The sequence below is a fragment of the Quercus suber genome, unplaced genomic scaffold, assembly GCF_002906115.3.
Source record: "Quercus suber isolate HL8 unplaced genomic scaffold, Cork oak 2.0 scaffold_108, whole genome shotgun sequence".
In the NCBI taxonomy this organism is placed as follows: Eukaryota; Viridiplantae; Streptophyta; class Magnoliopsida; order Fagales; family Fagaceae; genus Quercus; species Quercus suber.
In genome coordinates, this window is record NW_027069573.1 from 924,071 (window position 1) to 996,159 (window position 72,089).

At 33.2% G+C, this 72,089-nt stretch overlaps 5 protein-coding genes and 1 pseudogene across 8 annotated transcripts; 3 read left to right on the forward strand and 3 right to left on the reverse strand.

Moving 5' to 3' along the window:
- The window catches only part of LOC111989688 (uncharacterized protein At1g01500-like), a 4,399-nt pseudogene extending 4,341 nt beyond the window's left edge, over positions 1–58 (reverse strand).
- A 6,145-nt stretch (positions 59–6,203) lies between these two features.
- Positions 6,204–9,379, reverse strand: LOC136068306 (uncharacterized). Its single transcript, XM_065775284.1, has 6 exons — positions 9,069–9,379; positions 8,721–8,806; positions 8,454–8,541; positions 7,301–7,400; positions 7,132–7,205; positions 6,204–6,979 (listed from the first exon to the last, which is right to left on the reverse strand). Exons 2-6 carry the CDS (start codon positions 8,804–8,806, stop codon positions 6,818–6,820), a joined length of 510 nt encoding a protein of 169 aa, XP_065631356.1. The 5' UTR covers positions 9,069–9,379; the 3' UTR covers positions 6,204–6,817.
- A 3,851-nt stretch (positions 9,380–13,230) lies between these two features.
- Positions 13,231–16,831, reverse strand: LOC112003605 (uncharacterized protein At4g37920). Its single transcript, XM_024035815.2, has 6 exons — positions 16,363–16,831; positions 15,852–16,240; positions 15,506–15,674; positions 14,691–14,935; positions 13,911–14,098; positions 13,231–13,778 (listed from the first exon to the last, which is right to left on the reverse strand). Exons 1-6 carry the CDS (start codon positions 16,496–16,498, stop codon positions 13,619–13,621), a joined length of 1,287 nt encoding a protein of 428 aa, XP_023891583.1. The 5' UTR covers positions 16,499–16,831; the 3' UTR covers positions 13,231–13,618.
- Positions 16,832–32,171: 15,340 nt separating this feature from the next.
- Positions 32,172–33,602, forward strand: LOC112003608 (uncharacterized). The gene is made up of 2 exons (XM_024035817.2): positions 32,172–32,343; positions 32,668–33,602. Exons 1-2 carry the CDS (start codon positions 32,172–32,174, stop codon positions 33,600–33,602), a joined length of 1,107 nt encoding a protein of 368 aa, XP_023891585.2.
- Positions 33,603–39,346: 5,744 nt separating this feature from the next.
- Positions 39,347–41,787, forward strand: LOC112003607 (pentatricopeptide repeat-containing protein At4g18520, chloroplastic). The gene has a single exon (XM_024035816.2). The coding sequence runs from the start codon at positions 39,486–39,488 to the stop codon at positions 41,391–41,393; it is 1,908 nt and encodes a 635-aa protein (XP_023891584.1). The 5' UTR covers positions 39,347–39,485; the 3' UTR covers positions 41,394–41,787.
- Positions 41,788–45,017: 3,230 nt separating this feature from the next.
- On the forward strand, positions 45,018–53,160 carry LOC112003603 (uncharacterized). Of its 4 annotated transcripts, none has more exons than XM_024035813.2 (7): positions 45,018–45,148; positions 46,706–48,143; positions 50,147–50,202; positions 50,330–50,563; positions 50,653–50,944; positions 51,832–52,028; positions 52,726–53,160. In XM_024035813.2, the coding sequence occupies exons 2-7, from the start codon at positions 46,923–46,925 to the stop codon at positions 52,877–52,879; spliced, it is 2,154 nt and encodes a 717-aa protein (XP_023891581.1). In that variant the 5' UTR covers positions 45,018–45,148; positions 46,706–46,922; the 3' UTR covers positions 52,880–53,160. The 4 variants fall into 4 exon arrangements, with proteins under 4 accessions (XP_023891581.1, XP_023891580.1, XP_023891579.1 ...); XM_024035812.2 differs by having other exon boundaries at positions 45,023–45,270; XM_024035811.2 differs by having other exon boundaries at positions 45,023–45,265.
- The last annotated feature ends 18,929 nt before the right edge of the window (positions 53,161–72,089 follow it).

A 72,089-nucleotide genomic window follows, 5' to 3' on the forward strand; every position in this document is an offset into this window, starting at 1 on the left:
CCTCTCTCAATCCGGCGTCGTTCCCTAGCTCCAAGCCCAAGCGGGGCGTCGTCACCATGGTATACCTCTCTCTCTCTCTCTCTTCAATTTTCATATTGTTTACCAATTTTTCCATCTTGCAATTAGGGGAAATACTTGTGATTTTATTATCAACGATCTTCGGAATTAATAGGATTTATCTTTTTTCATAATGTATGAGAGAGAGAGAGAGAGAGAGAGAGAGAGAGAGAGAGAGAGAGAGAGCTTACACTTCAAAGTTGCAACCGAAAAGAAGAAAGAAAATTCTAGTGTATTAATAAACTCTTAGAAAACAGCAAGTAGCAATGGAGAACTTCATGTGTACTGTATGGTAAATGTCACGGTTTTTTGTTTGGGGTATGAACAATTTTTGGATTTTTAACATTGATGCCTGAGGGGAAAAACTTGGAAAACCCGAAAAAATTCAAAATGGTTGGTGTTGAAATGAAATCTGAGTGAAGATGAAGCGGAAAGGGCTAAATATTCAACCGAGGGTCATATCAATACCTAGAGTTTGATTCATTGCCCGGAAATGAGTGTGATGTAGTTTAATGATGAAAGCCTGAGGACATATTTCAAGTCCCTTTAGTCCTTCTTCGATATTATCTTGAGACTTTCTCTCTTATGGGGAATGAATGAGCTTGAAAAACGAATTGAGTGTGAATATTCACTCCTTGAGATTAGATTGCTCCCCAAAAGGCTTCCTTTCGATGGAATGCAGAGACCAGCACCAGAATGATTTTTCATCTCCCTCTTTTCCTCTTTGATGAATGAAAAAGTTACTTGCAAGGTTATAATCTTACCAGCCACACAAAGTGGGATCTATAAAACTTTGTTTTTTCCTCGCTGCTAAGTGATTTCATTGTTAGGTGCCAGAAACTCAATGGCCAACTGCTGTCACTGAAAGGAGACTAAGTTACTTAAGAGCTAGACTCACAAACAACATAAACATCCAGGGCAGCACATTTATTTTGTTTATTTTTATAATTAATAAGTTTTACTGATATCAAAAGGAGGACACCCTAGTACACAGGGAGTGTACAGAGGGGTCAACAAATCAAGTACACAAATTACTAGAATCAAGAAAATTAAGAAAAGAAGAGAATGATTGGTTTCGCAAAGTGGACAACCAATCCAATAAAGTTCTAAAGAAAACTTGAGTTCTAGTATGGCTCTCTCATTATCTTCATAACACTTGCTATTTCTTTCCCTCCAAAGACACCACATTAAAAAATGGGGGACAATTATCTATATACGACCATTTTGATGATGAACAAACTGGCCTTGCCAGCAAGCTTGGAGCCCCACAACTGTCTGTGGCATAACCCAACTTACTCCAAATAAACTCAAAACCATAGACCACAAATCCATGGCAACTGGACAATGAAGGAAGAGATGGTCAACCTATTTATTTATTTTGTCACATGGTACATGGACAAGTCATAATTTTGAAATTTATTCAGATTGCATAGTTTATAAATGAGAAGGCAGAGTTTAATTATTTCCTTTTGAAATGGAAAAACAAAAGTTGCCTCTACCCAGTGAGAATCATTGGAATTACATAATTTCTTGACCCCATCAAACTGCACCCACCTAACTGTTTTAAACAGGGATCTGGGTGATATTCCTTGTAATTGTATGAATAGAAACTTAATTGCCATCACTTCTTTGAATTTATCCTAGCTAAAATGCGCTTGTAATGGTAGTTGTTGTTGATTGGGTTTTATTTAAGAAATATGTGGTCTCTCTCTCTCTACAAGTAAAATATGTGGTTTTTCAATCAAATAAAACAGTCTAGATTCCCTTCATCAGATTTTCTTGTGAGAAGTATTGAGTTGTTTTATTTCACATATGACATAGGAAAAATGGGCTCTAATACCAATCATATATGTTAGTCATTTGTGGGCTTAACGGATATTTTCTTGAAAGGCCTTCAACGACCAATAGCAATATATGCAGTGCTGGGTCTTATGGCTGCAAAGATTGATATAGGCTTCAAATGAGTCAATGAATGAATCATGAAGAGTAACTGGTGATGGTAGGTTTGTTTGCAGGAATTGTCCCTGGCAGCAGGTATTTGAGGGGAATTGGGGTTGTTTGGGTTTGGGGTGGAAGGGGCTGGAAAAAGAAGCTGGGTTAAGGCTTGTTTATGGTTGTTAAAACGATTGGTATGTTTGGAGCTCAAAACAGATGAGAAAAGGAAGAAACAAAATCAGATCAGGTTTGTAGCTGTGAATTGGAATTGTAGCAGATCCAGTTTTGTGGGTTTGTAGGCTAATAGTATGTAACTTCTGTTGGGTTTCTATTGTAGGGATTTTAGAGTTATAAGGGCGAGAAATCAAGGTTGGATTGTAGTTTTTGAAGCCTGGATAAATTTCTGGAAATTAGAGAGAGAAAGAAGATAGATCTATGACTTGCTTTTAGTTTCCCTAAGCTTTATATTTAGGATTTCATTGCTATCACACTTATTTATATTAGTATACATCTTGGAGAAGGATTATATCACACAACATCAACAGCATAATTATTGGGAAATCTCATATGACTTGTTCCCCCTTGAATTTTAAAATTAGTATTTATAGAAAACCAAAGCTAACCTAATGTAGGACAACCCCAAGCTTCACCACGCAGAGTAGCCTGAAACCTTAGGCTTCGCCATCTAAGGGTGCTTGGAATCATCACCAAGCAAATAATTAGACTTCTCACTAGAATAAATTATTATTTCAATGATAATATAATTAAAATACGTCATGGAGCCTTTTATAGAGCTTCTAGGGACACTTTTGATGAATCCCATAAAATCCTCAACAGAATTATCCTGAAGAATTTGAAGTACTCCCTAACTGAAAATGATAATGATAAATCTGAAATAATGTCATAAAATATTATGAGAGCCTAAGCTGTAAAGGTGAGAGCCTAAGCTTTAAATGATGCCTCAGTGGTAAGGGTGAGATCCTGAGCTGTAAGCCCAGACAAGTTTGATCCTTAGCTGTTGCATTTGAGTTGCAATCCTGATGTGCAAGTTTAAGGGGGGACCCACATCCCGAGTTTTCTCTGGCCACCACGAGTCCAAAGGGCAAGTGTTGGGCAGGTCTTGGTTATCCAAAAAAAAAAAAACTCATAAAATATCATTTTGTCTGCGCCATAAGCCTTATAGGACTTAATCTCAAGTTTGGGCTTAAAAAATAACCTACATATAAAAGTCTAGTAACATAATGAAACCCATAGTATGACCCATGGACTACAAATAGTCAAATACAACTTGTGCCTGAAAATATTGAAATTGCAGAAATGCCCCTAGCACTTAAAACTGAAGAGAATAAAACAATACTAAACCAAAAGTTCTCAGTGGGGAATGCAAATGGTTCCTTGTTGACGGTGTCTCATTTGTTGTTTGCGGACGATACTCTTGTTTTCTGTGATGCTGACAACAATCATATAACAGTTCTGCGTGGGATTCTCTCTAGATTTGAGGAGGTGTCAGGGCTAAAAATTAATTTAGATAAGTCTGAATTGGTTCCAGTTGGGGATGTGTCTAATATGCATGAGCTAGTGGAGATTTTGGGCTGTAGAGAGTCAACTCTTCCGCTGAAATATCTTGGTCTTCCGTTGGGTGCTTCCTTTAAAGATAAGACGGTTTGGAATCCTATTTTGGAGAAGATGGAGAGAAGGCTAGCTGGTTGGAAGAGATTGTATTTATCTAAGGGGGGGCAAGGTTACCCTTATTAAGAGTACTCTGTCTAGCTTGCTTACTTACTTTCTTTCCCTTTTCCCTATTCCAGTTAAGGTGGCAAAGCGGATGGAGGATTAGAAAAGAGACTTTCTTTGGAATGGTATTGGTAGCGAATGTAAAATTCATGTAGTAAGTTGGTCGAAGGTTTGTAGGCCAGTGAAGAATGGAGGGTTAGGCATTCGGTGCTTGAGAAGGTTTAACTCTGCCTTATTAGCCAAATGGTTGTGGCATTATGGTGCGGAGAATGATGCACTTTGGAGAAGGGTCATTGGGGCGAAGTATGGGAATGAGTGGGGTGGTTAGTGTACAAAATCTGTGTCTGGAGCATATGGTGTTAGTTTGTGGAAGTTCATTAGAAGAGGCTGGCTGTATTTTTCTAAGTTCCTTCGGTATGATGTGGGTGATGGTTCTCAAGTGAAGTTTTGGGATGATGTATGGTGTAGGGATCGTCCTCTTAAGGAGGTGTTTCCAGATTTATATAATATTAGTAGGACAAGGGATGCTTCAGTCTCTGAGGTTATGTGCTTTGCTAATGGGAGAATTTTTTGGGACCTACAGTTTCGTCGCCTAGTGAATGATCAAGAGTCACAATCTTTGGATTCGTGTATGGTCTTGATCTACTCCACTAAGGTGCGAGGTGTTGGTTCTGACAAACTTTATTGGAAGCCGGCCAATAGTAGGGGTTTCGTGGTGAGCAGGTATTATCATCACTCCCTATCCCCCTCTACTGCCAGTTCCTTCCCGTGAAAAATGATGTGGCAATCGAAGGTTCCCCCCTGGGTAGCTTTTTTCTCTTGGACAGCGGCTTTAGGCAAGATTCTAACTATTGATAACCTTTGGAAGAGGCATTTTGTTGTCCTTGAGTGGTGCTTTATGTGCAAAAGGTGTGGGGAATCTGTTGATCATCTCCTTCTTCATTGTCCTTTGGCTTTTGAGATGTGGAGTATGGTCTTTTGCTTGTTTGGTATTTGTTGGGTGATGCCGCAAAGGGTAGTGGACTTGTTGAATTGTTGGTCTTGTAACTTTAGGCGTCATCGTAATATAGTTATATGGAGGATGGTGCCGCACTATTTGATGTGGTGTATCTGGCGGGAACGGAATGATAGAAGCTTTGAGGGTCACGAACGGTCCATTCTTGAGTTTTAGTCTTTTTTCTTTTTTTCTCTTCTCTAATGGTGTTTAGCTATACCATCTTTTTCTTGCTTCTCTCTTCCTGTTTTGTTTGATCATTGTAATTTGGTTTCTTGATGTTTTTGCTTGTCTAGTACATTTCCTATGTACGGCGCTGTGTTTTTCTTTAATATATTTTTCAGTTACTTAAAAAAAAAAAAAAAAAAAAAAAAAAAAACATAGAGGAACCTAGAATTTGACTCAATAGTAAAAAAAAAAAAAAAAAAAAAAGTTACACATGTTATAAATTTTGATTAATGTTACACCACCCAATATCTTTTCTTTTGTCTTCAATTTTTATTTATTTTTATATAAGTAAAAATGTCTCATTTGAAATAAAACAGCTTTACAAGGGAAGAATCTAAGGTATATACCCTAAGATTCTTTACAAAATTACATAGCCAAGTCCTCGATAAAATCAAAAGGCAAAGAAGGTCTACTTGGATCCCAAAAAAAAATGAATAATGTCCCTACAAAATGTGATTTTACCCCAAGGTAGAAACTCCTTGATCTTCAAAGATCTTCCTATTCCTCTCCCTTCAAATATGACACATTAAACACCTAGGAACTGCATTCAATACTCTATTTCTGAAAAAAATAGGTCTTTGTCACGGGGTCGCCATCCTCACATCATTCCTTTAATCGTCCTAGGCATCACCTAGCTAACTTCAAAAACTACAATTATAAAGTTCCACAACTCCATTGCCACTGGAAAATGAAGTGGCAAGTAATCAACAGTTTCCTCACTATGTGTACACTTGTCACACTGATTTACCAACATCATAACTCTTTCACTAAGTAAGGATTTTTACCTGCCATATAGCCTTCCAAGAAAACTCCAATCCACTAGTACCTCCCAACAGCCATAGAAGGGATTGACACAAAAACATCCGTTCTTCCTCAAACTCCAAAACAATGTATACTCTGTTTGGACCAGATTGAATGGAGAGATTGGAAGAAACAAGCAAACATTTCTAACTCCCAATCATGAGCAGATTGCACAAATGTAGGATTTCAATGGATTACTCCATTTCTACACTCCAAGCAATCTGACACCATTGCCTCTTTATTAAGAGCTAACTGAAACAACACAAGATATAAAGATGCTAATCTCCTGTTGGAGAGCCACACATCCTCCCAAAATCTAATTTTTCTACCATCACCTAAACCAAAGCCCACAAATCTAGAGAAATAATCCCATCTTGCTCCAATTGCCTTCCAGAGACCACAACCAAGAGAATCATCACGGTTGTGAAGTCCAACCCCCCGCTAACTCAACATATTTTACCACCACTAGCCTCACAACAACAACAAAAACCCCCTGCTCCCTCATAAAGAATCATGCTCCTAACTAAAACGCCAAAAGCACTTCCCCAATAACACTTAATTAAATGTGGCCAAATTCCAAACCCACAACCTTCCTGAATGTAAAGACATACTAACAATGCTCCATTCTACAAGATGAATCTACTCCTCTCCCAATCCTTCCCACAAGAAATCCTGTTGAAGCTTCTCCAATATATTGGCTAAATTAGCAGGGCATAGCGAAGATTGGCTATGTGCTTCTTCAAGTCCACCATTAGATTATATGTTTTCCTCATAATTAGAGATTAAAAACCATCTCATCTCTAAATTGTTCAAAATTTTAGTTTTTTTTTTTATCATTTTAAATGTACTTTTTTTATTTGAAGTTAGAGGAGCATTTGCTATTTTAGAATATAATAAATGCAATATATGCATTGAATAGTAAACAACATCCGAATATGAAATTAAACGGAAATTTTCTTTTAAGGAAGAACATGTGATCTAAAAATGGCATTGAAAAAAAAATTAACTTAATGTAGAGATTTTGAGTAGTGTAACTTAAACTCAGCCCATTATAAGTATATTCATTTGTCACTCTGTTGAGACAAATATACGGAATTTAGGCACAAAACAAGCATCAAAAATCAAAAGGAATAACTGAATAAGCAAAATACCACTCACATGCCCTAAGGTCTGAGTGGAAATTAGGTTAGGATAGTACTTTCCCAGTTGTTCCACACGATACTTTTCCAACTGCAGAGATTAAAACCAATGCACGATACATATTCATTTATACTTTCAGAAAATCACAATATAACTAGTAAAAGTGACTAAAACCAAAACTTAAAGCATGATAACTAAAAAAATTAATTTATTTATTAAAAAAAAAAAAAAATCTGTAATACCATAGAAAGGGCTGATTCGACCACACCATATTTATCTTTTAAATCATCAGACATCCTCTCAATCCTAGCCTTCCCTGTAAATGTAAGTATTAGCCAAGAGGTTTCTAAACAGAAATGCGTACAATTTTCAACCTAAATTGCATTTGAAAATCATTAAGGGGCAAGCAACCTTGCTCAAGTTGTCGTTTATTACTACGGAGCTTCTCCTTCAACTTTGAGCGCTTGTCATTGTGAAGCACTCTCCAATTTGTTTGATCGTCTGCCTTTCCCTAGTAAATATTACATACAATAAATTAAGAAATGGCCTGAGATGACTCAAACGCCAAGTTTGATCACTTTTACATAATACTGACAGTGGTATATAATACAAACAGTAGATGGTCAAATTACGCAAATACAGAAGAAACATAAAAGAGAATGAATCAAGAAAATAATGGGTGACAGAACAGAACAATAGAAATGGCAGCCACATATGTACATTATAAGTGAAATTGGATCATCCATCAAATTTTTACAATAATTGGAAATAATTTGACAACATAGAAACCAATCTATTTGCTTTCCCAACATGTATTTGAGATACACTATTCTATGATTTGAACAAGCAATTTTTTTTTTTTTTAATTAGCATTACTTTGGTCACAATTATGGTTATTCCATTATTCCACCTTGTATATCCAATTACTCTGTCCAAATGATGCAACTTTACATAGGCACTGTTAACCATCTTTCCATTCATAGCTCCTCAGCTTCATTATTTTGAAGCTTTTACAACACAAGCGTGTAGAAATAGGTTTCACTGCTGTTGTGTATAACTTAGAATTTTGGCATTTTCAGGTTTATTCTCCAGGACCCATAATGCAGCATCTCATGGAGGCAACATATGTCATAAGGATCTATAACTGAATTTGTTTTAAATATGAATCCAATCCAAGATTAGATGTCTTTTCATACACGGTTTCAGAATCACAGTCTTCAGCCATTACCACACCAAAAATTAATTCTTGTAATCTCAGGATGGATACTTCTGTAATAAAGATGGTCCTTAGAGATTGTTATAGTTCTTAAGGTCCTAGGTTTGTCGCCTTGACAGTGTCACTGTCACCCATATGCATTTCTTGGGCTGTACAGCTCTCGTGTAAATAAAATTTTCCATGCTCCCCAATCACCAAATCCTTTTTAAGTATGCATTTGGAGAGGCTTATGTTTTGTTAGCTTATTTGCTTAAGGGTGAGGTGTAAAATATAAACAATAGACATTCAAGCAAAAACAAAACAAAACAAGGTAACGGAAAGAGCATTCACAAGACATAAAAATCAAACCTTTGCCACAACCACTTCACTCAATCTTGCATACAAATAATCCCGGCGACTCTTCTGCGACTTTAACAAATTGTGGTACTCATTTAACCTACAAAAGAATAGCCCAACATACAAATTTTCTCATATTATATTCGTACACAAATCTCATATTATATATCTGAAATAAAGAAAAAACCATATAAAGTTTCCTACATAAAGATCAGATTACAAAAATTCAAATACAATATAAAATTCCAAAATAATAATTAGTAATTTTAGAGATCAGACCTGAAATTGACACAAACGGCGCAAATAGAAGCTTGATTTGAATTCTCACAAATAGCGCAGCAGCTACTGGTTTTTCTGGTCGCCATCTGGTACCAACAAAACAAAAAATTTTAATGCACACTGTTTGGTTGCTGAGAAAATAATTAATTTCTTTTTAAAATTCAGTTATCCATCGCCTTCTCAGCAAAACCAAAAACCAGGTATAAATTCCATATATATATATATATATATACACACACACATATACATACATCTGAAATTTTCATCAAGAATCGAGCAAATTAAAGCACACCAGCATATGATATTCGAATCTAATTCGAGAAAAAAAAAAAAAAAAAAAAAGCTCACCGTAAATCGACGACGACGACGACGATCGGAGAGTCGCCGGAGAATGAATCTCGTCGGAAAACTTGAAAATCTAGGCTTAGGGTTTTTTTTTTTTTTAAATTAATATGTGCGCGCAATAAATTTTGAAATTTTCAAGACGTAAGGAATTTGAGGTATTTAAGATGTTGAGGAATGTTTATATATATTGGGTTTGGGCATAGGCTTAATAAGGGTCCCGCGGAACGGAGCTAATTTTTGTTCTGTTTTGTTTTGTTTTTATGGGAACGAAGCTAACTGCTCAGTCCTGACATTTTATATGGCAGCTAGCTTCGGTGGAAAACTTTAATTTGTAACTTTTGTTTTTATTTGATGCCAAATTTTAGAAAGTTGTGTTAAATTAGAATTACAATAATTAGAGAAAATTACAATATTCTTTATTTTGTTTGCCATTTAATTATCCCATTAAACTTTTTTTTTGTTAAATTGGATAACGCTAAAATTGATTCTTTTAATTAATTAATAAGTCAATAACAAATTAAGAATATTTCCTTTAATCAAAGTATTTTAGTTCACATAAAGAAGGTAACTCAAGGACAAAAAAAAAAATAAGAATTTCATTAATCGTAAAATAAAGATTACTAATTAAATTTTTTTTCTTAAACGATGAAAGTATCTAGAGCTCTTTGAGCACGAGATCTTGTACGTAGACGGTGTAGTCTCTATTCCATATACACGGATAATTATAGAGAAGAGTTTTTTAGGAGACTCCTGTTAAGCTTGTTTTAACACATGATTTCATGTAGCTTTCTAAACTATTAGACTAATCCTTTATAATTAGTATTCATTCTACTGTTTTTTTTTTTTTTAAAGAAGGATTCTACTGTTTATTTAGACTATTAATTTTAGTATTTAGATTTAACATTAATATATTAAGGACGGTTTCAAACAAAATTACTTTGGATACCTTTCAATATCATTGTCGATTTTTTTCTTTATTTTTTAACTACTTCTCATGCACACAACAACAACAACAAGAAGCGAAATATAACTCATGACCATATCCTCCATTAATTTGTTATAAGAATCTTTTTTCCTTTTTTTTTTTTTATTGAATTCGATATAAAAATCTTAAAAAATAAGTTATGTCAAATTAAATAATAAATAGAAGAAAAAGAGCAAGAATAATAAAGATAACAAGGGTCGGTTTTCATTTCAATAACCAACTAAAAAGTCTATATAGTTTCACTTTGTCTTGATTACAAAATATTGTCTCTGATTTCAATTTATTGAAATGATAAAGTTTGTTGTCATCGAATAAAGAATATATATTGAATCTTATCTACACCAAAAAAATATATATAATAATATCTTAATGGTAAATAGAAATCATCTTGAAGCGAACATAAGATAAAAAATTATTGTTTTCAAGTATGGATGATTTGACCAATTTAAGCATATAGGGTCCGTTTGGATAGCACTTATTGTTACTGAAAGTTGATAAAAACTGATTGTTGCTGAAAATACTGTAGCAAAATAATTTTTAAATGTGTGAATAGTGTTGTGAGATCCACTTTTAATATTAAATATTGTGTGAACAGTGCATAAACAGTGTATGCACAGTACATGCACAGTAAATTTTGTCCCCCGTGCGGCAAAAAAAAAAAAAAAATACAAAACGTAACTTTACTCTGAGTAAGAAAAATTACTATCCAAACGCAGGCATAATGATAAGAGAATTGAAATCCGGTACTATACTTTTTAAACAGTTCAAATCAGAAGTTTAAAAAAGTTGAAAAAGTTAAAAGAGTTTATAAAAGCTAACACTTTTGAAAAAGTTAAAGTTTTGTTTGGCCGGATTGCACCGTGCAATAGCCAATCCGCGCCATCATCCTGAAAATGCCCTCAGAGGACTCCTTTGAAATGAACTTAGATCATATTTGATGGGTCACTTTAAATTTACTTATCATAGAAAGAAATCAAAATAAATGAGTGGCTTTAGTATAAATTATTTCAATATAAAAATAATGGCATGATTCACAGCAGATGCTTTTGTGCAAACCAGTGAAGTTAGATCTAGATTTATTTCAATAATTTTGAAATTTTCAAGACGTAAGGAATTTGAGGTATTTAAGATGTTGAGGAATGTTTATATATATTGGGTTTGGGCATAGGCTTAATAAGGGTCCCGCGGAACGGAGCTAATTTTTGTTCTGTTTTGTTTTGTTTTTATGGGAACGAAGCTAACTGCTCAGTCCTGACATTTTATATGGCAGCTAGCTTCGGTGGAAAACTTTAATTTGTAACTTTTGTTTTTATTTGATGCCAAATTTTAGAAAGTTGTGTTAAATTAGAATTACAATAATTAGAGAAAATTACAATATTCTTTATTTTGTTTGCCATTTAATTATCCCATTAAACTTTTTTTTTGTTAAATTGGATAACGCTAAAATTGATTCTTTTAATTAATTAATAAGTCAATAACAAATTAAGAATATTTCCTTTAATCAAAGTATTTTAGTTCACATAAAGAAGGTAACTCAAGGACAAAAAAAAAATAAGAATTTCATTAATCGTAAAATAAAGATTACTAATTAAATTTTTTTCTTAAACGATGAAAGTATCTAGAGCTCTTTGAGCACGAGATCTTGTACGTAGACAGTGTAGTCTCTATTCCATATACACGGATAATTATAGAGAAGAGTTTTTTAGGAGACTCCTGTTAAGCTTGTTTTAACACATGATTTCATGTAGCTTTCTGAACTATTAGACTAATCCTTTATAATTAGTATTCATTCTACTGTTTTTTTTTTTTTTAAAGAAGGATTCTACTGTTTATTTAGACTATTAATTTTAGTATTTAGATTTAACATTAATATATTAAGGACGGTTTCAAACAAAATTACTTTGGATACCTTTCAATATCATTGTCGATTTTTTTCTTTATTTTTTATCTACTTCTCATGCACACAACAACAACAACAAGAAGCGAAATATAACTCATGACCATATCCTCCATTAATTTGTTATAAGAATCTTTTTTCCTTTTTTTTTTATTGAATTTGATATAAAAATCTTAAAAAATAAGTTATGTCAAATTAAATAATAAATAGAAGAAAAAGAGCAAGAATAATAAAGATAACAAGGGTCGGTTTTCATTTCAATAACCAACTAAAAAGTCTATATAGTTTCACTTTGTCTTGATTACAAAATATTGTCTCTGATTTCAATTTATTGAAATGATAAAATTTGTTGTCATCGAATAAAGAATATATATTGAATCTTATCTACACCAAAAAATATATATATAATAATATCTTAATGGTAAATAGAAATCATCTTGAAGCGATCATAAGATAAAAAATTATTGTTTTAAAGTATGGATGATTTGACCAATTTAAGTATATAATGATAAGAGAATTGAAATCCGGTACCATACTTTTTAAACAGTTCAAATCAGAAGTTTAAAAAAAGTTGAAAAAGTTAAAAGAGTTTATAAAAGCTAACACTTTTGAAAAAGTTAAAGTTTTGTTTGGCCGGATTGCACCGTGCAATAGCCAATCCGCGCCATCATCCTGAAAATGCCCTCAGAGGACTCCTTTGAAATGAACTTAGATCATATTTGATGGGTCACTTTAAATTTACTTATCATAGAAAGAAATCAAAATAAATGAGTGGCTTTAGTATAAATTATTTCAATATAAAAATAATGGCATGATTCACAGCAGATGCTTTTGTGCAAACCAGTGAAGTTAGATCTAGATTTATTTCAATAACAATAGTTATAGAAAATGTAAAGATAAGAGTATTGTGCCCATGTGACCTCAAAAAGATTGAGGTCAAGTGAACGAGGATGCAGGTATATCTTTCCAATAAATCTGGAAATACAAAATTTTGTACAAATATTGAGGTGGTATATTTTAATTGGTATATAATAAAAATTGTGTTAGTAATAACACCATATAAAAATATTGTTTCATTAATCACAATTATCACTTCAATATATGGATTCAAATTCTGGGAAAAGCAATATACATATAAAGCTTGAAAGTGAAATATCGATTCTTCAGAACTGTGGCTATATTCCATTGGTCAAATTCCAGTAGTTAACAATGTACAATGATAGTTGTAAGTTTTCTAAGTTAAACTTCCTCCATTTAGAGAGAGATTTATAAGTAGCTGCAAATTTACAAAATAGGAAACTTCCTCCATTTAGAGAGAGGTTTCTAAGTAAAAGACTCGTCATCAATGAACATCACAATCCGTAACAAAAATAATTTACAAAATTTGGTCTACACTGGAGTGTCCCACTATACATTAGAACACAGAATTACGCAAAGGAAAACTACAGCACAATCAACCAAACAAATGATCATGAATTTCTATCCGGTATCTGAAGTTTCATAGTAGCCACCCTGTGATTTTTCCTAAATTTCTATGCGATTAACATCACACTTTGATATGCTAGCAAAGCTAAAAGTAACCCAAAATTGAGGTTTGGATTTCATGCTTCAAATTAGCTAGAGTATGGAACACATGGAAAAAGCTTCTGAGAAGTATAATTCAGGCTCTAGTCACATGAATTTATCTTTAACTATCTTCATAATGACCTCCATTTTTTCAATTATCTTTGGATTCATTAGGTCCCTGGCTTCCCTGATGAGAGTGCCTTCCCTGCTGAAATGATAAGCATCCACCACAGTCTTTATCCAGTTGTGCAGCTTCTCTGGTGTTCTGAGAAAAATTTTAAAAAGTGCAAAAAGGGGCATGAGGCAACCATGGAAAGTCAGTGAACTATAATCTAGCTGAACAATCTCTAAAGTTCGAATGAAAACTAATTAAAGCAATTAAGTTTCAAATGCATACGTGTACAAGCAGTCCACATCCTTTCCTTCAAGTTCTTCTCCTGGGGTGAAGGCATCATTTAGGGCACACAGCCGCTCATCAGGGTCCTCAATAGAGAGAAGATACTTAACTATCCGAATCTCTTTAGGCATAAGTCTCTGAAGATTACCTCTGGCAGTCACATACAAATGATACAATACGTCTTTTACCTGCAATGAAGGAAAAAATAATAATTCAATCATACTAAGCAGCATTTTGACACCACACAAACAAAATCATGTACGTTGTTTAAAGTAGCAATTAAAATGTGGAGCTTTTTTTCAGGAAATTAAAACGTAGAGTTAAAAAGTCTTTTTGGTATTTGTATAAAATTATTATTTCCAAAGGCTATATTTGCTTAATTTGATACCATCTTTCTTTTATTCTTTTGTGAAATATGTGTGTGCTGGATTTCAACAGACATTTGGACAAGGACAAGAACAAAATTGATCTTTTCTAATTCTCACTTTCTCCCAAATCCCCATAAGCAGAGAACAATAATCTCTTCCCTATTCAATGTGATATCTTGTCCTCTGTCACTTGTCTTGAACACAAGAACAAGGATAAAAATCCCTTTGGTCTATCAGCATGTTTCTATTTTGCCATATTCTAATAGAAGGCTGAAAAAAGCTATAATTAAACAGTTTGACTAGATTGGAATCTTTTTATGTTCCAAGCATTGTAAAGGCATCACTATATGTACCAGATTAGAGCAAGAATATAAACAGCGATAACCATTTTCTGAAACCAGTATCACTTCACCTCATCTTTAGTCATGTTCGACTCCTTGGCAGCAGACCAAGCTTTTGTGATCATCATCACCAATGTTGAATCAAGTTCATTTTTCTCAGCCAAATTGTCTATCTTCCTGCAAGCAGCATCTATAGTAGGAGAGTTGATAATATCTTGGAATTTCAACTCTGCAGCATGTAGTGCTTCAATGCTTTCAGTTGCAGAGTCACAGGCTTGTACAGCAGCCAAGCAGGTGTTACCAAGCTTTGCAAGAGCTAGTCACACAGAAATAAATAAACACCATCAGTGCCGTCCACAATGTGGTAAACATATATCTAAGATCGAAAGTTCTGGGTCTGGCCTGCTAAACTAGCCCACAGTCCAGTCACATAACTCAAGTTTATTTATGCTAAATTACAGAGAAAATAAATATGTACATTATACGACTTGAATTAGCAATAGTATAACAAAACATAAGGGATGTGACAGTTTTATTAATCGGAGGATAGGACATTATGACATGGTTGAGTAGGTGGCTACATAAGGCAATTGCCTGGGCTAATCATCATACAAGTAACAGTCCTGAACTTACTAAGCATTGAAATATGCATTGGGTAATATAATCTATTATGCATATTAAGCCAAATAGGTGTTACAGATAAGACTGCCATAAATAACATCTGATCAGAACCAAAGAAGAGGACAAAGAAATTCTACTAGTTATCCCTACATTTCTTCATCTGTAAACCAAACAATGTTCCATTTTATTTCATATAGCAATTACATAAACAGAAAAAAGAGACATCAACTGGAATTTCATACAAATAGAATTCGTATATCCTCACCATTTTGCTCGGTTGGGTTGTCATAATAGGATTCAGCTACTGTGTGAAGATGCACAAAAAATTCTTTTGTGAAATCTTTACGTCGCCTAGCAACAACTTCACTTATCTCCAATGGTGAACCTCTAATCACTTCAAGAAGTTCATTGTGCCTTTGCACATCCTCATCAACCTATACAAAAAAGAGTTTCCAATAAAATTCCCACAGAACACATAAAACTCAAACCCACTAATCACAGTATCATCAACAACGCGGCCAGCTATGAATTCTCAACAGACTAATCAGAGTCGACCACATATATTATACTTACAAACACACAATATATGTTAATTAAGATCAATGATATACCTCCTTGAGCTTCCTTGCAAGCCTGAGTAGCTTGTGCTTCATGCCAGGATCAGCATCCTCGCTATCAGCTCGATCCTGACACCGTTTATAGAAATGAGGCCGAATATTGTCCCATTCCTTGCTGAAAGCTAACAACCTTCTCCAGTCAGTTGGGGTGGGCTTGTCAACCAAGAAAACATCGATAAGCTTATCGCATACTCGAACCATTTTGTTGTCATCCAAGACCTCAACACCACCATCCTCCTCCTCACCATTCCTTCCAGACTCGTCGTTAATCGACGACGAATCAGAAACTGATAACTCTTCTCCACTAACAGCAGCAGCAGCAGCAAGAGTGGGACTTAGCCACCGATGACGCCGCCTTAGAGGATTAATCGAAAAACGACAACCTGGGCGGCAAAGCAAATTGCAACATTAATTACACAAACACTCTACCCTCTGGTTTCGTCGCACACACCCAAAAAAAATATATATATTTTAAGGTAGGAAGTTCTGAGATAGAGTTTATTACCGTTGAATCTGGAAGAAAAAACTGGAGAATATGTGACGGTGGAAGAGAAAGATGGGGTTTTGGAGGTGATGATAGAAGTTCTTACTGGGAAAGAGCAAGAGGGTTGGGCTTGGAGAGTCGCAGAACAGAATTCCATTGAAATTATTCAAAATTTTGCTTTGAAAATTATCTGGGGTTTTGGGGTTGGGTTTAGGGTTTCAAATAATCAACTAGACGGTTCAATTGTAGGACGATGCTTAGTCACAAAGGATGAGGGTGGTGATGTTGCAAGGCAATTTTAGTTCCATAAACTTTAAAACAAATTTTACCACAACTGTCTTGTGGAGAAAAATTATGATTTGTGTAACGGTATGAAATAGTTAATCACAATTTACCACGTAGAACAATTGTGATAAACAGTGTGGTACTGAAATTATTGTGTTCTAAAGGTGGTTTTATAATGCAGATTATTTTTGCAAACAAGGGAATAGTGTAAGCGCTTTTGATAATGATTCAAGTAAAAAATAAATTATGTGCTTACATGTTATTATTATGCTTTTGGGGTTAGCTCGAAATGATTATATGACTTCGGGAATTGGGGTTATGGGGATTAGAAACACCTGGCTTAATAGGATTTTGGAAATATCCACAAGTTAACAGCTGAAGAGAATGAAAAATTCTAAGTAACCTAACTCCTACTAAGATGATTAAGTTAAACCAAATGCCTACTTAAAGTTTATTGAGTCAACATGTTAGATCTTGAAATAGAATTTTGTGACATAATCGATTAAGTTAAACTAAATGCCTACTTAGGGTTTATTGAGTCAACATGTTATATCTTGAAATAGAATATTGTGACATAAGCTACCTCGATTTAAGGCCTACTGTAACAATTCATCTTAACTGAAAATGAATTAAGCAAAGTTATTTGATTCACGCCTATTGGATTGTACTAACACTAAATTACTTCGAGTTGAACAATAAATCATATCGACCCAAGATTAACAATAACAGATTGCATAAAACTAAAATATATGATACAAACCTCAAGTGCATGTACAAGGAGACATAAATTTATAAGCCTAAGATAGTGAAGATCTTGTACACGCCTAAAGAACTACTTGATCCCAAGTTATAGACTACTTAAGAATCCAACTAGTGATCTCTGAAAGTCCTATGCTTGTGGTCTTAATAAATTCTCTGGTTTGTTTGTCAGATATGTGGTGGTCTTTTATGTTGATTAAGAGCTCTGTTTGTACTTGAAATATTGACGGTTATTATGCCACGTCTTTCTTTGGTGTGTTTACCATGCCACGTGTCCCATGTTTGTAAAGATTTGTTTAACCTCTTGTTACTGCTCAAGGTATCCACATTCCACTCTCCCCATTTTGCTTTAGCGACGACTTGAATTGTAACCATTACAGCAATTGTTATCCCCCTTGAGCCACTCACGTGCCCTTATTTTAATGAGATAGCTTGAGGTAACTATCTAACTTAAATTCCCATGATCTATGTCACCTGTTTCCACACTCACTAATTTTAGTGTTCAATTTGGGGTTGTTTTGGAATTTAGTTTAATATTCAACAAATTTATGACTTTTTAGTATTATAATTGTTTCTAAATTTCTATTTGGTTTAATTAATTTCGCAAATCACCTATGAGTCTTTTACATGTTTGATGATGAAAGCTCGAAAATGTGTTAAAACACAAAAGCTGTTTAAACCCCTAAATTAAAACTTACAGCTTGATAGATTTTACTTTAACTTTTACTAAATGCGGAATAGAGTAAATACGAGTGGATAAACGAATATACTACTCTAACTCATAATCAATATAACATAGCAGTAAACTAAAAGGTAAAAGAGTAGGGAAGAAGAATGCAAACACAAGATAAAACGCCAATATGTTATCGAAGAGGAAACCGAAGTACTCAGCATAAAATATCTCCGCCGCACTCTAAGCAGTAACCGATCCACTAGACAATCAGTTGGGATACATGAATAGCAAGAAACCCTCCGAGCCTAATCTACCAAATGTACCTAAGCCCTCTAAACTTCTACTCTAACAATACTTCTCAGAACCGTGTCTTGTCTAGCTCTCCCGATCTCGCAATATGCCCGATTGCATCTGCCAAAGCCTGGCTTCTTCCAATGCTTCCCAACAGCACCAAAACCTCACTTGACACTCTGAAATGGTGTGGTAAGTGTTTGGGCTATTAACCTCTCAAATGTATGGAAATGGAGAGGTAGGAGTTGAGGAAAATTCACAATGAATTGTGTAGAGAATTGTGGGTATAACAATCTCTAACTCTCAAGATTTGTGGTTAGGGTTTTCTCTCAAAAGCACTTATCAACATCTGTGGGTAATGTGGGTATATATAGTGTGGATACAGATAGTGTGTATTAGAAATGACAGTTCAACAAAATAGAATGTTTCACGGGTATCTCACAGAAGGTCTTACCTGTGGACTCGCGAAAACCAGCTATCCCCATCCTGTCCTGACTCTTCACATTCGAATCATGTGCAGGACACATGCATCACTTCGCGAGAAGCTTACTCGCGAGCTACCCGCGAAAACAGCTTTAGTCTTCAATTGCCTTGAGTCTTCACACACACACACTCTCTCTCTCTCACAACCCTTACAATGAAATCCCACAAATAATACAAGGTACAAAAGATTGAACATAATTATAATCAAATTTGGCACGAAATTAAAGCTAACATAACATAGTTGTAAATTACAACTTTACAAATGAAATGTTTGTCTTGTGGTTTGACTGTGAATTTCTTTTTTTCTTTTTTGTAATAAGATCAAAAGAGCTTGACCATATTTAGGTGGTTATACAATACTAAGCCCCATGCAGCTTATCATAACCAAGTCTCACATTGTCTGGTATTTAAATATGAAATTTGTGTTTAATGTTTTTTTTTATTATTATTACTTTTATTGATATTGATGTTGGTAGAAAATAGCCAGCATGGGCTTTTTATTTCTCTAGGTCGAATGACGTATAAAATGGGGCATATATATTAAAATTTAATTAAACAACTTAAAATTTATCCTTCTAATTTGCTTAGATGCATTTTTTTATGAATTTATTGTTCATTTGTGAGTTGTTTATCTAGTTTTTTTTTTTTTTTTTTTTTTTACTATTTGTGAAAATTTTATTATTCATTTGTGAGATTTTTACCTAATTTTTTTATTATATTATGTTCATTGCTAATTTATTATATAAAAAAAAAAAATAGAATCTCACTTTCTTGACACAAGAGTATCAAATGAACCACTAATAGAACTCTAATAACCTACATTAATGCTTCCAACTTACCACATGTTTAGAACACTTTAGCGAACATATGTAACATAATGAACAAAGAGAAATGATATGTCCACAACATTTTCACAACATTTTTACAACAAATCCTAAGTCCCAGGTTGTTACTAATTGTTATTGTTGGGGCAAAAAAGTAATCTTAGTATTATGTTTAAATTTGAACTAATAATAACCAACTACCTATGATTTGTTGTGAAAATATTGTGGATATAACACCTCTCAATAAATAAAAGCATTATGTTTATTTTTGTATGCCAATTAATACAAGATTGCTAGATTCCAAAGAGCAAGACACAATTACCAATACAAAAACAATATTAGGATTAGGTGTCTTCTGCCTGACCTATTGACTAGGAAAAGGCTTACCAAAGAGTTGATTGCAAGTACACTAATATGATTATAATTGATTTTAAGTGTCAATGCAAGAGCACTAATATATTAGAATTGATTTTGAATTTCTTAACCATCAAACAATAGTTTTTAAAATAATCAAGTGCAATAATATTTTTAAATCAATAATAATCACAACATAACAAGATTAATAATGGTAAAACATATCAATAAACATATGTTTATGCATGTATTTCTAAAGGCATTCCAAAATTGGCTCTCCATTAAGGAAAGCACATACAATATCATGTAATCATTTTCATTTAAAAAAAAAAAAAAAACTAAGTTAGAAATCCTTTTATACCCCATCTACCTTATAATTCTCCCCGTGGAGTTTGACCCTATGATAACCCCATTTTCAAATTAAAATAAGCATAAACTATTTATTTCAATTGTTGAGTAAGAATCACATGATTTGCTTTTTCTTTTTCTTTTTTTTTAAAAAAAGGAAATTTACTTGATGTGCGAATCATTTGGGGGATTCTAATAGAATTTTATGTAATTAACCATTTTGCAAAATAGTAGTATTTTAGTGAAGCACAACATAATTTGCCAATTTTCTGTTACTTAAAAAATAAAAAAACAATTCTATTATAAGGTATCCAACTTACAAGAAAGCCTTTGTGTCAATTTCTCTTTCTGTAGTGTAAGACCAAAAATAAAAGTTCTTAACATTAAATGACAACCAAATCCATCACTTATGCAACTGTATATCAGTGCCCCAGACATCATAAAAAAAATGGAAAGAATCAATATGTTTTTCCTTCAAACTGTAGATGTTTTTCATCAACCAACTCCCCAAGAGTAGGCTAATCACAACTAAAATAAGTAATCTCACTACGGACTAGGCTACAATTTTGTAGTTTGTGCTAATCACACATATTCAACTCTCTAAAAAATGTGAACACCAACCTAAGCTTTCATCTTTTGCACTAAACTTGGTAGAAACTATAAAATGGATTTCACAACATAACAAGATTAATATCTGTTCTCTTAATATATGAACAAACATATCTTTATGCATTTAAATCTTACAAGTTAAAATATTGCTTAAGGCTAGTTATCCTAGTTCTTATCAAATTAATAAACATATGTTTATACATTTATCAATCATACATTCAAACATTACTTGAGGCTATTTTTTTTTTCTTATTTCTCAGTATTATTAATTTTTTTTAATAGTAGGGGTACCATAAAATAATTAATTTATACATTTATCAATCATACATTAAAAACTGTAGATGGATTTCCACATTGGACAAAGTTTAGCTACAAAAACAGTTGTAAATAAGATGACATGTGTAAAAAATAGCATGTGCATTGCACATGACTTAACTCAACTAATCCTAGTTAACTACACCACCTATTAAAAAAAAACCCTAAAAAAGTCTATACAGATGATCTCTCTCTCTCTCTCTCTCTCTCTCTCTCTCAACTGTAACCCAGAAGGCCATAACCCAACTCCAATCGATCACTCATAGTCTCCTATCTCCACCGCCAACCAGCTAGCCCAAATCCTCCTATCTCCACCTCCGGCCAACCACCTCAATCTTCTTCTGTCTCCTCCGCTGACCCACCTAGTCTCTGCCGCTTTACCGGTTAGAACTAAATTTCCTTTTGTTTTATTCATAGATAACTAAATTTACTTTTTCAATTCCTTCAAGAACTAAAGAGGATTTGCTAGCTGATTTTTTTAAGTTCAATTGAGGTTTCAATATGATTCCTCATCAACTCTCACTTTTTTCAATTGGGTCAAGAATGATTTAAGTCTCAAACTGTCAAAGTCATTGTTGTATGAGTGATAGGAAATGGGGTTTGCCTGGATAATTTTACTTGTCGAGTTGTTGTGGAACGACATAGAAACAAGAGTAAGTTGCTTTCAGCTTTGAAATTGTTGTTAGAGCTTCAGGGATTTGAAATTCCTATTTTTGTTGACATTTATGAATATCTAGTGGTCAAACTGTGTGAAGAGAATTGGCCAATTGCCGCTAGAAGTCTTCTGGAAAGAATCTCTCTGTATGGTTATGTGCCTGGCCAAGAACCTAGTGAATAACTCTAGGAAAGTTAATGCTTAGCTATCAACCAGTGCTTGCATCTTGTGCAATTATTTTGCTTTTGAAAATTTCTTTTGAAACTACAATAAAAAAAATTTTAAACTTTATTCTCTACCTTATTATTCTATTTTTGAATTGAAACAAATTTAAAAGGTGTTGGAGAGATCCTATATTCTATTTACAAGTATTGTTTCATAGTCTGCAAAAGGAGAAATTTTTTTGAACCTTTTTCTAGTCTGTCATCTCAAAAGAACTTGTCTATTTTCTTATGGGTACAATTAGAAGTTAGTTTTCATAAGATTAAAAAATAATAGCTTATATATTCGCTGTTCACAGGTGGCAAATTTGAATTTTTCTAGCTCCTTCTTACTATCTCTCATGTCAAGTTTCGTGTATAACTAAAGAATGAGTTAAAAATCTATGCTTAATTTTCAAGTCAAGAATGTGATTTTTTTTTTTTTTTTGTTTGGTTTCTCTCTTTTTGCACAGCAACCATCAATGACAACATTGAATTCAAGAGCTTATACAGACATAATATCTTTGTTTCTATTCCTTCTGCACATGGTTGCTGCTATTGGGTTAGTTTGTTTTCTTATATTCAAGGAATTCAAGTACTAATACAAGCGTCAGAATCATTAAAACGAAAGAGAAAAGGGTGTTGCAGTTTTATCTGCCACAAGTTGAAGCTGCATCTTTTTTGAGCATTACTCTTGCATTGGCATGGCAAAAGGCAGTCAAGGAATGGGCTCTATTTATTTTTATTTTTTATTTTTTTTAATAGGTGGTGTAGTTAACTAGGGTTAGTTGAGTTAAGTTTACTTAAGTAATCATGTGTAATACACATGCTATTTTTTACACATGTCATCTTATTAGAGTAATTTGTAGCCTAAGACTACAACTAGTTTTATAATTACACTTTGTTCATTTATTATTTTAAAAAAATAAAATCTCACTTTCTTTACACAAGAGTGTCAAACAAATTACTCATAAAACTTTAATAATCTACATTAATGCATCTAACTTACCATATGTTTAGAACATTTTATCAAACATATCTATATATATAATAATAGGTGAAGCAGAGAGAGTGTGAAATTGAATTCCAAATTAGAATTCTAATTGTGTGCCACGTGTACACACCAAATTAGAATTCTAATTTTGTGCCATGTGTTTAGAATTTGAAATTGAAGTTGAATTTTGCATCATGTGGCTAAATATATGTGAGCACATTCTCATTAAAACCACTTCTATGTATCGGGTCATGTAAGTTACTGTGTTAATTAAGTTTTTTCTTGATTTTGCAGTTAAACGTGAAAACCAAAGAGATTAATATCGGTGATAAGAACTTGGTTTGGGTAAATTGAGTTGAATTTTGCATCATGTGGCTAAATGTATGTGGGCTCATTCTCATTAAAACCACTTCTATGTATCGGGTCAAGTGAGTTACTGTGCTAATTAAGTTTTTTCTTAATTTTACAGTCAAACATGAGAACCAAAGAGATTAATATCGGTGATAAGAACTTGGTTTTGGTACATTGCATAATTTCCAAAAAAATAGCAAAGCCAAAGTTTGCATCTTTGTTATAAATTGCTTACAAAGTTTGCATCTTTACATTTGCACTGAGAATTTCGGATTAAAGTTTGCGTCTTACAAAGTTTGCATCTTTACATTTGTTATAAATTGCTAATATGTGATTAGATGCACATTATGCCTAAAATTCACTATCCTTATATTTGGCTTTTTGTTCAAGTTTGGCACCTATAACAATGAAGAAAGCACTGCTGTGGACCGATGGATGATACTTTTTGCAAGCTACAAAGGAACTTAGTGATCATTAGAATTTCACGCGAATTGGAGAGGACCCAGCTGTAGATGTCTGGATGGTAGATGTGAGTCACTATGTTTTTAAAATTTTCAGTGAAGGTAAAGGTTATGAACAATGTAAATTTTCTGGAGAGAGATTTATTATTCTATATTTACGCAAGTTTGATCGCCTTCTTGGAGTGGATCACTCCTGAATAAACTCATTATTAATAATATATCCATTCCTGTATGGTAGCACGGGACTACATACTAGTGTAACATAATAAACAAAAGTATTATGTTTATTTATGTATACCAATTAATACAAGATTGTTGGTTTCCGAAAAGTAAGACACATTTACCAATATGAAAATGATATCATAATTAGGTGTTTTCTGCCTAACCTATTGACCAGGAAAATGTTTACCAATGAGTTGATTACAAGTAAACTAAAACAATTACAACTGATTTTAAGTGTCAATGCAAGAGCACTAATATATTAGAACTGATTTTGAGTTTCTTAACCATCAAAAAATAGTTTTGAAAATAATAAAGTGCAATTATATTTTTAAATCGATAACGATCACAACATAACGAGTTTAATATTGCTCTTCTTAACATATCAAAAAACATATGTTTATGCATGTATTTCTAAAGGCATTCCAAAGTTTGCTCTCCATTGTTTGAGGAAAACACATAAAATATCATATAATCAGTTTTTTTTTTTTTTAAAGCCAAGTTAGAAATCTTAATCTACGCCATCTACCCTATAATGCTCCCCATGGAAACCTTATTGTCCTTAACATCAGTTTGTTGTTTGTCTTTGTTCTTGGAACTTGAAAATGAAGAAAAAAAAATCGTTTGCATATTAAGATTATCAATTAGTTATTATCCTATAAAAAAAAATAGCGTAACTCACGTTTCCAATTCTTGTGACTCTAAAGCTTGTTTCCCTAATTTTTAAAGCTCTTTTTTGTAAGCTGAACAGTAAATCCCCAACTAGGTGAATAAATTAGCAGTTTTTGAACCTATCCCATTCATGGCATGATCTTTTTATATTAATTTTGATAAAAACAATAGATAGGGATGTTGTTTAAAGATAACATTAAAAAGAAATATATATTGTTATCAATGGTCTTCATGTTCGATATTGATTGATCATCCTTATTCAACGTAGTGGATTCAATTCTCACATTTGAGTTGTGCATCCTTCTTGTTACTAATTAATTTCACACATAAATAATATCAAGAAATGAAATATTAAAAGGAAGACACCATAACCATTAAAATTTATAAAGTATTAAAATAAATAAATATCTAAGATAGTTCTTACAAATTGTTAATTAGTACCTATGATGAAGGGAACAAAACATCTTTATACACAATATTTCTTGTGTGAACAACTTCCTTTTGAGGCATTCTTCTTGCACCAATATTTTTATGGTAGATTGGGAGACTCCCCTTGACAAAGCCCCGTATAATTGGCCATGACTAAAAATATAATTAGGAAGATAAATTATCTTAAAAATGGAATGTGATATTCATCCACGCAAGGATTAATGTTGTTGCAATGCCAGATTTAGTTGTAGCAATTGCAATATAACTTGCTTTTCTTAAGGTTGTCAATATTGTGTGAAACAAAAATACTTTTCCAGTTCCCCCCAGCGCATCGACAAAGAATATCATGTTTTCCTTATAATCAATAACTCCTATGATTGTCTCATATGCAACTCTCTAGTTGTAATTCAACTTTTCAACTAAAGTAAGTTCTTCATCCATGGACCCAAAGTCACGCACCACATAAGTGGAAATACGTGTTTACTTTGAGTCTGAAGGTGTCTTTGGTTTGGGTAATAGAAGGTCAACATTGGTGCCGCAACGTTGGTTTCAATAATCAATGATAGCAATAAAATTGAATAGTCCTTCTTACTCAACATTTGTCCAAAAAGACTTTCATAATATTATTAATTCACAAACTAAATTTATTATACGTGCTATATAATTACTATTACACACACCTAGTTACATATTGAAATTCAAATAAAAGATGTGTGTAAAATAGACACCTTTGTTTCTCAACCTGCATTCAGGACATCAATTGCTAGTATTTCTTTGCAACTTAGAAGAATTCCAAGAGGCTGACCTTCTCGAATGTCTTTGCTAATCACTGCCAAAATAAGTAATCTCACTAAATACTGGGCTGCAGTTTTTTAGTTCATGCTAACCACATGTATTTAACTCTTTGAGAAACGTGAATACTAAGCTAATCTTATTCATCATTAACACTAAACTCAGTAGTAGCTACAAAATGGATTTCACAACATGACAAGATTTATATTTGTTCTCTTAAATTATGAATAAACATATGTTTATGCATTTGAGTATCACAAATTAAAATACTGCTTGAGGCTGGTTATCCTAGTTCTTCTTTACAAATTAATAAACATATGTTTATACATTTATCAATTATGCATTCAAACATTATTTGAGGTTAATTTTTTTTTCCTTATTTCTCAATATCATTAATTTTTTTTTTTTTTAAAATAGTAGGGGTACTATAAAACAATTAGTTTATACATTTAGTAATCATACATTAAAAATTATGGATGAATTTCCACATTGAATATCCACGACACCGTCTCTGTGCTAGGGCTCAAATGAGTAGATCAACATAATACCATAATGCATTTAACAATGTTGTGAATAGTAATATGTATGTATTGTATAAAACTGATGATAATGTAGCCATAATATATATGCATATCAGAGCCACCAAATTGTTGAATTTCGAAGAGTAATACTTATTACAAGCAAGGAAAACGATATTAGAATTTTGTATGTCTAACCTATTGACTAGGAAAAGCCTTATAAAGGAATAGATTGCAAAAGTGATAATATAATTGCAATTGATTTTAATTGTCATTGCAATAGTACTAATATATTAGAATTGATATTGATGAAAAAAATACAAAAACACTCACATTTGCATTCATCCGTTTAGTCATCAAATTTATGAGAATTCTGTGGATATTAGCTAGAGATTCTTCTAAAATGCAAGCTAGATAAGTGAAGGTAGACATACATGGCTACCCCATTGGTTTTTTTTTTTTTTTTTGGTAAACCATGAGATGACATTAAACTAAGAATTCACAAGTCTAGTACAACACATATTAGCTTTATCCCAAGCTAGAATAGGCTCCACTACAGGCGGTGGGTTACAAAATACAACAAAATTAGCTAAGGATTACGCCCCTAGCTTAGCCAATGCATCAGCATATTGGTTGGCTTCACTATAAGTGTGGATCACGCGCTTGTTTGGGATCTCCTCCAAGAGGTTCCATCAATCAGTTAAGAGTAGTTCGATCAACAAATTTTCAGAGCCATTATTCATAAGGATTACAACACTTAATGCATCAAGTTCAATAACTAAATTGTTCAATCCCATCTCCTTGGCTAAGACCAATCCATCCCTTAGGGCCCACAACTCAGCCATGATACTGTTTGTGTGCCCGAGCCCTTTGGCATAGCCTTTTACCCAACTCCCATCATGATCCCGTATTAAGCCACCCCCACCTGCCCTTCTTGGGTTCCTTAGCACCAAGCCATCTGAGTTCAGCTTCATCCAGCCCCTTGGTGGTTTCTCCCATCCTACTGGAACAATTGTTTTAGATTGCTTGATCTTTGCTTCAAGTCCAATGGAGTAGAGTTCTATGTTGTACTGCGAACATTTTCTCCGTAATTGGTGGTCCACCGTTCATGTCCTAAACACAAAGTTGTTTCTGTGCAACCACAATTGCCAATAATGCCATAGGAAATAGGATCTTCCACGGTATGCCTTTGATAGTGGCATTCATTTAATCTTTATAGTTGGCTTCAATCCATTCTTTAAGAGGGAGTGTAAAGGAATTTCTAATGTAGTGAGGTGTTTGTAGTTGCTGCTAGAAATTGTGGGCAACTTCACAACCTTTGAGAAGGTGTTCAATAGTTTCATAATCTCTATTGCACATCTTGCACATAGGATCAAGAATTAAACCCCTTGAACCCAGCACTTCAACCGTGGTAAGCTATCATGGAGACAAAGCCATAAGAGAAATTGAACCTTAGGGGGAGTTTCAATTTTCCAAACCCACTTGAATGACATAGTGCCCAGGTTCAAAGGATTTAATCCCCTAGCAAGGAGGTAAGTTGATTTGAGGGAGAAATAACCATTATTAGAAAATGCCCACATTAGGGTATCAACTGAATGAGGATCATAGGAAAATGGAGTGGCCTTAATAGAGTTTAGTATACTTTTTGGAATCTCAAAAGAGATACTAGCTAGGTTCCAAACATTGTTTTCATCAAAGCATTGTTGACAGATAACTCATCTTCCCCACGGGTAAGGGGTACTTCTATAAGCTCCCTCAACCTCCCATTAGGTAGCCAAAAATCCATCCACATATTCACTGCCTCTCCATTCTTCACTGTCCATCTCAAGTAGCCTGCAAGAGGGGAGGGCCAGGCTACCCCATTGTTACTGTGTGCTAGAATTGGATTTCGATGTATTACAATCGAAGAAAATCCCAATAACAAAAAAACGTCTGGTAGAGAATGCCATTTTTTTCTCTTGAATTCATCACTCATTCTTGCTTAATGGCGGCACCAAGTATTGTAGACACGGACAAATTTACATAGTTTTCATCATTTTCATAATAAAATTGCATAAAGCATTTATATATATATATATATGTTATAATTAATTTTGAGTTTCCTAACCATCAAACTAATTTTGTAAATAATCAATTGCAATTATATTTGTATACCAATAATGATCACAACATAACAAGATTAATATTAAGTCATCTTAATATATAAATAAACATATCTTTATACAATTATTTCTTCTACATTAAAACATTAGATGAGGCTAGTTCTTAGAAGCCTTATTTTTAAGAAGGAAGTTCACAAGAGCCTAGTAGCTTAGTGGCATAACTTTCTCATTATTAATAAATGAAAACAATATGAATTGCTTGAATAATTACGGGGCTTTGGTCTTGACTACTAGCTATAATAAGAAAAGTACAATACTTTATTTCCTAATTACATTCCAATCATTAATAAAAAAATTGCATGAAAAACCTAATTCACATCCTAAAACTAGGTTCAAGGGCTAAGTAATCAAGTGAAAAGGTATTAGGCACCCACCTCACCAAATCTATCAATATCATTGAATGTCATTTTTGGGTTAAGTATTTTTAATTGTGCTATGTTTATTGTGGAGAGAGAAACACCTTGGGGAGACTCCTTAAGTGTTAATCTAACAAATAAGAACACTACTTAACCCAAAAGGTTTAAACCCAATGGGTATGAACTCAAGTATGTTATATTTACCATTATTTCTTCTCATTAGTATTTAATGCGGGACTTCACTATATAATGAACCATACTAACACTACTCACATGAGAATATTCTAACAAATCTCCCCCTTCACGTGGAAGCCTCCTACCAAGTCACTTGTAGCACTTCGGTTAGTCTCCTCCTTAAACAAAAACTTTTTTCTTGACAACCCAAATGTCCTGCATCATTAGCACTAATAGTGTGCCCTTTACTCAACTATGCTTGAGGTGGAAATGAGAGTCTTCTTTGCACAACTATGACATTCACCAACACACAATCACCTTGACTCACCACTAGTAAAACCCAGGGGCTGAGCCACGTTGTCCCTTGGGGGGGCCGTGGTACCAAAAAAAAAAAAAGTAGGTATGAAAATTGATTGGGCCCCTCCAATGTTGGACATCCGACCCCCTCCCATATCCCCACTATTTCTCCCACTCCCAGCTTTAGTTTTAGGCCTCTCATACTCCAAATAAAACACAAAGTTGGCCCACTAACATTTAAATACTAAAATCTAAACACATAACAACAAAACTTCACTTTCTCCATCTCAAAGACCCACCCCATGGTCCCCACGAAATCCTTTATTATTTTCTTTTCTAACACTACTCACATGAGAATATTCTAACAAATCTCCCCCTTCACGTGGAAGCCTCCTACCAAGTCACTTGTAGCACTTCGGTTAGTCTCCTCCTTAAACAAAAACTTTTTTCTTGACAACCCAAATGTCCTGCATCATTAGCACTAATAGTGTGCCCTTTACTCAACTATGCTTGAGGTGGAAATGAGAGTCTTCTTTGCACAACTATGACATTCACCAACACACAATCACCTTGACTCACCACTAGTAAAACCCAGGGGCTGAGCCACGTTGTCCCTTGGGGGGGCCGTGGTACCAAAAAAAAAAAAAAGTAGGTATGAAAATTGATTGGGCCCCTCCAATGTTGGACATCCGACCCCCTCCCATATCCCCACTATTTCTCCCACTCCCAGCTTTAGTTTTAGGCCTCTCATACTCCAAATAAAACACAAAGTTGGCCCACTAACATTTAAATACTAAAATCTAAACACATAACAACAAAACTTCACTTTCTCCATCTCAAAGACCCACCCCATGGTCCCCACGAAATCCTTTATTATTTTCTTTTCTTTGTCTTCTGTGATACACTTCCCACTTTACTTCTTATTCTTTTCTTTTCTTTGTCTTCTATGATACACTTCCGACTGGTACTGCTTACCAGCCCCCAAAACTCAGCAGCATCAGTCCTCCAGTCCAGAGGAAAAAAAAATCCTGACCAATTTTTTCTTTCTTCTTGCTTTCTAAAACAGATCACTCAGCATATTTCATTGTCAAATTTCAGGATTCGGAACTTGGTGACTGCCCGGTGAGTTTTCTTTTCTTATTTAAACACTAGACCTTCATCTATTTTCAGTGTCTTTTTTTTTTCTCAACTATCTACACCTAAATATTTACATGCTTTTTATATTTTCAAAGATTTTTAGATAAATATATGATTGAAGGCATGGGGATGGAGATAAGGAGATTGTTTGTGATGACTGATGAGTCTTGAAGGGAAGAATATCTACAGTTGTAGGCAATAAGCATTGCCACATGACCCAGCCATTTTTGCACTTTGTGATTCTATGAAGACAAAGTTTCTAAGGTAAAATTATTTTGATTTATTACATATTTTTGATTAGTTAGATATCATGTGGTTGTGGGAGTTGTTAAATTATTTGGTTTTAAAAAAAAAAAAAGTAGGTATGAAAATTGATTGGGCCCCTCCAATGTTGGACATCCGACCCCCTCCCATATCCCCACTATTTCTCCCACTCCCAGCTTTAGTTTTAGGCCTCTCATACTCCAAATAAAACACAAAGTTGGCCCACTAACATTTAAATACTAAAATCTAAACACATAACAACAAAACTTCACTTTCTCCATCTCAAAGACCCACCCCATGGTCCCCACGAAATCCTTTATTATTTTCTTTTCCTTGTCTTCTGTGATACACTTCCCACTTTACTTCTTATTCTTTTCTTTTCTTTGTCTTCTATGATACACTTCCGACTGGTACTGCTTACCAGCCCCTAAAACTCAGCAGCATCAGTCCTCTAGTTCAGAGGAAAAAAAAATCCTGACCAATTTTTTCTTTCTTCTTGCTTTCTAAAACAGATCACTCAGCATATTTCATTGTCAAATTTCAGGATTTGGAACTTGGTGACTGCCTGGTGAGTTTTCTTTTCTTATTTAAACACTAGACCTTCATCTATTTTCAGTGTCTTTTTTTTTTTTCTCAACTATCTACACCTAAATATTTACATGCTTTTTATATTTTCAAAGATTTTTAGATAAATATATGATTGAAGGCATGGGGATGGAGATAAGGAGATTGTTTGTGATGACTGATGAGTCTTGAAGGGAAGAATATCTACAGTTGTAGGCAATAAGCATTGCCACATGACCCAGCCATTTTTGCACTTTGTGATTCTATGAAGACAAAGTTTCTAAGGTAAAATTATTTTGATTTATTACATATTTTTGATTAGTTAGATATCATGTGGTTGTGGGAGTTGTTAAATTATTTGGTTTATGTTGTGTATAAATACTTGTTTGTTTAATTTTTGTTTTTGTTTGAGAGGTTATTATTAATTAAAGTTGTATTAAAAAAAAATTAAAATACAGAAAAATTTTAATAATAGGAATGATGATGATTGATGGGTTGACTGTTTAAATTATAGTGGAAATTTTGTTTTTTCTTGAGTATAAATAACATCCATATAACTAAGTAAAAATTTCTAATTAAAATTTTATTTTTTAAAGTTCTTTTCAGGTTAATTTTTGAGTCATATTCTTAAAGCTAAAAGAATTATGGGCAAACGAAAAACAATTGATGCATTCTTTAAGAAAAAAGATGTTAACAATTCAAAAATTAGGACACCTATGGTTGTAGAAACAAATGCTGATGCTTCAATGCCTGATGAACACCCCTCCAAATGCTCAAGAATTCAATCTGAAGAGATAGATCGTGATCCAGGATCAGGCAAACAAATATGTGAATTCCCTATCAACAAACAAGATGAAATCCGACGAGCTTATCTCAAATAAGGTCCATATCAACCTAAAAATATAGACTATCCATACAATGATGATACTTATCGTCATCGATTTCAACCTTCATGGTTTGAATCACATAAGGATTGGTTGGAATACTCACCTTTAATGGATGCGATATATTGTCTACCTTGCTACCTTTTTAGTAAGAAACCAATAGGTCGTCCCGGATCAGATGCATTCATTTCAACAGGTTTTAATAATTGGAAAAAGATGAAAGATGGAATGAATTGTCCTTTAATTTGTCATGTAGGGAAGGATCCAAACTCCCCACATAAAATTGCTGTGAAATGTTATGAGAATTTAAAGAATTATTCACGATATATTGATAAGTTAATTGAGAAACAAACGTCAAAAGAATTAGAAAATAATCGGTTGTGGCTCAAAACCTCAATAGAGTGTGCTCGATGGCAAGCATTCCAAGCTTGTGCTTTTAGAGGTCATGATGAAAGTCTTGATTCAAAAAATAGAGGTAATTTTATTGAATTGTTAAAATTCACATCAACTTTTAATGACAAAGTAGCTAATGTTGTCTTGGAAAATACTCCAGGAAATGTCAAATATACATCATCCACAATTCAAAAGGAGATTTTGCATATTCTTGCTAATAATGTGCGAAATGCTATTCATGAAGAAATTGGGGATGCAAAATTTTGCATTCTTGTTGATGAAGTTCGGGATGAGTCGAAGAGAGAGCAAATGGCCATCATTTTGAGGTTTGTTGATAAAGAAGGTTTCATTAAAAAGTGTTTTTTTCATATTGTGCATGTTAGAGACACTACTGCATTGACTTTAAATAATGAGATATGTGCTGTCCTTTCTCATTACAACCTCCACATTGAAAATATTCAAGGTCAAGAATATGATGGGGTTAGTAACATGCGTGGTGAATGGAATGGATTACAAGCTCTTTTTCTTAAAGATTACCCATATGCTTATTATGTACAGTGTATGGCTCATAGGTTGCAATTAGCACTAGTTACAGCATCTAAAAAAGTAAAAGATGTTCATCAGTTCTTGGATCATTTGGTTAATATTATCAATATTGTTGTTGGTTCTAGTAAGCGTAATGATGAATTGCAACATGTTCAAGCAGAACAAGTTGAGAATATGATTGCTTCTAATGAAATTGATATTCCTGATATAAATGCTCGTTACACTAAAGGGCGAGGTAGATATCATCGTTAAGATGAAGATTTAACAATGGAACATCATTTTAGAATTTGCATATTTACAGTTGCAATAGACTTTCAATTGCAAGAATTGAAAAGTAGATTTTGTGAGCTAACAATGGAACTTGTCATTCTTAGTTCAGCTTTAAATCCCAATGATCTTTTAGATTATTCAAAATTGTTGATATATGCAATTTGTTTAAGAAATATTATCCTCAAGATTTCACTGAACATGAACAAGAACTTTTGGAGTCTCAATTGCGACATTATGAGCTTGATGTGATAAAACATCCAGATTTTCAGAATATGAGTACAATTTCCGAGCTATGTAGGGGATTAAAAATTTTAGGAAAGTCTAAAATCTATTTTTTGATTAATAGACTTATTCGTCTTGTGTTGACCCTTCCAGTTTCTACAGCAACTACAAAACGAGCTTTCTCAACTATGAAGTTGTTAAAAATAAGACTTCGCAATAAAATGGAGGATGAGCTTTTGGTAGATAATATGATAGTTTATATAGAGAAGGAAATTGTAGGGAATTTCACTGTAAAGATGATAATGGATGAATTTTATTCCATGAAAAATCATCGTCAGACATGATTTGATGTGAATGTTCTTTTTTGTATGTCTATATTGAACTAGACAGTTTTTCATGTTTATTAATGTTCAAGTATATGATGATATATGAAAATTGATAATTTTGTATCTAATAGACTTAAGAATTATATTTAGTATATCTCTATTACAACCCAGCCCCCCCAAGTAATTATTCATAGCTACGCCCCTAGTAAAAACCTTACTCAACCATAGGTGAAAGAACATGGGGTCTTCCTTGTTCAACCTAATAGGACCCATTAACAAACACTTGCCCTCAAATCATTGGCTTTGATACCACTTGCTAAGGGAGATAAACAACTTAGAAAGACTCCTTAAGTAATTAATATAACATATAGATACATCACATAACCAAAAGACTTAAGTCCAATAGATATGAGCTCAACTATTTTCTCATAATAACTGGCCTTTAATTTTTCGTTGGCATGTTTCTACTTGCCTATAATACCCACATTATTACTCTTTTATGTAGCCAATATTTTCCCTGAACTCGTTTATGCATTTTGCTAGCCATTTTTCCATCAATGCCCTGTTATGTAACAATCTATGAGAAATACCCACACTTGCAGCACCGCTCCTTTCTAGTTCTTTCGCCATGGGTGCTGCTTCTATTTTTGACTAGTAATAGCCCGAAGTCATTCTCCATATTGATATCTTTCACTTTCACGCATGCAATGCTTCTGCTCCGTAAGTCCGTATCACATCATTCTTTCTTATTGTGTCCTAATCAAATGTTTGATTTATTATAAACTAAAATATGCATAGAGTTAATTGTTTCAAATAGTCAATTAGGGAGACTCCTTGAGTAATCTATATATCTATATTTATATATATATATATATATAAAGAGTAATACTACAGCTACAAACTATTTTACAATGTTTTTACAAAATGCTGATACAGCTAATCACTTTTTTCATTTACCAATAATTACTCACCACATCAGTAGTTTGTAAATTTTTTTGTAAAATAATTTGTATCTCTAGCATTATTCATATCTAAAAGCTGAAGTGTAGAGTTTAATGTTGCTTCGCTCCTGTTGAGTCATATCATCAACCTATTTTCAATATTTCTCTCTCTTTTTCAATTATTTTTCTCCTTATAATTTGCCACTTGACAATTATACCTTCTCCAACATTTACTTGCTTTTACCTTTTTATCACACCACTACTCTATACTTTAACCTTACAACTTCTCCACCCCTTCATCTTCCTTTTATTTTGACTCTTCTTCTTCCCAATTTTTTTACTATAAAAAATTGTTATTTTCTATTTTATTCAATCCATATTTTGCTCACACAAAAAGGTTAATGCTCTCTCTCTCTCTCTCTCTCTCTCTCTCTCTCTCTCTCTCTCTCTCTCTATATATATATATATATTCTTTCTTTTGGTGGATGTTTAATTCTTTAGATTGATGATTTTTTACGTTTAACTCTACTTCAGGTTGATATGATTTGGTTATATTTAAATTTTTTTATCTTTTTAATTTTATTTTCTTTGTTTGTTATATGTTATCCTATGAAATTACAGAATGATTTAATGTTATTCTATTATATAGCATTACTTGGATAATTTGGTGTTTACAACTATACATTTTCTTTTGAATATTCTTATACTCATCTTCTTTTATATAATTTTGCTATTTGTCTCACATTCTCTTCCAAAAAGTTGATTGCCCTTCCTCTCTCTCTCTGTCTCTCTCTCTCTCATTAAATATTCTTTCTTGCAACTCTATTTTAGATTGAAGATTTTTTTTTTTTTTTTTTTTTTTTTTTGTGTTTCTACTTTTGGATGATACACTTTGGTGCTGTGTTTTTTTAGTTATTTATCACGTGTACTCTCTATCCCTCTTATAGTTTTGGTTTGAGTTAATTTTTAGATATTTTAGAAGTGAGATGATTATGTATTTGATTGTCTCTATAAATTATTTAAGTAATATCAATTGTAAATTTGTGATGAGGTTTGGTTATCATGATAATTTTCTTAAGAGAAAGAAAAATTCAAATAATTAATTTTGGAACTTAAAAATTTTAATTGTAAAAAAAAAAAAAAAAAAAAAAACCCATAACACACTATACAAAAGTTTGAATAATATAGATCACTTGAAAAATGAATACTATTTCTCTCTTTTTTTTTCTTTTTTCTTTTTTTAAATAATGGAATAATATCAATCAAATGCACCTAAGTTTTTTTTTTTTTTTTTTTTTTTTTTTTTAACTCAAAATAATAAAATGATATATTTATAGAGATGGAGAGATGAAAAATAATTTTAGAAGTAATATCTCCAATACGTTTTATAGAATAAATCATACATTATACCACGTTACAAAATAGTTGTATATTTTCACGCATCGCGTGCGTTTGCAATTAGTTAAGATAAATTATAGAGACACCACTTAACCAAAAAGCTTAAGCTTAATGAGTATGAGCTCAACTATTTTCCCATAATAACTGGCCTTTAATTTTTTGTTGGCACGTTTCTCCTTGCCTATAATACCCGCATTATTACTCTTATATGTAACCACTATTTTTTATAGGTATGTGTTATAGAATAATAAATATTTCTATAAAAATATAATAATAAATATTTAATTATGAGCTATAATGTTCCCTAATAATTCATTGAGTTTGAGGCATAGATTCATTGTGCTCTTGTTGATAAGTTTGCATAGTTTTATTTTATTTGACGAAGTATTGAATGCATCTTAACTTGTGCTTTTGGGACACTTATTAACAAAAACTTGAGAAAAAAGAGAGAGTAGAATTATCTACCTTGGATATTAGGATTCTCTTTATTTGAAATGGTTCCATTTTTATATTAAAAATATTAAATATTACAAATTTAAGATGTACTAAGTACCATGTCATTTAAATTTTAAATAATGTGGTACATTAAACCCAAAAAATTCTCTAAATAAAAAAGGGCTTTGTAAGGACACAATTTGACTCCCAAGCCCAAAGGAAGTATGAACTTAGGGCCAAAGAGTCCAATAAAATGAATTTGTAGAAAATGAGTTAGAAAACTAGGCTTTAATGAGTCAGACAACAAGTAAAGTAGATCCAGATGACAAGAAGATGAAAATAAACTGGTTTAATTTAAAAAAAAATCATCATTGGCACAATCCGAGGAGATTAGTTCTTATATATTGATTCTCAAGTTTGATTACAAGTTCAGTTCTCAATTGCTACATTGTTTTTCTCTTAATTTCTCGACCCTCTTCTCTCATTGCCTCCTTCCTATTTTATACTATCCATTTTCCTTCACAGTTATAACTTGCTCGTGAAGTTCAAAGTCTTACATCTTCCTTACTATTGATCTGTCCTCGGACCACTAAGCCCCTCGGCCAAGCCCAAGGCCCAACATATATTTTTGGGCCCCTTGTCCCTATAGGCTTAAATATAATACATATGATGTTGGTTCCTAAGGTTTAGTAACTTTAGTCCATGATCAATTGTAGCTCTTTAGATGATATGGTTAAACTAAGAACTGACACGTCATAACTCCATATAGACTAATAGCAACTATTCTTAGTTGTTAAGGACTAAAATTGACCAGTTAAGTTGTTTAAGGATTCAAATTGATCATTTAAGTTTTTTGGACTAAAAACTACCACTTTAAACATTAGGAACTAAAATAACTCTATATACTTAAAGTTTAGGGGAAAATTTTATTTCTAAACACTTCTTATATCTTTTTATTAGATATGAATTTTGAAAATTTAACAATTGGAATACATGATTTTATTATATCATGCTTGTAAAATGTCAAGAATAAAAAAAAAATCAATAGCTATATCATCAATCAAATGTTTATATTTCAAGTTTTTGTGATCTAAAATTATGCATAAAAATAAGTTAATTAATCGAATAGTAAATATCCGATTTGAACGAAATTTAACATACTTATTAGAGCATTCTCATCAAGAATGCTAAAATTTTTAGCATTTAACACTTCAAAAACAAACTTTATTTATTAGACCATCCCACTTTAACATACATCAAACATCAAAACTTCTATATTTTTTATCATTTCATTTAAATAATATAAACTACTCATTAAAATAATAATAAAACAATACACAAAAATCTATAGCAACCAGCCAACCCCCTCCTCCACCACCCCTACCACCGCTCCACTTGCCATAACCACATTGTAGCAACCACAACCCACCACAGCCACCACCACCATCACAAGTCACAACACCATCGTGGCAACCACAAAACAATTCTGAAGGTGAAAAACACTATAGATAGAACAAAAACATTACAATTTTATATTTTCCTTTCCTCCATTTTCTCGGCAAGTAAATAGAGATTCAAGGAAACTTTGAATGTGAAAAAGAACAAAAATTGAACGAACCCCATTATAATTGAACCCGAAAATCAATACATTAATATCTCAATTTCCAATTTTGATTTTTCTTTCCTTCCATTTTCTGGGTAACCAAACAAAGAGTAGTATTAACGAAAAAATAGAGTATGAAAGAAGAAACAATAGAACAAACCAGCGCCATTGGATCCAACAAGGAGGTAGCGATCACTAGAGTGAAGACCTACAAACCCGGAGTGATCACCCAACAAGGAGGCAGCGATCACCGGAATGATCACCCACCTCATTCCCAACGCCAACCAAAACCCACCACCCCGATCTCAACCCCGGTCACACCGATGATCTACAAACACAGACCCACAAACCCAGACCCACAAAATCGCCGGAGCACATTAGACCAAGACCCACGACCATCGGCGGAGCACAATCATCGGCGAACCACAGAGAAAGGAGAGAACTCAAAGAAGAAAGACGTGAGAGAGGAAAGAGAGATAGAAGAGAGAGAGCTGAGGTGAATAAATTTTTCTTTTTTTTTTTACAATTGTAGCTACAGTACGGTCTCAAATATGAGATTGCACTGTAGCTTCAATCTTAAAAATTTAAGATATAGGAGTTTTGATGCAGAGATTTTTTATCTCAAAAATGGTAAAAAATAGAATTTTTAGCATTTGAGAGGCTTAATGTAAATGCTCTTAAGAACATAGAAAAAAATTCATATCAAATTAAAAAAAAAAAGATAGTGTTTAAAGGGTACGGTGTCCAAGATTTTGCCCTAAAATAGTAAATAAAATACTTCCCGGAAATGGCTAGCTCTCTCGCGAGCACTTCTCGAGCCATTAAGACCAACAACAACGGCTATTTGGTACTATACATTTACTACTGTGCCCAGCTGCCGAACTCAAACTGAATTTTATATTTCATTTCTTCGCGGCAAATCGAAACCAAAATTAGACAAATGCTCTCAGCAACTTTGCTCTTACCACGATTCTTCCTTTCACAACCACCTCCACTTCTCTCTACTCAGCAATCCAAACCCAAACCCAAACCCAAACCCAAATCCAAATCCAAATCCTCCACACAAACCAAGAACTCAAAGTCAAGGAATATTAATAACAACAACAACAACAACAACAACAATAATAATCATGACCATTATTACAGGACCACCTCCAATTTCCATTGCTGCTTTTGTAGCGAGGACCCAATTGATATCTCCAGCTCCCAACAAAACCCAGATGTCGGATTTTTCGATAATAATCAGTGGCCAAGTCCTGACTTGCTCGCGGTCTGGCTTCGGTCGAGTCGTAGTTTGAAAGAGGTCAGAAGAATTCACGCGATTGTTTTGAAATGTTTGCGGGATTCGGCTACGTATGTTGGCAATAATTTGATTAGTACATACTTGGGTTTTGGGAAATTAGCTGAGGCTCGTAAAGTGTTCGATAAAATGCCGAAGAAGAATGTGGTTACTTGGACTGCTATTATTGATGGGTACTTGGAATTTGGTTTGGATGATGAGGCTTTAAGTTTATTTCGGGACTCTATTAAAAATAGGGTTCGAGCGAATGGTAACATGTTTGTGTGTGTTTTGAATTTGTGTCGTAGGAGATCGGATTTTGAACTTGGGAGTCAGATTCATGCTTGTATTGTGAAAGGTGGTTGGAGGAACTTGATTGTAGATAGCGCTGTTGTTTACTTCTATGCGCAATGTGGGGAGTTACGAAGTGCATTTTGTGTATTTGATCGGATGCCAGAGTGGGATGTGGTTTGTTGGACAACGATGGTCACTGCCTGTTCACAACAAGGGTGTGGACAGGAGGCATTTTCACTGTTCTCACGAATGTTAAGTAAAGGGTTTTCGCCTAATGAGTTTACAGTATGTGGTGTTCTCAAGGCTTGTGGAGAGGAGAAGGTGTTAAAATTTGGGAGACAGTTACATGGTGCCATAGTGAAGAAAGTATATAAGAATGATATTTTTGTAGGGACCTCCCTTGTAGATATGTATGCAAAATGTGGGGAGATGACAGATTCTAGAAAAGTCTTTAATCGAATGAGGAAGAGAAACACGGTTACGTGGACATCACTTATAGCTGGATATGCTCGGAAAGGGCTTGGTGAGGAGGCCATTAGACTGTTTCAAGTAATGAAGAGACGACGTATACATGCTAACAACTTGACAATTGTAAGCATCCTCAGGGCTTGTGGCTTAATTGAGGCTTCACTATTGGGTAGGGAGCTTCATGCACAAATAATCAAGAATTCTATGGAACCCAGTATATACATGGGAAGCACTCTAATATGGTTCTACTGTAAATGTGGAGAGTACCTTCATGCCTTCAAGGTCCTCCAGCAGATGCCTCTTAGAGATGTTGTATCATGGACTGCAATTATTTCCGGTTGTGCACGTCTTGGGCAGGAGTCTGAAGCTCTTGAGTTCTTGAAAGAAATGATGGAGGAAGGTGTAGATCCTAACTCGTTTACTTTTTCATCAGCTTTGAAAGCGTGTGCCAATATGGATTCTATCCTTCAGGGGAAGTTGATTCATTCCTATGCAAACAAGACCCCTGCCATGTCTAATGTATTTGTGGGTAGTGCATTAATATATATGTATTCGAAATATGGGTATGTATCAGAGGCGTTCCAAGTTTTTGACAGCATGCCAGAAAGGAATTTGGTTTCGTGGAAGGCTATGATTGTGGGTTATGCAAAGAATGGGCTCTGCCAAGAGGCTTTGAAGCTCATGTATCGGATGAAAGCAGAAGGTATTGAGGTGGATGATTACATCTCTTCTACAGTTCTCACTGCATGTGGAGATGTTGAGTTTTATATGAAGCCTTCTTCTAAGTATAGCTTGTTGTCTAGTTAATCTTTTGCCTACAGAGATTTCGAAGTTTGATCTGTGTCTTGTTCATTTCATGTATATATCCGGTAACATAGAGCAGATATTAGCCGATGAGAGGGGAAACATAAACATTGGATCATTATATGGCAAAATGTCTTGGAAAGAGGAGTGTTTTCCCCCAACTTCCAGTTTGAACTCTGCCCAGGTCTGTTGTAGGTATGGAGTAGGAGAGGAAGAAAGAAAAATGGTTCGGTATTTCTGTTCCAGTTATCTTCATTAATCCAGGTGAACTCCGCTGTGGCGTTTCTCTGGAACAATGTGTTGTAGACATGTACTGTATACTAGTCTTGTAAATGTACACTTATCTTGATGGGTAAATTTTAAAGGGGTGCAGTATCTAGGAAGGTCTTCCAAACTTTACATGCCTTCGCTGAAAATTCTTGGTTTCGAGTTTAGATACTGTGATGAACATGTACGAAAATAAACACTACCAACGGTGTATGCATTAAATTAAATAGATTTAACATAACCATAGGAGCATTACAAAAGATCACAAAAGGTTACAAGAGTTCTTTATCGTGCTTTGCCACATTAGTTTATTTTCAGCCAACTCTACTCTATTCTCCTCCACTTTCCCTCCCTCACTCCTCAATCTAAACAGGCCCTTAACTTTCCTAAAATAATGCTCATTTTCAACCGTGTTAAAGCCTTGCAATCATCAACAACACTGCATAGTTTACTGTTGTTGCCAGAACCGTCCTTATGGTAAACCATTACACTTGAATCCAATTCTAAAACTTGATTCTAGATCCCCTTATACTGAATTAGTTGCAGCCCATCTTTGGCGACATAACTTTGCTCCCATACTTTGCTGTTTCATTCACTCCTCTCCAACACCCCCCACCCCCCCTCCCCCCCCCCCCAACAAAAAAAAAAAAAAACATTTTGCCTCCATACCGATAGTGAATCTAGCAGTATTTTACAATTATTTCACAACTTATTGAAGTGCCAAATTCAGACTTCTGTGTGATAGACAATAACAATTATTTTCATATGCATCTATTTTCGACTATAGATTCATTTCTTGCATCTTGTTACTTTAACAAAACATTAAAAAAAGTTATGACTTGCTAGAATTTTTGATAAAATATTATGATACCCAACCAAATAAAAAAAAAAAAATTTGCTCCCCTTCTTTCTAAGATATCACTCATTTTGAGAAGCCATGTGAAGCACATGAGGAAGACTATGCATTTTTTGAAAACGATTTAATAGCAATCTTACAAATTTTCAATCAACAATCAATTTCGAAGAAAATTTACGATCTACCATCCAAATTAAAGTCCAAAATAACGGTGCATATTGTATGTGCTTTCATAAGGGTATACATTATTCATTTTTTAAAATTCTCTTGTCATTGAGTAAAAGATCTGAGTTCAAATCTTACCTATATTAAAAATTAATTGGCATTTATTCTAATGATAAAAAAACAATTATCATAGAGCAGACATCACATATTAAAATTGCCATGGCCTAGAACCCCCAAATTATAAAGTAATAATTTATGCTGCACAATACAAATATTTAAATACTCTCATAGTTTAGGGTGGATAGTTATCCACTAAATTATTATTATCAATTGACATTAGGATAGATTGGCAGACATTGCAAGTTAACATTATTTATTATTATTATTATTATTATTTTCAGAATACATTGCAATTTGAGTGGAGTTTGTGGTGTGCTTTTATTTTTTGACATTAGGGTAGACATTGCAATTTTTTATTTTTTATTTTTTTGAGGGAGCCATTGCAAGCAATGGCGGACCTACAGTAGGGCAGGGGGGGGGGGCATTGCCCCCACCCCCCAACCCAAAAAAAAAAAAAAAAAAACCTAGATATATATATATATATGTTGAAATTTTAAATTTTGGTCCTAATAGTCCCCCCAATTAAATAAAAAAATAAAAATAAAAGCTAGTATACATATGTAATTTGAAAAATTAAGATTTGCCCTTAAATATATATATTTTTGGATCTCCTCTGAAATAGCGTCTAGTTCCATTTTGATAAATGTGTTGAAATGTTTAAGAAACACTTATTTTATATGTAGTATTTTGTTGAATATGAAATAAATGTTAGTTTTTATTTTCATAAAAAAAAAAATTGTTTTAAGCTTTGCCCCCCTCAGGTTCGAATCCTGGTTCCGTCCCTAATTGCAAGTTAAGATACTTAACATTACAATTTGAGTGGATTTTGTAGTGAGATTTTGTGTTAGAATGTAAAATTTTATTCCCCCACACTTATGTGTGTTTACCTCTAAAAAAAAATAAAAAAAAATAAAGAATGATTGCAAAATTTTGTAGTCTATATTACACATTTTTAATATCCCTATAATTTATGGAGAAGGATTATAGTAAAATCTTTTACTTTTTCCCTAATACCTTAATAATTAATTGCTTTCGCCCCAAAAAAGAAAAGAAAACAGAAAAAATAAAATAAAATAAAATCATTGTCTATAATCTTTATCCAATGAAGGTATAATCTCACCCTTAAACTAAACACAATTTTCCAAGTGGGGNTTCCAAAATGAAAAAAAAAAAATAAAGAGTAACTTTTTTTTTTTTTTGAGGAAAATAAAGAGTAACTTTATTAGTTGGTATCTTCTGCTAATTTTAGTGGAGGCATTTAAAATTTAAATATTTTATTCTCTAATTATTAAATTATAAATAATAATAATAATAGAAGAGAGAGGGAGAGAGAGAATTTCACATAAGTGATTTGACAAGCTCATTTATCTATTTTTCTTCTTTTTGATAAAATAACCGTAAAAATATTATATTAGAATTCAAATATGCTCCTATATAAAGTGAGAGAGACACATGGTAGAGGAGCATCAAGTCTCTAAAACAACTTCTCAAAAAAAAAAAAAAAAGTCTCTGAAACAAAAACATTTACAAGCATGTTATCAAAAAAAAAAAAAAAACACATTACAAGCATGACCTACTAGGCTGCTAAATAAAGTTACAACTTACAACTAGTAAGAAAAACTTAATCTACAAATGGATTTGGAAGAAAACTACCTTCGAAGTTCCAACTCTTTATGTGGTTAATAAAGAGATAATTCACGTATAGTTAGTTACATGACACATTACAACTTATTTAAATAATATATGTGAATAATTTTATAAATCGTTTTGTACCAGATTGGAGGGAAAACTTTCTTCCTATTTTTTGTCCCAAAAAAAAAAAAAAAAAACTTTCTCCACATTATTTCTTTTTTCACTTTTCTATCTCTTCTCTGACACAACCAGCTAAAAAACAGAAAGAAGGAAAATTCATTTAAACAATAAAACAAAAAAAAAAAAAAGTAGTTTCAAAGTAGCAATTAAAACTCATAAGTAACAATTTAAACCTTGAGAATTAAAAAAAGAAAGAAAGAGGAAAATCCATTTAAACAATAAAATAAAAAATGTAGTTTCAAAGCAGCAATTAGAACTCATAAATAACAATTTAAACCTTGAGATTAAAAAAAAAAAGATTAATTAAACTCCAAACTAATAATTCTTATTTTGTTAGATTTTGAAACCTCAGTCAGTCTATTATTTTTTTAAAGTAATAATATTTAATTTGTTATAAACATAAATACCCACATGTTTTTTTCTCATTTTTCTTTCATGCCCACGGATTTCCCGCTTCTCTCGCTTCTGACACTTCTCTTCCCTCTGAAAATCTTCCACTTTCAACGTTTCATTTCAATCTCAACGTCAACCAAAAATGGTAACTTTCTATATATTTATTCATACCCAGATTTCTTTTGTAACTCCTTAGATCTTCTTCACCGTTTCTTACTGCTCCTCCATTTTCCATTACGACCTATTAGCTTCTCTCAGATCTGTAAGGTTTCTATTCTCATTTCCACAAACTCTGTAATGGGTTTTTGTTTTTTCTATTTCATTTGATATTATTACTGCCCCCCAGTTCCTGAAAATCGATTTTTTTTTTCTTTTTTTTGGATTTTGTTTGTGTTTGTGGATAATGGGCATTAGTGGTTCATATTTGCCCCTTGTTTGGTAGCTGAGAAAGATGGAAATGATAATGAGATCATTGACTGATTCGTTGAAGATGGTGGGAGGTTTTGTTTTCTGGGTTTTTTGAGCTGTAAATGGATGATTTAAATTTATAGAAAACAGTGTTTTTTTTTTTTTTCCCTTAAATTTTATTTTATAAAACATAAATATCCACCTAATCTTTGAATTCGTGTGGCTTTAGTTTAATATATATATATATATATATTTGTTGCATTTGTCCTGGTCTGTGTTTTGCTATTTTACTTTTGGGGTAGTTGATTTTTTGACCCGTTAGTTCAAAGTTTGAATCTAAAAAAATTCTTATTGTTCAAATTTGAATATAGGATTGAAGTATTCTTAGGTTTATATCCACTATATTGACTAGGTTTATATCAAGTATTGATATGGTCATTTGTTGACAATTGTTTAAGTGGGCGCTGTGTGCAACAAAATGTTCTGGTATTAATTTTTTGAAGAGTGTTCTTGTTTGAGGGTCTTTTGCAGAAATCACAGTATCATGAATGCATTATGAGTCTGGGTGTGGTACAAGTAAGAATGTTTCTTACTTCAATCATGGATCAACATATGCTTTTACATGTTGTATTTTGACTATATATCATTCGAATTTTGGCACGGTGTGTTGCTAGTTTCTGGTTTTAGCTTGTGTAATTTGATATTTTCTTTTTGATACGTGCTTGTGTAATTTGATAATATTTAACATCTCCTCTTTGTGTTTGGACTAGGAGTGCTCGCTACTGATGTTTCTGTTATAAAAACATTAACAATTGTCGGGTATCTCAAGAGTCCTTGGATTTGTTCTTGAATTTGCTTGGATTTTGATGGCTGATGGCTCCTTTATTAATGGCTGTCAAGCTGTTTTAGAAATTCAGGGTCTCTTAGTGTTACGTCCATCTTTTCATTTTAGATGCTGCTATAACATGTGACTTAGATAAGTATTTGCATTGGTTTTGCATGAGGGCAGGCACTAATTAATAAAAAACTTATGGCAATCTAGAACCCAAAACGGATTAGTCTTTGGTCCTTCTCCTCCCCCTTCCCTGTTACTGCATTTCAAGTGTCTGCTGTGATATTTAGAGGTCTTCTTTTCATGATTATGCTACATCGCATGAGGTTGGATGCAAATATCAATTTACGCATTAAGAGTTTGCAATTATATCTTTTAGTGGTGTAATCTGTTATTTTAAATATTCAGATATGAGTGCTAAGTAATGACATTTTAAAGCTCTTTTTTGAACTTGCTGTGCAGCCTGCATCGACTCCTTGAATTCTCACAATCTACATGTGCAAGATTAATAAAAATTTTAGCGCACATTTTGATGATTTGGATCCCAAACTTTATATCTTGCTGGCCTGACGGAAAAGGAATACTCAACTGGGAAGAATAGACGAATTCTCTAACCATTGTAAAGTGGGAGGGAGAACTTGTTGTTCAAAAAGAAGATCAAGGGGAACTATCAAAGGAGATGGAATCTTTAAACATCAGTGAGGATACTCCTAAATTAAAAAATGATAATGGGCATGATGGATTGGGTGATAGGATGGATGTGAGTAGGGATTTGCAGTCTGAAGCTCAAGAAGAAAAGGTAGATGATAATGTTGGACTGAATGATTTGGTTGAAAAGAAGAATGGGAGCAGGGATTTGCAGTCTAAAACTGAACAAAAATTGGACAATGACTCTAGTGACAAGATAAATGAGAGTAGGAATTTAGTTGACAAGATGGATGAGAATAGGGTTTTGGAGTCTAAATCTCGAGAGGCTATGGACCAAACAACGGAGGAGGTTCTTGGTGAGGAGAATGAACAGGAGCCTGTCTTTGATGGAACAGAGGTTCCTGGGATGGAAGCTAGCCGAAGTGCATCTACCCGTTCATTGGATCTTGATCTCGAGACTCAGGGTGTAGTTGAGAAAGCACTGGCACTTAAAAATTTTGTTAAGGAGAAGGGTGTAGTTGCAGTGTCCAGTGTTCTGCGTCGCCTTTCTGGAAAAAAAGATGAAAATGGACAGGATGTTTTCGAGGATGAAAATAGGGATGTACCAGATTCCACAGAGAACAGTGATGCCAAAGAAGTCTCTCAGAAAACAACTGAGAAATCTGCATGGAATCCATTAAGCTATATAACGATGTCACGTGATGCTGATGCAGACAACAAGGCTGAGTTGAGGGAAGAAGTTGTTGAAGAATCTGCACAACCTATAGCCATGAAAGGAAGAATTTTACTTTACACAAGGTTAGGGTGCCCAGATTGCAAAGAGGCTAGGTTATTTCTGTACTGGAAAAAGCTTAGTTATATTGAAATTAACATTGATATCTACCCCAGTAGAAAGCTAGAGCTAGAAAAGATTTCTGGGTCTTCTGCTGTTCCAAAGGTGTTCTTCAATGAAATCCTTATTGGTGGCTTGAATGAGCTAAAAGCCTTAAATGAGTCTGGAATGCTTAATGAAAAGATTGATTATCTGATCAACGAAGAACCGTCATTTGAAGCTCCTTTACCGCCTCTTTCTGGTGAAGATGACCTCTCCAGTAGTGGGGCTATTGATGAACTAGCTTTAATTGTCCGAAAAATGAAAGAGTCTATTGTTGTTAAGGACCGGTTTTATAAAATGCGAAGGATCACCAACTGTTTCCTAGGTTCAGAAGCTGTCGATTTCTTATCAGAAGATCAGTATATGGAAAGGGAAGAGGTTAGTTAAATTTTATTTTGAGTTTTGGAGAAAGTCAGTCTATTTTCTGGTATTGGCTCACAGTCTGAGTTTAGTAATCTGAGTCTTTAACTCATAAAGCATACCTAGACCATTGTAAGACTTTAACTTCCCTGTCAATCTCATTCTACTGCATTTGTTATAAAAGAAATGATCAATAATTTATTTATTTTAGTAATATAAAAGAATAAATTTCACTTTGCATTTTTTTGAGGCTCAAAGACTGATCCCTTCATATTGTTGAGATTGAGTATAAAAGAGCAAGCATGCATGCAAACGCAAAGTCACATAGCATTGATGTTTTACTTATGAAACTTTGTAAACTTTTGATGACTCAAAAGTAAAATAATTATAAAACCTTAATTTCAAGTTGAACTCTGATATACCAGGAAGTTGTTAGTTGTTGTAATTTATGCATTTTTAAGGCCATGGTCACGAATTTGAGCACAAAAGATTATGCTCTTAGTTTTGGGTGGGTAATGGCTAGATGTTACTTCCATTGAACTTATGAATGATGTGCATATTGATGATCTACCTTGTAGCTATTGTATTTACTTTATTGCACTGCTACCATTTTCAAATTTTTACTACACATCAGATAACAATTGCCATCAGATGCTCTTCATGTTAGATTTTTGCCCAGATATATCTGTATGGATACTGTGACTATTTTGGTATCTGTTATTATAACATAAACAAAGCATAAGCAGCCCCCAGATGTTTCTATGTTGGTTACTTGGCTCTTTGGCATTCTTTAGGGAAATTATCTTTCTTCATATTTCAATTGTGCTAATCTTAAATAATTCTGGAGTTGCACCAAAGAATTATTGATCTTTTATAGCTAATGTAATGTTTCAGCATCTCAAGAACTCAAATTATGGTCAAAGCTAACTGGCTAAAGTTGGTGGATCTTTCATTTTACCAAGTTCAATGTTAGTTAGATTAATCGACATTTATATGTTTCGATGCAACAAGATATTATTTGGAACTAGTTTTGTTGATTGGTTAATTGGTCACATTTTATTAAATGGTTGGATTGGTATTAGTTTGGATACAGCAAAATAATATAGTAATTTTTTTAATAGTATTGTGACTGTATTTCTTAGTGGTCTTATATAGTAGCCTATTTCCAGCCTTATCATGAGTTGTATGACGCAGGACAATTTCAACGGGGAAATAAGAGAGAAAAAAAAAAATTAAAGATAACCCTAAGAATCAGCACTTAGGGGTTGCCTGGAATCAACACCAAAGAAACTTAGGAATTAGGACCTAAGCTGTTGGGAATCAGCACCCAACAGTTTGGAAAATCTCTAATCTGAAATTTTATTCATCAAACATCTCTCCTCTACAATAAAACCACCATGAGCCTTTTTATAGAGCTTCCAGGAACAAAAGACAATCTTATAAAAAATTGAAACTCATCTAAGAACTAATCCCTATCTAAAAGACATTAATTTTAATCCCTATTTGAACTAAAAATAAAAGTCTAAAATAATTCAATCTCCTATGAGATAAAGAAAATTTAAAACAATAAATTCTAAAATAGTTCTGGTTGTGCTCTTGCATCATTGTAGAATGTTCTCTCGTTCTGGACTTAAAAAAATCTAAAGTACCCTTTAATCAACCAAATTTACCATACATTAGGTAAATGAGAAATCCGTATGGCATTTAATGTGGACTATTTATATTGCGGATCCTGAGCCTTTATGTCTGCATTGTTTCACAGGACTAGAAAATATATTATTAACTATTACATCTTCTCCTCATCCCTCTCTTTTTTTTCCTGGTTAAAAGCTTGTGGAGGGTTTTCTTTAACCCATTTAATCTATCACCCATTGAAGGGCCTTCTTGAATATATTAGCCAACCAACAACTTATAATTAAAAATGAAACTAAAGGAGCTTTCTCAGTTCATCCATGTTCTAGCTTGATTATATCATTGTTAACATTTTACCTTTTATCTCTTGTTCTTGTGTTTCTGGACAGGCTATTGAATTTGGACGAAAACTTGCAAGCAAACTCTTTTTTGAACATGTTATTGAGTGAGTCTCTTGAAGTTCCATTGATCTTTATCTGACTCTGGGTCACTCTTTTAATTATTATTATTATTTTTAAAATCCATAATTGACCATTCTTTTCTGTTTGTTCTCAATGTTTACATTGCTCTAGAGAGAATCTGTTTGAGGATGGTAACCACTTGTATCGCTTCTTGGACAATGATCCTATTGTGTCATCTCAATGCCACAACATCCCAAGGGGTATAATTGATGTGAAGCCAAAGCCTATTCTAGAAATTGCTTCAAGGCTGAGATTTTTGTCCTATGCAATTCTTGAAGCCTACACATCAGAAGATGGAAAGCACGTGGATTACAGAAGTATTCATGGCAGTGAAGAATATGCAAGGTTTGTTGACGCCTTTAACTTTTGAGAAAAACTCATTGTAGTCGGCATATCTGAGTTTTTATTGATAAGTCTTCTGTATGTTTCTCTAGGTATTTGAGAATAGTTGAGGAGCTCCAAAGAGTGGAAGTCCAGGATATGCCAAGGGAAGAGAAGCTTGCTTTTTTTATAAATCTCTATAATATGATGGCCATCCATGCGATACTGGTGTTGGGTCATCCAGCTGGGCCACTAGAACGAAGGAAGTTGTTTGGAGACTTTAAGTATGTTGTTGGTGGGTCCACCTATTCACTTTCAGCTATTCAAAATGGCATTTTAAGGGCCAACCAACGTCCACCGTACAATCTCATGAAGCCATTTGGTGCAAAAGATAAACGTTCCAAGGTAAGAAAGCCAAAGTATAATTTTCTCAAGTGTCAAAGTTGCTCTGCCTTTTGTTTAACTGCCACATGACCATTGTTGTAATTGTTTTAGTGAGTTATGTATGTAAGCCAGCTTATTTTTTGTTTTTGCTTCATTTCTTTCCTTTTTTTAAGAAGGGGGGGGGGGGGTGGATTTGAGGTATTGTTATAGGCACTTTCTTTTTTATTCTAGCAAACAAATGACCATTGAACCAGGGCCCCCTCCCCCATTGAACTATCGCATTATTAAAAAAAATCATTGTTTTAAATATTACCGTTACTATATTGTTGTAATATTTCATGAAATCTATTGGTAATGAGAAACAAAAAGGCAATCTTCTTGATAGCTACATCCAAAGGAGATCCCTTTGGAGCTGGAAAGATCAAAGGGGCATGCGTTAGACATCTTTCTCTTTCTCATGCAAATATGACCATTCTCCATGTCTATGAAAATAAGCTTCACTTTGCTTTGCACCTAGCAAAATTTTGTGCTGAAGTGTGTGTTTAGCCTTTAATAACATGAAATTTGGAGTAGTAGATGCTTAATAAATGGTCATTCTCTTTCTCTGTTCTGTTTGCTTTTCTCTTTTAATTTGGGTTTAGGGGAAGGAGAGAAAGGGCCCCCCGGGGGGGGGGGGGGGGATTGCGTCATACGTATTATATAGGCAGAATATGAAGGGAACAAGACACAGTATCTTGTTTCCAATTTATATTTGATTATTTTGGAAATTTCCTGGTGGTTTTTGATAGGTTTATAGAGGCAGACTTGGAAAGAAGTTTTGGGGACTTTGTGCACGAAGAGTTAAGAGTGTCTTGATAGGCAGTTCAATTTTCCTCATGCCTGTTTTTTTTTTTTTCCTTTTGTACCAGGTGGCTCTTCCTTACCCAGAACCACTTATACACTTTGCGCTGGTTTGTGGTACCCGATCTGGGCCTGCTTTGCGATGCTATTCTCCTGGGAACATTGACAAAGAGTTGATGGAGGCAGCCCGTGATTTTTTAAGAAATGGAGGAATTGTTATTGATTTGAATGTCAAGGTTGCATCGGCTAGTAAAATCCTTAAATGGTAAGTTTACAATAACAACGGATGCAGGATGTAATTTTTCTTTTGGGGGATGAAGGGAGGTGAGGGTTGGTTCACAGAGCACTTTACTGTGTTATTTAAGGGCAAACCTTGGAATCTCTCTCTCTCTCTCTTTCTCACACACATATGCATGAGGTAAAAGGAGCTTGTAAATAGACATGCTTGGCACACGGACCAAGAGTTTGATTTTAAACTTTCGGAGTTGCAAAAACTCTTGTTGCTTAGTGAAATACAAAAGCTGATTGAATCTTGAAGTTAAAACTCCAAAATGAGAATTTGAGGCATGAATCCTTATGTTTTGACATTCCTGAAGATCTTCATGGATCAATTTGTTGTGGAAGAACATACATGGGTGCACATTTCACATCAGTTATGTGAAGCCATATTCTATCATTGTATATGAAAAATACGAATATTGATATCTGAATGCATACTAATTTTTTTTTTTTTGGGGGGGGTGGGGGGGGAACCAAGGTTTGAAATTACGTATCATCGGCATATGCATACACACTTGCACACACTGTGTCTTAGTGTAGCACTGTAATCACATTGAATGATAAATATATAAAATGGTGCAAAAGTACGACCAACATTATATATCATCCTGGGAGAGGTGATAACTTGATTTATTACATTGCTACTTTTGGTATCTAATATTATTACCTGAATTGATGCTCAGGTTTAGTGTAGATTTTGGCAAGAATGAAGTAGAGGTACTGAAGCACGCATCAAACTACTTGGAGCCTGCTGACTCTGAAGGGTTACTGGATTTGCTTGCCAACTCTCAGTTGAAGGTGATATATCAGCCTTACGACTGGGGCTTAAACCGCTAGAGTTCGTTTATATCTTCTTATACCATATACAACTTAAGATAATTTTCCATAGTTTTATAAAAATTAGCCTCAGGGAAGTGTTGGACAATATGTTACTATTGTTCCATTAATCTTTATCTCCCATCAAAGGCATGTCTGTATGTTTGGAACAATATGATGGCACTTACTGATGAGCCAGGGTCAAAGCGCAAGAAAAGTTGCTTGCCTTTTCCCCCCACTGTGACAAATTTATTTATATTTCACTTTTTACCATGAAATGCAAAAACATCTAGCTTCCCTTCCATGGGATTTGTTTTGCAATTTTGCTATAGACTGAAAGAGCTACGGATGAGTTCCTTTAAATCATCGATACGATTTTTGTGAATTGTGATATGGTGATCACAGCAACATCATTTCTCTCCATTAGTTCCTTCTAGAGTGCATGTTATATATATATATATACACACACACACACACATAGTAGTTAATATTTTATGGGATAAAATATATAGTGTACGGAATACATAAATACATACATATATGTCATTTAGTTTAAGGTTTTAGAAAAATTGTTAAAATTCAGCACACGAAAAGGAACTAAAAATATATCTAGTTCGAGGTTTTATAAAGGTTTTTTGAAATTCGGCAAAAAGAGAGGAAAAAAACATAAATAGAATTTATAAATGGATTTATTATAGATCTAAATGAAAAATGTAATTGTATGGATAAATGTGTGTATGTGTGTGTATATATATTATGTTATTATTATTTTTCTTCATTTTATTATATTTCAATATAGCAGTGTAGGGATAAGGGCCCAAAATTGTATATTGGGCTTTGGGCTCTGTCCGAGGACGTTGATCAGTCCGAGGATGGATAAACAGTAATGAGGGCATCAAGTTAAGAATCTCGTGAGTAAGGTGCAAGCAAAAAAGCTAGGAAGTGATTCGAGGAGGGGTATCTCCTCGGATGAACAAGGCACAAATCAAAAGTATACCTTGTCGACCAGAGTGACCTTCCAGGAGGTTCCATTGATGGGGATGTATATTATGAATGTGCAAGAGGGCAAGAGGCTCAGAAGTACTTAGGAAAAAGCTGTTGTCATCGCATTGAATGCTTTGTAGCCAACATTCTGGCTGCATTTATGTGGAGAAACCCCTGAATAGTGATGCCTAGGCTATCCCAACTTACAGAAAGCCAAAAAGGATGTTCAATAGGACAAGCATTCAAGTAATAACCAGAATGATCTACAAATGAAGGGCTACTATCAATCAAGGGGGGATATATAATGTGGGGAACCCTTGAGAAAAGGGGGATTGGAAAAAAGAAGAGAAACACTGTAGCAATTACGAACCAAACTTGTAATCGAGCTTCAAAAACAATTTATAGGAACTAGTGTCCTCGGACATTGCCGAGGATATTTTTCTGTAGTGTAAATTTGTTATCTTTCTTTCTTCGTCATTAAGATCTATTTACTTGTTGCTTAATTCATTAAAACCTAGTTTTCCAACTTATTCTCTATAAATTTATTGTTTTGGGCTTTTTAGGCCTTTTGGGCCTAAGTCCATTTACCTTTTGGGCTAGGAGTTCAAATTTGGTCTTTACAAGCAGCATAGTGAAGTTATCTTAATATTAATATAATTTTGTAAGAAATTATAAAGTATCGATCAATTAAGTATTTACTACTTAGAAGTTAGTTTATTTATTTATTTTTTCAGTTCATTGTGTTTTTAAGCAAGTTAACAAACAAATTATAATATTATAAGTAAAAGTTGGTTTGATTTTAGTTTATTTAAAATTTCAAACCCTCGAACACCCTTGATGCAATGATCACTTTATAAGTATAAGTATTTGTGGGGTGTGGGAGGCAATGGTCAAGGTTCAAATCTCCACACATGACGTTAACTTTAATAATCTACATTATAGAAAAGTTTTATTAATTCAAAAAAAATTCAAGATTATAAATAAAGTGTACATATATAAAAAGAGAAAAACGCAAAACTGCAAAAATATTAATTTTGATCATGTATATTGAACATAATTATATAACTCGACGCAGTATATACAACATAAAGTGAGTAAGAATATATACATACATATATATATATATATATATTTTTTTTTTTCCAGCAAAGTTAGTAAGAATATTGAAATTTAGTCAAATTAGAGTATTTTTTTAATTAATAAATATAAGGGGTAATTACACTTCTCTCCTTCGAGGTTTAGAGAAATAACACCCCATCCCAAACTTGAAGGAAAAAAAAACTCATCCCATTGACCAAACTTTGTTAAATTAATATTAAAACCTACCCTTTGCCTAAGGGCACGTGTCCAAAATTATCTTATTTCATAATTAAAATTCATTATTTTAAATTTTTAATTAAAGTGTAATTTAAAACATTAAATGTGAATTTTGCTTTCTTTATTTTTCTTTTTTCAACGGGTTATGAAGAAATTTTCCGTTGCAAGTGTTTTTTGGTGCTTGATAAATTTTGCATTTTATTCTAAATTTATTGGTTATTTTTTCACTAACCATGATTAAATTTTTTTAAAGAGATTCTTATAAAAATTTAGAATATTTAATTATTAATGTAAAAAAAAGAAAAGAAGAGAGAGTGTCAACTTCTTCAAACTTCAAGAGAGGGGAGTGTTTTTTCCTTTAAGGTTTGGGATGTAGTGACATTTTCTCAAATCATAAGGGAGGGGAGTGTAATTACCCCTAAATATAATTTGTATACATAAGTTTAGTGTCTTATATTTTTAATAATAAAGAACTTGTGTTATCAAACACTTTGTGCATTAATAGTTATCAATTCCTATAAGGTTCTCCCTCTCAAAAAAAAAAAAAAAAAAAATCCTATAAGTTTCTTGACAAGAACGTGTATTATTATTTTTGTTTTATACAGTAAATAGAAATTATTTTTATTTTAAAGATATGTACATTACAGTTGGAGATTGAGTTGATGTGATTATACAGTTTTGAATAATAATATCTTTTTAGAGATTATTTGATGCGATTATGTAGTTTTGAACAATAACATCTTGGGCGAGTATTTAATTTTTCACTACCATTAATGGCAAATTATTCAGCATACACTACAAAACACATGGGCTATAGCCGCGTTTTTTGTAAACGCGACTTAAAGTATTGACCAATAGTTGCGTGTTTAAAATGCGGTTATAGGATATGCCTATAGTCGCGTTTATAGGTGTTTATATTCACGTTTTTTGGTTAGGACCTATTGCCGCATTTGGAAAACGTGGCCATAGGACCAGCCAAATCTTTTTTTTTTTTTTAAATTGACATATGGCCGCGTTTGGAAAATGCGGCTTTAGCTTATCTATAGCCGCGTTTTCTAAACATGGCTATTCATTTAGTCTATAGCTGCTTTTATAAGCCGCGGCTATAGGCAAAGTTGAAGCCACGTTATAAAAACGTGACTTTAGCCTTGCCTATAGCCATGGTTTAAAAATGCGGCTTTAGGCAAAGTATAAATAGAACCACTTAAAACCTATCAGTCCATTTGTTCACCTAAATGCCTCACTCTCCAATCAGATCCGATCTCACTCTCACTCTCAATCTACTAGAGGTACAAAAGAAAATTTTCGTTCCTCTAGCTTCTAAAAAAATAATTCCATTCCCAAAATCCAATTAGGGCAAACGAGAAAAATTTCGCGAATCAAATCCAATTGGTTAGCGATCTGAGATCGAATTGATTTTGATCGAAAATTGTTTTGTTTTTGTGTTTGCTGTGGCAGTGTGATTTCATTTTCATTGGAGGTGTATTATGTTTGTTAGGGTTTGGTTTTTCGCCTTTTTTGGGCATTGATTTGCATGTAATTTTATTGATTACAAGCTTTTTAGGGATTTTGAATATTGGGTTATGAAAAATATTGAAATTAATCTGTGTTTGTGGTTAGTGATTGGGTATTACTAAATTTGACGAGTTTTTATTGGGTTTGTGTTTGAATGATTAAAATGCTTGGAATTCTATTCAAATGAATTGGGTGTAGAAATTGTATGAAAGTTTTGTTGTTTAGGGTATTCAAACAAAATTGAAGCATAAAAATATTAAATTTTAATACGATTGAATGGTGTATTTTTTAATGAAAGTTAGAGCTTTTTCTTTTTCCTAGATTTAGGGATTTGTTTTGAGATGTTGGAGATATTTGTTCTATATTTAGAGCTAAAGTTGTATAGAATAGGAAATATATAATTTTGGATAAATGGAATATGGGGTTTATCTTTAGCAACCTGGATTGAATTCTAAGGTTTTGCAATGGTGCATAATGTGCAATTTTTCTTGTATTGCTTGGGTATTAGTTTTGGATAAGTTAGATGGTATTAGAACTGCATTTTTATGCTATTTGACTATTCATTAGTTGGGGTGAGGGAATTTGAACCATGAACATCTCTTTTGGAAATACCAGGATGTGTCAGTTGAACTACGCTTGCAAGGTTCTTGGCTTTATGTAATCTACTTATTGTGGGTCTTAGATGGCAATAGAAGGAGAGGGAGTGGTACATAATGTGCATTGTAGTCGCCATCTCTTTTTCCCTTTTTTGCAGTTGCTATGCATGAGTCAGTTGAGCTACGCCTACAAGGCTCTTGGCTTTATGCAATCTACTTATTGTGGGCCTTAGATGGCAATAGAAGGAAAGGGAGTAGTACATGATGTGCATTGTAGTCACCATCTCTTTTCCCCTTTTTTGCAGTTGCTATGCATGAGTCAGCTTCAATCTTAGTATTATATTATGTTAGTTTGTAACTTGGAAGTTGGTTTTGTTTCTTCTTTATAGGTTATATGAGACAATTTTAGTTTAGTTAACAAGTTATGATTTGTATTTTATGAAAAATTGCTTAGTACATAGGATATCAGAACCTGTTTATTGCTTTTAACTTTTACATATAACATGCAACTATGTTTTATTTATTTATTTTTGGATTGTTAATTTAAGTCTTGTATTTAAAAAAAGAAAAGAAAAAAGAAATGCACTCCCCCCTCTCACATAAATTGTGGGTCTCACCATAAATTTAATTAGTGGGACTTACAGTTATGTGAGAGGGGGGAATACGAATTTATAGTACTTCGAAAGTACCTAATAATTACCCATGTAAAAGAGAGAAGCGTAGTACCGTATAAAATAATTTCTCATGAATAATAGGATTTTCTTCTACTTTAAATTGAGCTGAATTGTCGGTTGGAAAATTAAATATTTTTTGGGTACAGTTACATTATGTTTTTTTTTTTTAAATTAAATTCAAATACATAATTGTATTGATTTTAATTTTTTTTAGAAAAGAAGACACTCTTTATGCTTCAATAGTTAATATAACACTACCTTGTAACTCCATGCATATGCATGGATACACTTAAAGATATACAATAAGATGCATAATAGAATTCCTATATATATAATTTAAATACTATTGATAGTCATTTTTATATTTTGTTAACTCTTTAAAAATTTTTGTGTGGATATTATTAGGTATCAAATGTAAATTGTCCATTTTTTTTAATTATTGTGAAACACTTCTTTTTTTTTTTTTTTTTTTTTTTTTTTTTTTTTTTTTTTTTTACGATTAATTTATTCTAGACTCTTTGGTTTTTGTACTTAATACTCACTTGGATGAATATTTAAGATGTAGTCCCACATTTGATTCTAAAATTAAGAAATAAAACCCTTTAAGAATAAATAATTTAGAATACATGACGCAAAATTAAAACTCTAATATGGAATTCTAATTTGAGTTTCTCTCAGTTTCACCTATTATATATATATATATATATATATATATGTGTTTGAATCGACTTATAGGGAATCTAATGTATTACAATAATTGCATCAAAGTTTTGATCTTGGAAAAGTTATTCAATGTGCAATGATCTCTCCTTTCACATCCATGATAGATCTAACAATAAATTCGTGGGATCCGAAGAATATAAAATGCTCTTTCCTTTCACATCCATAACATGTTTGATATATAAATAAATAGAATTTGTCAGTAAAATATGTTATTTTAACTAATTTAATTAATTAATCACATTTTTAATATATATATATATATATATAAATAGATAGAGGAAGAAGTTAAAATAATATTTGTGTTATGTCTCTTTTATAATGTGTCATATTATTTTATATATAATTCCTCTAATATATATATATATATATATTTAAAAAAAAAAATTCTCTCCTATATATTATCATTTCATTTTTATACTTAACCAAACAAATGACTTTTCAATCTTTCCATTTTTTAATCCTCCCATTCAAACATAAATATGTAAAACTAAAAATTTTTCTATTCTCCAATTTTTCAATTTCCTCCCTCATTTTCTATCTTTTCAGTTGTTCAACTCCCCAGCCAAACAGAAAAAGACTCTCACCAAACCTATTAAATGAATTGGACTAGTATTGCATGTAAGGAGAGGAAGAAGAATTGTACTAAGATGACCAAGAAATCATAAATGTTAAGAACCACGCGTCATTGTAATAATTGGACTACAAAGAGGGGTTGGGTATCTTACATGGAAATAAAACTCTTTAAGAATAAATAATTTAGGACACAGGGCATAAAATTGGAACTCTAATTTGAAATTTTAATTTGAGTTTCTTTTAGTTTCACCTATTATATATATATATATATATTGTGTTTGAATTGACTTATAGGGAATCTAATGTATTACAATAATCGCATCAAAGTTTTGTTCTTGGAAAAGTTATTCAATGTGTAATGATCTCTCATTTCACATCCATGACAGGTCTAACAATAAATTCGTGGGATCAGTAGAATATAAAATGCTCTTTTCTTTCACATCCATAACATGTTTGATAATGAATTTGTGGGATCCATAAAATATGCAATACTGTCCTTTTACATCCATGACAGGTTTAGTAGTGAATTCATGGGATCTGTAGTAGTATGTGAGAGGAGGATGCTGTTATACACAATTACACACTCTGGTTCTTCACTTAGTGTCCATTTGGTTGGGTGGATTTAGAAAATATGGAAAAAAAGGGAAGAGAAAATGTTTTTTTTTTTTAAGTGTTTGGTTGAGTGAATTTTAAGGAGAGAACACTGATGGGGCCCATGAGTTTTCTCTCAAAGCCTACCAAAAATGAATTTACCAAATTTAAGGAAAAACTGGAGGAAAAAATTGGAGAAAAAAAGCCTAAGGAGCAAAGGTTTATTTTGCCAGAGTAACTACATAACACCAGTACCCAGCCACAACTCAATTTGTTTTGTCTTGTCCAAAACTTTTCTTCATTATTTTTGCATTTAATTTGACATTAACGTACCAGCAAGGTAGCAAGTACCACTACGTACCCTACATTTGTTTTTGTTCTTTCTTCTTCTTTTTTAATATGTTATTTTAACCAATTGAATTAATTAATCACATTTTTAATATATCTATATATATATAAATAAATAGATAGAGGAAGAAGTTAAAATAATATTTGTGTTATATCTCTTTTATAATGTGTCAAATTATTTTATATATATAATTATTCCTCTAATATATATATATATATATATATATTAAAAATTCTCTCCAATATATTATCATTTCATTTTTATTCTTAACCAAACAAATGACTTTTCCATCTTTCCATTTTTCTATCCTCCCATTCAAACATAAATAAGTAAAACTAAAAAATATTCTATTCTCCAAATTCTCAATTTCCTCCCTTTTTTTCTATCTTCTCAGTTCTTCAATTCCCCAGCCAAACGGACCAAGACTCTCACCAAACCTATTAAATGAACCGTAACAATCTTGCATGTAAGGAGAGGAACAATAATTGTACTAAGATGATCAAAAAATCATAAATGTCAGAAACCACGCGTCATTGTTATAATTGGACTAGAAAGAGCGGTTGAGTATCTTACATAGAAATAAAACTCTTTAACAATAAATAATTTAGGACACATGGCGCAAAATTGGAACTCTAATTTGGAATTTTAATTTGAGTTTCTCTCAGTTTCACCTATATATATATATATATATAGATAGATAGATTGTGTTTGATCTGACTTATAAGGAATCTAATGTATTACAATAATTGCATCAAAGTTTTGTTCGTGGAAAAGTTATTACAATAATTGTATTACAATAACATGTTTGATAATGAATTCGTGGGATCCATAAAATATGCAATAATCTTTCCTTTTACATCCATGACGGGTCTAGTAGTGAATTCGTGGGATTTGTAGTAGTATGTGAGAGGAGGATGTTGTTGTACACAGTTACACACTTTAGTTCTTGACTTAGTGTCCATTTGGTTGGGCGGATTTTAGAATGTATGGAAAAAAAAGGGAAGAGAAAATGTTTTTTTTAAGTGTTTGGTTGAGTGAATTTTAAGGAGAGAACACTGATAGGGAAGACTAAAGTAGACACATGACGTGACATGTACTTGAGTAGATACGCAGATGAAGAACAGGTGGACGATGGAAATGATGGGAAAGGGTGCCATATAAAGAAGAAGGGTCCCTGATAATGGAGGACGGAAAAAAAAAAAAAAAAAAAAAAAAGCTTTACTGTAGCTCTGAATGTTGTAATTACTGTTCACTTAATAAAACATCTCTTCGGACATTCATTCAGGGAGTTTTTCAAGCATTATTTCATGTTATCAACACTGCAAGTAACCTAGCCAACCATTGTTTAATTCATAACCAGCTCAGCTCTTTCGCCCACTCTCTACAAATTCATTGTCCTGGGTTCGTTGGGCCTTTAACCCATATCTTTTGGGCTTAGGCTACAAACACTGACCCTACAAACAAATTGAGTTGTGGCTAGGTACTGGTATTATGTAGTTACACAGGCAAAATAAACATTTGCTCCTTAGGCTTTTTTTTTTCTTCAATTTTTTGCTTAAATTGGGGAAATTGATTTTTGGTAGGCTTTGAGAGAAAACTCATTGGCCCTATCAGTGTTCTCTCCTTAAAATTCACTCAACCAAACACTTAAAAAAAACATTTTCTCTTCCCTTTTTTTTCCATACATTCTAAAATCCGCCCAACCAAATGGACACTAAGTCAAGAACTAAAGTGTGTAACTGTGTACAACAACATCCTCCTCTCACATACTACTACAAATCCCACGAATTCACTACTAGACCCGTCATGGATGTAAAAGGAAAGATTATTGCATATTTTATGGATCCCACGAATTCATTATCAAACATGTTATTGTAATACAATTATTGTAATAACTTTTCCACGAACAAAACTTTGATGCAATTATTGTAATACATTAGATTCCTTATAAGTCAGATCAAACACAATCTATCTATCTATATATATATATATATATAGGTGAAACTGAGAGAAACTCAAATTAAAATTCCAAATTAGAGTTCCAATTTTGCGCCATGTGTCCTAAATTATTTATTGTTAAAGAGTTTTATTTCTATGTAAGATACTCAACCGCTCTTTCTAGTCCAATTATAACAATGACGCGTGGTTTCTGACATTTATGATTTTTTGATCATCTTAGTACAATTATNGCAAAGAGAAGCGTTGCAGCGGAAAGATGGTGTGAAAACTGTAAACTATACAAAGAAAATATTGTTCATGCGTTACGGGGCTGTGAAATGGTGTGTGAAGCATGGTATAAATACCCTCCTAGAAAATAATCAATTCCAGTACTCCAGTCTAATTTTGCATCTTTGGTGTGAAAGTGCTCGAATCAATAATGATGAAAAATCTAAGAATAACCAAATGTTCTAATTAACATATTAATTTTTTCTTATGCCAAACATTAATAGTTTATCTGTCGTTTTATTTTTTTAAAATAGGCCAAAATACAAAACTAACCCTCTAAGTTTTACATTTTGTCATTTCAGTCCTCTAAGTTTCAAATTTTGTCAATTTAGTCCTCTGTTAAGCTTCGGTTAACAGTTGTCGTCTACCAACCAAAACGACACCATTTTGGATTTTTAAAATTTTTTAATTAAAAAAAAAAACTGAAAAATGTTAATTAAAAAAAAAAAAAAAAAAAAGAAGAAGAAGAAGAAGAAGAAGAAAGAAACCTAGGGGAACGACGTCATTCCCCTACCAAGTTTGAATATGAATGGCGTTGTTAATTCTGATCTCCTCTGAATTGATTTCATTAAGTTCTTGCTCATCGTCATGCTTTGTCGGACCGTGTGCCTTACCAATCCATCCAACGACCAATTGGTGAAGGAAATCTTTTATAGCATTCGATCGCAGACCAAGCTCATTGATATTGGAGCGAATGTGAAATCCCTCACAATCCCTCCCTCATAATGCGACTCTAACGACTCAAACCTATGACCGAGCTCTGATACCACTTGTCGGACTGTGTGTCTTACCAATCCATTTAATGACCAATTGGTGAAGGATGAGGGGGCACAAATCTTTTATAGCATTCAATCGCAGACCAAGCCCATTAGTATTAGAGCGAATTGTGAAATCCCTCACATGCTTCAACTGGAAAACCTATTTCTAAAAGATCTTCCAATCCTCTAAATTGATTCCATTAATTTCTTTACATTGTAGCATTCAATTCTTAGAAGAAACAAAGCGGAGTCATAATGAGGAGAAAGAAATAAGATGGAAATTGCTGACATCAGCAATTTCTATCCAAGATATAACGACATGGACTAAATTGACACGACATTAAAATGTTAGGAACCAAATTGACACAATTAAATCAGCAATTTTCATCTAAAAGATAACGGGCAAGGACTAAATTGACACGAAATTGAAAAGTTAGAGACTCAATTAAAATATGGTGTAAAGGATAGAGGCTAAATACGTAGTTTACCCTAAATGTTACTAGCGTGAAGGAAGGGATGGGTCGAGTTGAATAGTTTTTTCATTCCAACCTATCACATGGGTCAACTCAATCCACATGGGCCGGGTTTGACAATTTTTTTAATTTAAAAAAATGAGCATTAGAACAACAATAACCAACAGTATTACAATTTACAAGTGTTTTTTGTCCCCATCCCATCTTCTAAAAATTCTAAGCATAACAGCATAAACAAATAATCAAACCAAATGACATTTAAATAATAAGAAGGATAAAAGAGTAATTAATAATATATATATGTGTGTGTGTGTGTGTGTGTGTGTGTGTGTGTGTGAGAGAGAGAGAGAGAGAGTCTGGTTATGTTAGGCAGAGTTGTCAATCCTGAATCCACTTACCCAAACCAATTAGAAAAGGAGTTCTTTTTTTTAGGGGTGGTATCTACTCCATTCTTTCGTACCAATTGCCATTTCATAAAGATTGAAATTTGGTGCCTTCGAAGTTGGTGGAAGTTATTACTGATGAAGCGTAAGTTCATTAGTCAGATTGGGCAGATGGAACCAATCCCCTGTCTGCGTGAATGTATCATCAAAGATGGTCACCGGTGTGGTGCCTGCCACAACGTCTCTGATGCCAAAGTCAATGTAAAGAAATTTTTTGAGAATGAGTAATGCAATGTAACAAAGCCAAAGGGTATTTCTCAGTATGTGTATATGTACCTTTTGTTGGTGCTTGGAGTTCTCTATATATATACATTCTCTTCGTTCCTAGCTGTTGTGGCTATTATGGTGGTTTTAATACTCCTTTGGGAAACATTTCATCCCCAATAATATGATCTTTAATGGGCCTCCAACGGTCAATATAGCTGGTCTTGTAACCGCTCGGATTATTCATTGACTTCATTTAATGGTTTCTCTGCCTCGTCAGTGGTGCAGCTATATCGTCGGGAACGTTTGGTTTTTTCCTCCATCAAGATGGTTTCGTCAGTATAAAAGGATTCGTCATGGGAAGTCCATCTCATCAATCCCATCAATTACTCTTTATTTTTTTCATAAAAATGAGTTGTACAATTAATATTTGGCATACCTGGTGAAAATAGCCAAATACCTCGTTTTGGCAAAATTTGTGGCAAACTAGCACTGTTTCAGAAATATTTAGCAATCTACCACTTTTTTAGTACTCAAGTTCCACAAAATCGAGTTCTAAATAGTACTTAAGTTCAATGAACTCAAGTTCCTAGTGAGTCACCAGCGTGACATTGTTGACCTGGAATTTGTGTAATTAAAAAAAGAATGTAGTACTCGATATTACTGAAATCAAGTATCTCTTTATTGTACTCGAGCTTAGTGCAATCGAGTATCTTGTTTTTTTTTTTTTTTCCTACTTTTTATTTCTATTGGAATAGCTTGAATTGTCAAACTTAGTGGCTTGACATTAGCCAACAAACCATTAAATGGCTTGCATGCCCATGTCAGGAAGATGCATGATATTCAAGAAGTTTCATGCATGAAAAAATGCAAGAGCTTGCATTAAATGTTCTTCATGAATTGTCAAAGAAGATGGCCAGGAACAACACCTGACATGCAAACCAAATTCATGCTTCTTTTCTTTTGGCCGAAATGGATGACACTTTGGCCATAAATGCTTGCCATTTTCTTTGACTTGACAAGTTTCATGAAAGTGCTGAAGCTTTGGAGAAATATGCAACCTTAGTTTGGTGGACACAACGATCACAAGAGGAAGAAGCAAACAAAGAAAGCCATTGAGTTAGATATGTGTCAAGGATGAGAATGGCATATAGCATATATAGTTGTATATATAGATAGAGTCAACACAGTAGTTGTGTGGAAAACAAGTCAGCATTTCCTAAGTAAAAAGTTTTGTAAGAAAAAAAAAAAAAAAAAAAAGGTACTCGACTGTATGAAGCTCGAGTACTATAAAGAAACTCAATTTCAATAATATCGAGTACCACATTATTTTATCAATTACACAAATTCCAGGTCAGCAGTGCCACACTGGCGACTCACTAGGAACTCAAGTTCACTAAACTCGAATACTATTTAGAACTCGATTTTGTGAAACTCGAGTACTAAAAAAGTGGTAGATTATTAAATATTTTCAAAACAGTGCTAGTTTGCCACAAATTTTGCCAAAACATGATATTTGACTATTTTCACCTGGCACACCTACTATAAGACGCGCTCTTCCAACTTTCAAGTTTCACGTACAAATGCAACTTCCAAGAATAACAGGTCGCGAAACTCAAATACAAGTTGTTATCTAAAGTCTAAACTGAACGTATCAGGTGGAAGTAACATATTGTACCATGCATCTTAGAGCATTTAACACTCCCAATGTCTGACAACGCTAAGTAAAATTCATAGTCTTTTGCACCTTATGGTTATTCATTCCAAAACAACCAGCTTTGAAAGAGGGGGCAAAAAACAAAAAGTGCTAACGGATCTAAACAACACGGAGAGAGAAATATAAAAGGCTGCTTGGGGACAACTAACAAGTAACAGAGTCCAAAGTTATGGCTACCATTTCAGACCATGTTCCGGTTTGCTTATTGAAAAGAAATATTTAAGTGCTTATTTTAATGTACCGTGTCGGAATTTTTTTTTTTTTTTTTTTTTCTTACAAAACTTTTTACTTAGGAAATGCTGACTTGTTTTCCACACAACTACTGTGTTGACTCTATCTATATATACAACTATATATGCTATATGCCATTCTCATCCTTGACACATATCTAACTCAATGGCTTTCTTTGTTTGCTTCTTCCTCTTGTGATCGTTGTGTCCACCAAACTAAGGTTGCATATTTCTCCAAAGCTTCAGCACTTTCATGAAACTTGTCAAGTCAAAGAAAATGGCAAGCATTTATGGCCAAAGTGTCATCCATTTCGGCCAAAAGAAAAGAAGCATGAATTTGGTTTGCATGTCAGGTGTTGTTCCTGGCCATCTTCTTTGACAATTCATGAAGAACATTTAATGCAAGCTCTTGCATTTTTTCATGCATGAAACTTCTTGAATATCATGCATCTTCCTGACATGGGCATGCAAGCCATTTAATGGTTTGTTGGCTAATGTCAAGCCACTAAGTTTGACAATTCAAGCTATTCCAATAGAAATAAAAAGTAGGAAAAAAAAAAAAAAACAAGATACTCGATTGCACTAAGCTCGAGTACAATAAAGAGATACTTGATTTCAGTAATATCGAGTACTACATTCTTTTTTTAATTACACAAATTCCAGGTCAACAATGTCACGCTGGTGACTCACTAGGAACTTGAGTTCATTGAACTTAAGTACTATTTAGAACTCGATTTTGTGGAACTTGAGTACTAAAAAAGTGGTAGATTGCTAAATATTTCTGAAACAGTGCTAGTTTGCCACAAATTTTGCCAAAACGAGGTATTTGGCTATTTTCACCAGGTATGCCAAATATTAATTGTACAACTCATTTTTATGAAAAAAATAAAGAGTAATTGATGGGATTGATGAGATGGACTTCCCATGACGAATCCTTTTATACTGACGAAACCATCTTGATGGAGGAAAAAACCAAACGTTCCCGACGATATAGCTGCACCACTGACGAGGCAGAGAAACCATTAAATGAAGTCAATGAATAATCCGAGCGGTTACAAGACCAGCTATATTGACCGTTGGAGGCCCATTAAAGATCATATTATTGGGGATGAAATGTTTCCCAAAGGAGTATTAAAACCACCATAATAGCCACAACAGCTAGGAACGAAGAGAATGTATATATATAGAGAACTCCAAGCACCAACAAAAGGTACATATACACATACTGAGAAATACCCTTTGGCTTTGTTACATTGCATTACTCATTCTCAAAAAATTTCTTTACATTGACTTTGGCATCAGAGACGTTGTGGCAGGCACCACACCGGTGACCATCTTTGATGATACATTCACGCAGACAGGGGATTGGTTCCATCTGCCCAATCTGACTAATGAACTTACGCTTCATCAGTAATAACTTCCACCAACTTCGAAGGCACCAAATTTCAATCTTTATGAAATGGCAATTGGTACGAAAGAATGGAGTAGATACCACCCCTAAAAAAAAGAACTCCTTTTCTAATTGGTTTGGGTAAGTGGATTCAGGATTGACAACTCTGCCTAACATAACCAGACTCTCTCTCTCTCTCTCTCACACACACACACACACACACACACACACACACACATATATATATTATTAATTACTCTTTTATCCTTCTTATTATTTAAATGTCATTTGGTTTGATTATTTGTTTATGCTGTTATGCTTAGAATTTTTAGAAGATGGGATGGGGACAAAAAACACTTGTAAATTGTAATACTGTTGGTTATTGTTGTTCTAATGCTCATTTTTTTAAATTAAAAAAATTGTCAAACCCGGCCCATGTGGATTGAGTTGACCCATGTGATAGGTTGGAATGAAAAAACTATTCAACTCGACCCATCCCTTCCTTCACGCTAGTAACATTTAGGGTAAACTACGTATTTAGCCTCTATCCTTTACACCATATTTTAATTGAGTCTCTAACTTTTCAATTTCGTGTCAATTTAGTCCTTGCCCGTTATCTTTTAGATGAAAATTGCTGATTTAATTGTGTCAATTTGGTTCCTAACATTTTAATGTCGTGTCAATTTAGTCCATGTCGTTATATCTTGGATAGAAATTGCTGATGTCAGCAATTTCCATCTTATTTCTTTCTCCTCATTATGACTCCGCTTTGTTTCTTCTAAGAATTGAATGCTACAATGTAAAGAAATTAATGGAATCAATTTAGAGGATTGGAAGATCTTTTAGAAATAGGTTTTCCAGTTGAAGCATGTGAGGGATTTCACAATTCGCTCTAATACTAATGGGCTTGGTCTGCGATTGAATGCTATAAAAGATTTGTGCCCCCTCATCCTTCACCAATTGGTCATTAAATGGATTGGTAAGACACACAGTCCGACAAGTGGTATCAGAGCTCGGTCATAGGTTTGAGTCGTTAGAGTCGCATTATGAGGGAGGGATTGTGAGGGATTTCACATTCGCTCCAATATCAATGAGCTTGGTCTGCGATCGAATGCTATAAAAGATTTCCTTCACCAATTGGTCGTTGGATGGATTGGTAAGGCACACGGTCCGACAAAGCATGACGATGAGCAAGAACTTAATGAAATCAATTCAGAGGAGATCAGAATTAACAACGCCATTCATATTCAAACTTGGTAGGGGAATGACGTCGTTCCCCTAGGTTTCTTTCTTCTTCTTCTTCTTCTTCTTCTTTTTTTTTTTTTTTTTTTTAATTAACATTTTTCAGTTTTTTTTTTTAATTAAAAAATTTTAAAAATCCAAAATGGTGTCGTTTTGGTTGGTAGACGACAACTGTTAACCGAAGCTTAACAGAGGACTAAATTGACAAAATTTGAAACTTAGAGGACTGAAATGACAAAATGTAAAACTTAGAGGGTTAGTTTTGTATTTTGGCCTATTTTAAAAAAATAAAACGACAGATAAACTATTAATGTTTGGCATAAGAAAAAATTAATATGTTAATTAGAACATTTGGTTATTCTTAGATTTTTCATCATTATTGATTCGAGCACTTTCACACCAAAGATGCAAAATTAGACTGGAGTACTGGAATTGATTATTTTCTAGGAGGGTATTTATACCATGCTTCACACACCATTTCACAGCCCCGTAACGCATGAACAATATTTTCTTTGTATAGTTTACAGTTTTCACACCATCTTTCCGCTGCAACGCTTCTCTTTGCCAAGTTANTTTTTTTTTTTTTTTTTTCAAAAAACAAGAAAGGGGCATTTTTTGAAATTACTTTTTCTTTCTTCTTTGAAAAACATATAGAGGATTGGAGGGGGGGGGGGGCTACCTTTTTTGAAAAATCTTCTAAAATTTTGGGATATTTCATTTATGAGTGCATACATTTCAATTTTTATTATTATTATTATTTTTTTTTTTTTTGAGGGCCAAGGCCCCCTGGGCCCCAATGTGGCTCCACCACTGGAATTGATGAGCATCTAGTGCAAAAGAGATTTTCCCTAGCCAAAACTTAGTCACCTTCATTTGGTTTAACGTGAAGAGTGCTTGTTTTATCATTGCAAATGGTAGTGGCAAAGCCCATGGCCTTACAAGTAGAGAGCTTCCGCACCATTACCTGATCAACCATCATTCTTTTCATGTAAAAAGCAAGTGTGAGCGTAAATATGGTTTGAGGATAGATATAGTTTAAAAAAAAAAAAAAAGTAAATATAATAGGTTAAATAGTTTTGTAGCACGATTACAGACACTATATGTAGTACAATGATACAGCATTTCTTGAAAAATTAGGATATGATACGTCAATGATACAACAATTAATTAATATTTATTTTTAGGTATATATATTTTATATTTCGAATAAGTTGTGTTTATTTTGGATTTAAAAAGTATGTAACAACAATGAAATGTTTGGAAATATATCTAAAATTAATTTTAAGACAATAAAATATTGTTTAAAGTACGAATAAAAGAGTTCAAATAAACTAAACATCCATAAAAAGAGTTCAAATAAACAATATTCAATATCAAAATAAAACAAGTGAACAACTGAATTAAAAAATGATTTTTTTTTTTCTTCCTGAGTAAAAAAAAAAAAAAAAAAACTCTAGCTTACTTTGGTATTGATAGTTGAAGGAGCCTATATTTCACACATTTTTTTTTCTTCATATTCAAAAAATTATGCCGCCAATGCCATTGCTAGTAGATTTGCAGTTTACGTTCTCTCAGTTTTCTCCTTCGTCTCTTTGTCCCATTTGCCTTTTCCTTCTTTTCTTTACTTCAAGTAATTGATACTTAAAAGGTCTGTTTGGATACCGCTGAAAATTGAAAACACTGTAGCAAAATAATTTTTAAATGTGTGAATAGTACTATGAGACTTATTTTTAATGAAAAAATTGCTAAAAAACAATTTATAGATCCTGTAAACGGTGCATAGGACTCATTGGTGTGACATAAAATTTGAGAAACATGCTTCTCAAAAAAAAAAATAAATAAATAAAGAGAAGACATGGACGCACAAACCTCAACAATACTTAAATTAGTGGGCCAAAATGGCCAAATACCACCCTTTTTGGAAATTTTTAGCAAAAAAACACTGTTTCGGAAATAAATGACAAATTACCACTTTTTCTAGAACTTGAGTTTCAGAAACTCAAGTTCTTCATCAGTCCTGCCACTGTGCCACTGTTGAGTTGGAATTTGTGTGATTAAAAAAAATTATGTGGTACTCGAGCTTGGTAAACTCGAGTACCATGCAACAAAATACTCGAGTATACTAGGCTCGAGTACCTTTTATAAATAAAATGCAAAAAATTTTATTTCTATAGTACTCGAGTTTATCAAACTCGAGTACCGTGTAAATTTTTTTTATTTTGTTTTGTTTTTGTTTGGGGATAATCAACAAATAAACATAAAGACAAAAAAAAAAAAAAGTAGCTTTTTTATGTTTTTATTTATTTAATTAGAAGCATTGTAAAATATAGAGATTTTAATTTCGAAATATGAATTTAATTTCAACATTAATTAAAATTATTCATTGTTTTCACATAAAAATTGTTCACTGTTTTCTGTATAAACTATTTCTATGATTTTGCAAAAATTATTTTGGTGTAAATGCAATTTTCGTCCCTACATTTTGGGGTCATTTCTATTTTGGTCCCTACATTTCTATTTTACCACTTTTAGTCCCTAATTCAATTAACGCTTGTTATTTTAGTCCTTACCGTCAACCAACTAACGGGAAAAGCTGAGGTGGCAGACGGAAGATTCTATTAGCTGATGTGGCACTGATGTGGCGCTGATGAGGCGATTAAAATATTATTAAAAAAATATTATTTGGCATTTTTTATATGCCACATCAGCATTTTAATTTTTTATATATAAAAAGCCACGTCAGAAAATTTAAACCAAAAAAAAATAAATTAAAAAACAAAACTTAATTTTTTTTTTTTTTACTTTCAATTATTTTTTCCTAAGAGCTGAAGATGTTCTTCGTGTTCTTCCTAAATTCATGAAATAAACTAATCTCCAGCAAACTCCAAATCCAAATCCAAATCCAGCAACCAAATCTACTCCATCAAATCCAGAAAAACAAGAAATAAATCCAGGAAACCAAACCAAACCATAAATAAATCAAAGAAATAAACCCATAAACCCAAATCTAAACAAACTTCGTCATTTAAGTCTCAAACAAACCCAGATACCCACTCGTCCAAGTTTCAAGCAAACCCAGATACCCACTTGTGCAACAATGGATTCTCTTCTTGATGCATGCCACGGCCACCACCTCCAAACCCCATCCTCCACCGAAACCTCCATCCAAACACCATCCTCCACTGAAACCTCCAACAAATCAAACCCATAAACCCAGAAAAATTAT

Bases quoted from the DNA above. Each gene is read 5' to 3' on its own strand.
- LOC136068306 (XM_065775284.1), bottom strand. From the start codon at position 8,806: ATGGCGACCAGAAAAACCAGTAGCTGCTGCGCTATTTGTGAGAATTCA. The intron at 7,401-8,453 runs GTTTGATTTTTA...AATATTTACTAG, and splicing joins GTGAAGTGGTTGTGGCAAAG to GGAAAGGCAGACGATCAAAC. The intron at 7,206-7,300 runs GTTGCTTGCCCC...TTACATTTACAG, and splicing joins TAAACGACAACTTGAGCAAG to GGAAGGCTAGGATTGAGAGG.
- LOC112003605 (XM_024035815.2), bottom strand. From the start codon at position 16,498: ATGGAATTCTGTTCTGCGACTCTCCAAGCCCAACCCTCTTGCTCTTTC. The intron at 14,099-14,690 runs GTGAAGTGATAC...CCTTCATTGCAG, and splicing joins CGAACATGACTAAAGATGAG to GTAAAAGACGTATTGTATCA. The intron at 13,779-13,910 runs GTATGCATTTGA...AATTTTTCTCAG, and splicing joins GATGTGGACTGCTTGTACAC to AACACCAGAGAAGCTGCACA.
- LOC112003608 (XM_024035817.2), top strand. From the start codon at position 32,172: ATGGGCAAACGAAAAACAATTGATGCATTCTTTAAGAAAAAAGATGTT. The intron at 32,344-32,667 runs GCAAACAAATAT...TTTGTCATGTAG, and splicing joins AGATCGTGATCCAGGATCAG to GGAAGGATCCAAACTCCCCA.
- LOC112003607 (XM_024035816.2), top strand. From the start codon at position 39,486: ATGCTCTCAGCAACTTTGCTCTTACCACGATTCTTCCTTTCACAACCA.
- LOC112003603 (XM_024035813.2), top strand. From the start codon at position 46,923: ATGGAATCTTTAAACATCAGTGAGGATACTCCTAAATTAAAAAATGAT. The intron at 50,945-51,831 runs GTAAGAAAGCCA...CTTTTGTACCAG, and splicing joins CAAAAGATAAACGTTCCAAG to GTGGCTCTTCCTTACCCAGA. The intron at 52,029-52,725 runs GTAAGTTTACAA...ATTGATGCTCAG, and splicing joins GCTAGTAAAATCCTTAAATG to GTTTAGTGTAGATTTTGGCA.